This window comes from Clupea harengus, chromosome 26 (assembly GCF_900700415.2).
Source record: "Clupea harengus chromosome 26, Ch_v2.0.2, whole genome shotgun sequence".
Classification (NCBI taxonomy): Eukaryota; Metazoa; Chordata; class Actinopteri; order Clupeiformes; family Clupeidae; genus Clupea; species Clupea harengus.
The window spans coordinates 11842161-11910832 of NC_045177.1; the positions used below are offsets into that span (position 1 = coordinate 11842161).

Genomic DNA, 68672 nt, shown 5'->3' on the forward strand with positions numbered 1-68672 from the left:
GAGTAACGAGAACTACCTGGATGTAACTGCACATCTAATCACTAACGTGCATGAAAATAGAAGAGCGCCACTTTGCAGAGGCATTTGTAGAATAGTTCCAAACTGTTGCAAGCAATTGGGCAATTGAAGACAAAATGACCACTAGGGCCTTTAGAGGCATTAGATTGTGTCATGGTGTGGTTAATGGTTGTTTGACAAAAAAGAGAAACATTTTCAACCATCCTATAAAAACAATGGCTAAGAAGCCCACATAATTTCTGTTTGATTTAAAAAGAAAAGAAAAATGTTTTATTTAACCATACAATGGCTTAGAAGCCCGAATTCTGTTTAGGATGAAGATTATATTATTGTTCCATATGGAATAGCAAAGATGACTGCTAAAGAACTGCTGAGATGCAGCACCATTGTTTTTTTTATGAATAAAAAAAGAAAAAATGTTAAATGTATAAATCTTTTTGTTCTCACAAAAATATACCGACAAAATTAGTAATATGTGATTAATCATGAATAATCCACAGAAACCTGTGATTAATTTGATTACAATTTGTAATCATTTCACAGCCCTAGTAAAGACATAAACAAGTCATGCTCGATGTATGGCTGCAGCCCTTGTTCGTCTCTGGGAGCAGCCCAATTAGATCACCGCCCAGGACCTGCCAGGACCCTGATCGGGTGTAGGGTGTAGGGTGTATGTCCTTTTTTAATGACAGACTATGATCATTTTGCACTACTTTCTGTGTAGATCCCCAGTGGCTGCACTGTCATGGCACTCAAACAGTACCCAGTACCCTGTCCCTCTCTTCAGGGCTAAGTACCACCAGACGTCTCCTACCTAGACTATCATAATGTCACCTTCCTAAAATAATTAATTCATGACGTGCGGCAACGCACGTTTCCAATCTCATCGTTAAGTTTGCTAATGACACAACCATTGTGGGCCTCTTCACTGAGAGTGACGAGTAAGCCTACAGAAGGGAGGTTGATACCCTGACAACATGGTGTCAGAATAATAACCTCACTCTTAACATCAGCAAGACTAAGGAGATGATTGTGGACTTTAGGAGGCGGCAGGAGGTGGAGCATGTACCCCTACACATCAAGTGGAAAAGTTCAGCTGCTTCAGGTTCCTGGGGGTGAATATCAGCAATGATCTCACCTGGTCTGACCATTTTTTCTGCCATGTTCCTGATTGTTTCCCCTCCCCTATTACCACCTCTAAGGAGACAATTTTATTGTTCTTGCACTATATAAATTAATTGAATTGTAGTCCGTGGTTTAACAGCCTTGGTCAGTGAAGGAATCATTCATATGACGAAGAGGTTAAAATGATGATGCTTTTATGTGCATATATCAATATCACAAGTCAATATCAAGCCAATATCAATATCAAATCTAACCTCTCGAAAAAAACTGTAACCCTATCGAAAAAGGACATAGTAGTGCACATGACCACGTAACATGCTTCTTGTGTATTATTATTCCTCATAGTCATAATAATAAAATTAGCAGATTTTGTTCCATTTTTTCTCAATGATGGTCAAATATTAAAAATGCACTATTTCGATAATTTAGATTTATTTTCAGTATTTCCAAGTGAATGAAAAACAGTGAGCGTCTAGCAGCGATTATCATAGACATGCATGTATTAATATACAGTATCCATGGCGATTATAGCTTACTATCGAGATTCTAAGTAACATGGAGACAAACTTTTTCTGCTACTTCACGTAGACCATAAACCTCTGAATATAAAAAGGACTCAGTGAAATCGGGTGAGAAATGTAAACGCTATAGTGCTTTTTATTCAGAAAAACACACAGCTCATCCTCCTCCTTGTTACAGTCCTTCATCTGTCCAAAATGGCGACGACGCTTGCATGTCAATGGGGCGTCTGTCTATGGTGGTTACGGAAACATTTATAGTGAGATTGACAGGTCAACAACCAATCATGCAGCTAACATAGCTGGCCCATACATAGACATATATATATATATATATATATATGTCTATGGGCCCATACACCTCGCAAATCCCCTCAGACGTATTCTTCAGTTACAATAACGAGGTTTACAGTGTGCAGTGTCTACTTCTCGGTAAGTTAAAAAAAAAAATCTAAGCAGAAAAAGGTCCAACAAACCACTGATGACGTCACCCCAAAGTGAATAGTGATATTAAACATACTTCGTGAAGTCTAACGATGTAAAATAAACGTGTTATGATTGCATTTTTAATGAGAAATCAATGTTAAATTGTAAGAATATAACAGAAAAACTGTATTTCAGGAAGCAGAACACAAGTTATTACAAACATTTTGGTACAATGGAAGTGAATGGGAGATACAAAAAATCCAATATGGCGGAATATGGCGGAGACAGACGTTGACTCACGGTGTATTATGGGCGTGGTTAATAATGCCATACCAAAATTTCACTTGATTTAGTAAGTATTGTTACGAATTTGTATCTTCAAGATTTTCGTATACATATGTAGGACGGCCGATTGAGACCAGGCTGCATGAGGAGATGATTTAGGCAAAAAAGTCATTTTCGTCAAGAAATAACTTAGGCAATTATTTTAGGAAGGTGACGATAAAAAACGTACCGGGAAATGAAATCGGTCATATTTTATGGGATAGCCGGATTGGATGGGAATACCAGGAGCTTAGTTTTTGAAAGTTTGATCTGATATTGTCGATCCCTCATCCAAACTGAAATATCACTGAGACATGCAGAAATACAAGCTGAAATTATGGAATCATCTAGGCGGAAGGACAAGTACAGTTGGGTATCATCCACATGACAGTGATAGGAGAACCCAAGAGAATGGATGAGAGATAGTAGATAGAAATTAGAGGGGTCCAAGTACTGATTCCTGAGGTAAACCAGTGGAGAGGTGATGAGATTTCAAATCTTTCAAACACTCAATGAACGTCCATTGAGGTACGATTCAAACCAACTGTGTGCTTTCCCTGAAATTCCCAGTTCGGACAGCGTAGAGAGGAGGATATCGTGGTTCACTGTATTAATGACTGGTGACAAGGATAATAAAATGAGAACTGATGACTGAGCAGAGGCTTTTGCTACTCTCTGTATCTAGATCCTTGCCAGCCCTATGAGTAGGAGGACCGTGAACACACTTGAGATTGACAAACTGACAAGTTGTCCTGATGGACAATAAATGTATGGGTTATTATGATGACATAATATTCAAACGAATCCTAGCTGTGAGCAGGCAGCAGCTGTGTGAATCTCTAGACATTAGTGACTGGAAAGCCAGGTGTCACCTCCTCTACCAGTTAAACGAGAGTAATGGCTTTATCCATGTGTCACCTCTTCTACCAGTTAAACGAGAGTAATGGCCTTATCCAGGTGTCACCTCCTCTACCAGTTAAACGAGAGTAATGGCCTTATCCATGTGTCACCTCCTCTACCAGTTAAACGAGAGTAATGGCCTTATCCATGTGTCACCTCCTCTACCAGTTAAACGAGAGTAATGGCCTTATCCATGTGTCACCTCCTCTACCAGTTAAACGAGAGTAATGGCTTTATCCATGTGTCACCTCTTCTACCAGTTAAACGAGAGTAATGGCCTTATCCATGTGTCACCTCCTCTACCAGTTAAACGAGAGTAATGGCCTTATCCATGTGTCACCTCCTCTACCAGTTAAACGAGAGTAATGGCCTTATCCATGTGTCACCTCCTCTACCAGTTAAACGAGAGTAATGGCTTTATCCATGTGTCACCTCCTCTACCAGTTAAACGAGAGTAATGGCCTTATCCATGTGTCACCTCCTCTACCAGTTAAACGAGAGTAATGGCTTTATCCATGTGTCACCTCCTCTACCAGTTAAACGAGAGTATTGGCTTTATCCATGTGTCACCTCCTCTACCAGTTAAACGAGAGGTATGGCCTTATCCATGTGTCACCTCCTCTACCAGTTAAACGAGAGTAATGGCCTTATCCATGTGTCACCTCCTCTACCAGTTAAACGAGAGTAATGGCCTTATCCAGGTGTCACCTCCTCTACCAGTTAAACAAGAGTAATGGCCTTATCCATGTGTCACCTCCTCTACCAGTTAAACGAGAGGTATGGCCTTATCCATGTGTCACCTCCTCTACCAGTTAAACGAGAGTAATGGCCTTATCCATGTGTCACCTCCTCTACCAGTTAAACGAGAGGTATGGCCTTATCCATGTGTCACCTCCTCTACCAGTTAAACGAGAGGTATGGCCTTATCCATGTGTCACCTCCTCTACCAGTTAAACGAGAGGTATGGCCTTATCCATGTGTCAGTAAGAGCAAGTAACTGAAGGGATAACTGTGAGACCAAAGCAGGACTTACTCACTGAGTCATAATTTAGTGTGAAAGTGTGAAAAGGCCTTAGAATTATCATTACCTTTGATTCATAAGTATAAATGATTCTTATATACAGTATATAAACCAAAAGAAACTAATATTTTAAAATCTCAGGTTTGTGTTTGTTTGCATTTTGTGTTCATTTGTGTTTATTTGCTTTTTTTTTGTCTGTGCAGTGACGGTGTTGTTACAGCCAAATTTGTCTGATGTCCCTGGTCAGACACAGTGTCCTCACTGTCAGCAACATGTTACGACTGCAACCAGACACACAAACGGCCTTCTGACCTGGCTCCTCTGTGGCGGCCTCTTCCTGTTCCTGTAAGTGGCCCATTTGGGCTTGTGAAAATCTGTTTGAAAAATGAAATTGCTTTTTGACTGTTTTGCTATATATGTTACCTATATGTTATAATTAGTGCTGTCAAACGATTAAAATATTTAATCGCGATTAATCACATTTTTGTCATAGTTAACTCAAAATTAATCGCGATTAATCGCAAATTTGTATCTATTCTAAATGTCCCTTCGTTTATTTATTTTTTCCATCATTTTATTTTTATTTGAATGCCCTTATCAACATGGAAAAGTGGATTGGCTTGCTTTAAGCAAATGTTTTATTTTATTGAAACCCAACATTGTCAAACAGGGCGGTACAAAATAAAATTATAAAGTGCACATTTCAGGTAAACAAGGACTCAGCCTATAGTGCAGTTAAACCATGGCTTAATATTTTCTCTTTTTCAAGTTTGCTGGGAACATAGCAGTCAGGCCTCTTATTTCAGAAACAATGAACCATAACAGTTAGGTTACCAATAAAAGGTAAGCCTACTACTTCTTTGATTTCAGCCAGCTGCCTGTTGACATTTTCAGACAACAGTGAAGCTCGCTTCTTTTGCACAACACAACTTTTAAAAGTAAACTTTCAATTCAGAAGCTTTTTATCATCCATTTCGCCGTATCGCGCTCACCATTCACTCAAACCGTAACGTTACCTACTACACAGTTTGCGAGGCCAAAAAGAACGTTAATCTAAAAAAAAAAAAAAAAAAAAAAAAAAAAAAAATTATAAAAAAAGAAGTCGCGTTAATCTCGCGATAAAAAAATGTACGGCGTTAAAATGGGTTAGTTAATAACGCGTTAAACTGACAGCACTAGTTATAATGGCTTCTTTTGTTTGTCTAATACGTTTTGTGATGCCGTTTAATTTGTTTAAATCAAAGACTAAGCATGAGCATCAATAGTTAAACTCGCAATGTTAAAGAAATCTAGAAAATACATTCCTGGATCTGGCCTGTGATGCTGATCTGCTCCAAAATGTAATGGGTTCTTCCTGGGCGCATACTCTACCCTTCCACCAAGGTTGCTGGCTGCTGGCTTGCTGGACACTTCCAACACCGAGCCACCGGCAAAGAGAGCAAGAGTGGTCGGAAGCAATATCATCAAAAATGAAGGGGACATGAGAAACGTTTTCCACGGATGCACATTTAATGGAGGTATCCAAATATCCAACATAAACAAACGTTAACAACAGCCTAATGTTAGTATCCCAAGTCACTCGTAACTTTAGTTAATTAAGTTTAAACAGCATAGGCTATTTAGGTTACGTTTATTAACCCGGTTAATGAGCAATGTGAATGAATGAGATGGTGCCAGATCTAGCAAGGAGACCTGGGATGTTTTCAGACGACGCACAAATTAATGTCGATCTCCTAGCTAATCATCCATAAACTTTTGGTGCTAAACAACGTGATGTTCACAATGCTGTAGAACACTAATCTATTGCTGTCTGTATATTCTACATGCAAATACTTTCATTATTCATTTTTGCCACTTTATTTCCACTTGTATTTCCGCATGTATTTCTATCATAATAATGTTGCTATAGCAGTATCAGGAAACACCTGGTGGTTGTGCTGTTTACTTGTTTCATGTTGTTTTTCTGCAGTGTAATGACTTATGACTCTTTTCCCGACAATGTGTACACTACATATTTAAGTAATAAGGAATATATTTTATTATATATATATATTTTATTTTGAAACAATCCATCAACCCTCCCCTATAGACTCTACTTTGACACTAACTATGCTAGTTGATTGTATTTTCATATTAATGTGTATCTCTAAAAAATGCATCCAAAAAGACTTTTGAATTATTAAAAAAATATATATATTAAATCTTTACCCTACTGAATGTATTTTTATCCCACACCTAAAACTACCAGCATCAGAGATGTGTGTAGAGTGTGATGACATGTGTGTTTGGATATGAGATGGCATGTGTGTTTGGATATGAGATGGCATGTGTGTTTGGATATGATGGCATGTGTGTTTGAATATGTGATGGCATGTGTGTTTGAATATGTGATGGCATGTGTGTTTGAATATGTGATGGCGTGTGTGTTTGGATATGAGATGGCATGTGTGTAGAGTGTGATGGCGTGTGTGTTTGGATATGAGATGGCATGTGTGTTTGGATATGAGATGGCATGTGTGTTTGGATATGAGATGGCATGTGTGTAGAGTGTGATGGCGTGTGTGTTTGGATATGAGATGGCATGTCTGTTTGGATATGAGATGGCATGTGTGTTTGGATATGAGTGTATGAAGGATTGCAGAGGCAAGACATCAGTCTACCCACCTACATCCCACTTGAAACACATTTAATTACAGATAAAAAGTGAATCCGTTCCCTCAGGAAGCCACACATATCCCCCAGAACTGGTTGTGGTTCGGGCCACTATAACCCAGTCTTAGCTTGCCCATCACTGGATTAACAACTATGTCAAACGAGAAAAAAACACTGAAAAAAAATTGTATTGGGGTAGTGGTAGGTGTATCTGAGTATGGAGTATGTCCTCTAAGATATTTCATCTACAAGCCTTAATGTCTGCAAGCAATAGTGAAGTGTGATCTTTGATGAGACTAGAGGGCAACTGGTCTGGTTAGGTATGGTATACCCATGTGACATAGACAGATCTTATGTGAGGCCCCTAACCACAGTAGAAAAACATCTTTAAACATCTTGTACTGTGTACAGCTGAAAATGTCATGTTCAAAATAATTTGAAGTCTTGACTGTGCCTTGTGTAGTAATGGAGTGTAGTGAAGTCTTGACTGTGCCTTGATGCAGTGTAATGAAGTCTTGACTGTGCCTTGTGTATGTAGCGCCCCCTAGGCCTATTTCCTGACACTAAAGGACGTTTCATGGGTTCCTAAACTAATCCCAGTAAAGTATATAATACATATGATTCTTGCTGACCTTCTGTTTAAATGTCTATTGGTGATTTTACATGTGCTACAAATAAACTATTAACTTAACTATTATTTAAATGAAATACCCTTTTAACCCTACACGCTATTACCCAATAATGGCTTAACACTAAGAAAATACTCAGAACTCAGGTTGTTCAATTATCAATAAAAAATATAATTTACTGATTTGAATAAGAAAATAAATATTAAAAACATCACTGTAATACATTCTTAATGAAAAACAAAATAGGATACACAATGTATGAATAGCTTTTGAATTAAATGAAATTACAACAAACCTCAAGTTTGAATAAACCTTCAAATATACATAAATCAAACAAGAGCAGTTACCTATAATATGTCCCTAACAGACATCCATATTATAGTAGCTCGTAGGCTACCTAAACTAACATTCAGCTAACATACACAATACACGACACATAGCATTAGCACAAAACACATGCGTGGGCCCACACACACACACACACACACTCTCACCAGTGAATCACCCACCCCAGTTCTAGCCGGCAAATTAGCTAGTAGGCTACCTAGCAGCTAACCGTTGCAGTACTGGAGCGTTGCTTGTGTTCGGTGTGGCCAAAAACAAACAGACCCCTTCACTCCTTTTTGGAGCAAGAAAATAATACATTATTACTTTATGATTATTTCTTAGTTCTAATGGGTTATTATAACTTAACTAAATCTAAAGTTTCTTAGCACTAATATGCTTTTTAGCACTGCGCTACATGTAGTAATGCAGTTTAATTAACGTAATGACATTTGCATTTGTCATTTGAAAGTCAATTTGGCACTTGTGAAAGGTCACGCTATCTCAAAAGAGCAGATTGTCTGATTAGCATGTGATACCTCGATACCTCACACATAGTCTCTAGACCATCGCCACGCTTCCATTCCTATCACCCAGCACATTGCACCATTTCAGTAACACCATTATTGCAGACACAGCAGGTGCAGTAATTCATAAATAAATAAACAAAAATATGAATGCATGTACATGTACTTGGGTGTGTATACCTCTCCACCAAAACAAAAAAATAATAATATTTGTTTGTGTTATGAACTATTCCTATATCTATATACACAAGGTAACTCAGTGTGTTCTAGGTACTCAAGCCATTAATAATCTTAGATAAGAGATAGTAATGGAGATTTCTCCATTTCCCCTGACCGACTCTGATGCTGTTGATAGTGACAGCGATTACATTGTCTTTCCCGAACGGCGGTTGGGCAAAGGTCTGTTGGACACTGCGGTGCTTTCGCTCGTTTATTTCTGAATGACACACAACATTTGAAATACGAGTACATCACAGCAACATCAAACAGTGCACACATAATCTAAATAATAATGCACAATAACAATGCACATATAACCTACACATTTTAGTTTTGGAGCAACATACCTGAATGAAAGGCAAACGCAAAAATCGTCGATGCACGCAGGATCTGCACAGGTAAAATAAAATAATATAAAATATCTTTCAATACGGCAGCACTGTAAGCTAACTAGCGGAACGTGGGGAATGGAATGTTTATGTAGAATGTGTGCATAGAACGAATACGCTAATTAGCGTTCCAAAACAGATAAGAACATTTACAATCTTCCTGCTGGTACATTAGGCTACACATCAACACTCTATATAAATATATTCATAATGAAAGTTAAAATGATCTGGACTTTAAAAAGGTGTCAAACTAAACAATACATTTGATGCATGAAAAGTTCCTAGCAAACTTTACAGCTAATCAGTGTGTCTATATAGAACCTTGTGGTCAGGTGAAAAATATAAATAAACTTTCTGCCCATTGATAAGACCGTACCAAAACCATCACAATACATACTAAAATACAAAGTACATGTAAAACGTCGAAGTTTTCAAAATACATTACATTTCTAATGTGAAAGTTTATGAATTGTGAGGGGCATTTTGCACATTAAACCTACCTGTAGACACGCATACCGCTTGTCTGGGTATAGCAACACTACATGAACACAACCTGCAGACCTGCAGTACCCCACATCTCCAAAGGTGGCTCTGAAACACCAACACTGACTAAACCTGCTCAATTATGGCAGAACTCATATTGCTGTTTTCAACATTTTCACCTCCGTTATAAAGCAATATTCGCTTAATATTAGACTCTGTTCTTCCCACTGTGGGATGCTGCAGCATGGCTTCCACCTGCAGAAACCCTCTGCTTCCAGCTGTCCATGTGTGTGTGTGTGTGTGTGTGTGTGTGTGTGTGTGTGTGTGTGTGTGTGTGCGTGCGTGCGTGCGTGTGTGTGTGCGTGCGTGTGTGTGTGTGTGTGTGTCTGTGTGTGTGTGTGATGTGTGTGTGTCTGTGATGTGTGTGTGTGTGTGTGTGTCTCTGTGTGTGTGTGTGTGTGTGTGTGTCTGTGTGTGTGTGTGTGTGTGTGTGTGTGTGTGTGTGTGTGTGTGTGTGTGTGTGTGTGTGCGCGCGCGCGTGCACGTGTGTGTGTGTGTGTGTGTGTGTGTGTGTGTGTGTGTGTGTGTGTGTGTGTGTGTGTGTGTGTGTGTGTGTGTGTGTAGGATGCTGCAGCAGTACTTCCACCTGATCCACTTGCAGAAACCCTCTGCTTCAGCTGTCCATTCCCACCACACTGTCATGCACCGTTTCTACTCTGCTTATGATACATCTTCCATACATATTGTGAGCCAGCCTATTTACCCATAATATAAATTAAATGACATCGTTTTCTGCTTCATAGCTTATCCTTATAATTGAAACCTTATGAGCACACTAAGCTACTCTACAACCAATACTTTGAATGCTGTCCGTTATCCGCTGTCTTCTTGTATGTATCATTAAATTACATTTTATTTATACAAATTCATACACATATCAGGATAAGCTAACTAGCATACACGTGGCAAATGTACACTACATACACGATACATGCAAACATAAGGTGCTATATATTTACATTTAGTCATTTAGCAGACGCTTTTATCCAAAGCGACTTACATATGTATACACATTTCACATTTACACTGATGGCACACTGCACATCAGGAGCAATTGGGCGTTCAGTGCCTTGCTCAAGGACACTTCGACAGGGAATCGAACTAGCAACCTTCTGATTACTAAACGACTTCTCTACCACTGTACCACTGCCGCCCCCATATATATGATACATACACAATGAATAATGGATAAGATGGGGATAGAGCATTGGCATGCCAATGTAACCGGTGTAACTTCTGCGTTGTGTTTTTGTATTTGTGACTCGTGGACAACAGTTGCTGAGATGGATGTTTATTTCTGTGAAAGCACACCAACAGACAAACAGTTTGGTGAGCTCCCCGTACACTAGCTCCACTGTCAATGCTCATTCCGAGCATATACCAAGTATTGAGAGTATTGTAGAACAGCTTTGTAGGTATACAGTGTGCTGGGAAGGTTACTATTACAAGGGTAAGTAGAGCAATGAAATAGAAAACTGTCGATTGTGGCAAATATTTACATTATGGGTAAATAGCTAGCACAGAGTATGTAGGTGTATTGTGAACAGAGCATAATTAATGCATGACAGTGGGGTGGGGAGGGGTAAGGGTAGACAGAGGGTTACTGCTAGTAGATCAGGTGGAGAGACTACAGCAGCATCCCACAGTGGAGACAGTCTAGACTAGGAGGGTGTGTGTGTGTGTGTGTGTGTGTGTGTGTGTGTGTGTGTGTGTGTGTGTGTGTGTGTGTGTGTGTGTGTGTGTGTGTGTGTGTGTGTGTGTGTGTATATCAGGTGGAGAGACTACAGCAGCATCCCACAGTGGAGACAGTCTAGACTAGGAGGGGAAGGCAGAGACAAGGTGTGGGCAGAACTCTGCTGCCTAATATGCGTATATGTACTTAATGGTTATGGGGATGACAATGTTTTCACAGCCACCTGCATTTGAGGGCAAAGTTCACGTTAAATGAGAGAGTACATTTGGTTAGTAAACATCAGTTTGATAACAGATAATTAGATACATTTAGGTAAACAATTAACAGCAGGTAATATGACCACTTTATCAGTATTAATGCCTGAGCGTAATATGATATAGAACGAGACAAAGAGGGAGGGGGAGAGGCTTCTCAGCATGGTGTATGGGAATTTAGTTTATATTTAGTTTGAGTTATATTTATTTATGTCTAGTTTGAGTTGTATTTATTTATGTTTAGTTTGAGTTATATTTATTTATGTCTAGTTTGAGTTATATTTATTTATGTCTAGTTTGAGTTATATTTATTTATGTTTAGTTTGAGTTATATTTATTTATGTCTAGTTTGAGTTATATTTATTTATGTCTAGTTTGAGTTATATTTATTTATGTTTAGTTAGCGTTATATTTAATTATGTTTAGTTTGAGTTATATTTATTTATATTTAGTTAGAGTTATATTTATTTATGTTTAGTTTGAGTTGTATTTATTTATGTTTAGTTAGAGTTAGTTATATTTAATTATGTTTAGTTTGAGTTATATTTATTTATGGTCGGCTGATATGGTGCATGACAATGTCAGCTATACATGAATAGCAAGGGTGGCAGGATACAGCAACAGTGCTCAACAGGCTGGCTGCTGTCCCCTGGATTGGTAAAGGCCCTCCTACACAGTACAACATGCGCTGTCTGTAGCCCACTGCTGCTAAACACAACAACATGGCTGACAAGAAGTAGGAAGTACGTTGCGACAGGTGCTGGATTTTGATCCATTATTCATGACTCTAGGATGCACAAAAGAGGAATGTTTTAAGTCTAGATTTAAAGATGGAGAGGGAGTCTGCTTCTCAGATGGAGGCAGGAAGATTATTCCACAGGAGGGGGGCTCCATAGCAGAAGACTACTGCTTCCTATTCTGCTTTTTGATATTCTTGGAATTACAGAGAGACCTGCACTCTGGGAACAGAGTTGTCTTGGTGGGCAATAGGGGACAATTAATTCCCTGAGGTAATTAGGAGCTAAGCCGTTAGAGCTTTGCATGCTAGAAGGAGCCAATGCACAGTGGCTAGTACAGGTGATATATGTCCATGTTTCTTACTTTGAATAAGTGCGCAAGCAGCTGTGTTCTGTATAAGTTTGAGGCTCTTTATTTATTTGTTGCTACATCGGGACAGAAGAACATTAGCAGTAGTCGCAATGTAATAAAAGCGGCAAGCTTCCATCTTAGATAGTTGTACAATTTCATCAGGTTTCATGCATAGGTAAAGTTGGGTGTCATCAGCATAGCAGTGGAAGTTAATGCCATGCTAACTTATAACAGCACCTAATGGAAGCATGTACAAAGAGAAGAGCTGGGGTCCAAGCACTGAGCCTTGGCGAAATCCAGAACTTACTCTGGTGTGATTGGATGGCTCATTGTGGACAGGAACACATTATTGCCAACGTTGCCTTTGTGCTTGCACTATAGGGTTCAGGCTCTGGGTTCTGTGAAGTGCTTTGAGACCATTTCAATTGTCATTGGTTCTATATAAATACAATATTTGAATATATATATATATTCAATTTGAATTCAGCTGAATACAACTTGCACTATTTTGTGAAAACTACCTAACCCCCTTTTTCTGGCTGTTATATGTTCACATCAGACACATCAACAACAAACAAGGCTGACTGCAGTCAGTTTTTTATTGCACGCACAACTCACAGCAACACACACGTGTTATATATATATATATATGGAGGCGACCAGGACACACTACACACACACACACGCACACGCAGGCCTGAGGTCGCCGTGAATTTTTGCTCTGCCTTTAACCCATCCCGGATCGTCCCTCCTCCAGGATCCTCCAGGAGCAGTGGGCAGCTTCTCAGCGCCCGGGGACCAAGTGAACCGTCCGTCTCGGTCAGGGACGGACAGGATTGTTCTGACATCATCCCAGTGCAAAACCTGCAAATAATGTCACCTCTTGAAGTTGAGCATATATAGAACGCACCTAGGGTCTACAGCGATTTGAAGTGTGGAATATTGAAGTAGTTCGACTTTAATTTGGGAAGTAACTGTTAAAGGCATACATCCTTGTCTTTTGACCAGACCTTGCAGATAAAAGTCTTATTTTATCTATCTATCTATCTATCTATCTATCTATCTATCTATCTATCTTTCTACTACTACTATATGCATGCAAGAGTAAATAGAGGTCTTACCAGCTATCAAATTGGGCTGCTCTGGTGCACTTGGCTCACTGTAAGGCTGAAGGGTAGAATCTGTCTTCTAAGTGATCAATGCCTAATTGCTCTTGAAATGCAGACCAAGCACTCACAAATTTCTCTGATGTCTTCGATTCGTTTTGGCCAGGTCTGCCTGGGGTGTGCTGGCTGGCTCTGTTGCTGAGGAGAGCAGGCTTGCTGGTACTTTTCCCTCCCCTGCCTAAGATCAACCTGTTCCTGTTCCAGGTCCTGAATTTTGATGAGACCCACCTCTGATGCTGTCAGCACAAAAGACAATTATTTTATTTGGTTAATCTCATTCATTCTGTATCATTTTATTTTGTTAATCTCATTCATTTTGTGTTATTTTATTTTGTTAATCTCATTCATTTTGCATTCTCAAATGAAATTAGAAGTCTCCAATCTCTCTCTCGCTCGCTCGCTCACTCACACATACACTCTGTCCATTCGTCAACGTCTTAAATCTAATTTCTGTCCTAATATCCCTCGGTTGGCAGCCTTGGTGAATTATGCATGGCCTTGATGAATTCGTCTGTCACTGTGTGCAGTAAGGCAGAGAAAAGGCAAACGGAAAGGCGCGGCTGGACAGAGAGAGGCCCAATAGAAAGTGTAATGACATAGAGATGGATGGAAGCAGTGATACATCAGAGATTTAAAGAGGAGTTTAGATAGATAGAAAGCCTTGAAGGTGTAAACACATGAACCCTCACAGCGGCTGTCCGTCACGACCACCCCACCAAGGTTGGGCATGACAGCCTGCCATATGTGCTTTGGAGATCAAATACTAACAATTATATCCACGCAATAGAGCCTATAGATTTTGAACATGTGACCACAGGTCTGGTTGCAGAAGCACGACAGAAAGCTTTTAGAACCTTGAAAGCTTGGCGAATTTCATATGATGAAGCATGCCTGATCAGTCATGACTCATATGTGTGCCTCAGGAGCTGACGGCTGAGAAACTGATATTATGATTGGTTCTGAATGAGAAATGGCGTAGATAGATCACATGAATCTTAGAGGATCCTCCTCACCAGAGCCTCCTATACTTTACACTGCCTAAGGTAATATCGCCCAAAAATTGTGTTTCTCACCAGTCAGCAACATTTTTGTTCAGTATGGAAATGATGTTGGTGTTTGTACTGTACCTTAAAAATAGACAAACAGAAATGTGTCAGTATTAACACAGCTGATGTTTTGACCTGTAGGGTGACATGTGGATATTTTGTTTAAATCCACACGTAACTAGATGTGTTCTTAGCCCTTTACTCTCTTGTCCACTGACCACTGCCAGCAGATCTCTACATCTTATACGTAGAAATACTGTGATATCAATAGTGTATGATCTTCAATTCAACATGTAGCCATTCATTCTTTACTCCTATTGCTAAATCAGCAGCCCTAACTTTGAAGCTATATTAACTTTGCTATATTCTGTAAATAATGGAGATGAGAGGGATCACCACAGCATGGAATGTAAAGATTGTCAGTACTGAATGTAAAGATTGTCAGCACTGAATGTAAAGATTGTCAGTACTGACTGTAAAGATTGTCAGAACTGAATGTAAAGATTGTCAGCACTGAATGTAAAGATTGTCAGTAATGAATCTAAAGATTGTCAGTACTGACTGTAAAGATTGTCAGTACTGACTGTAAAGATTGTCAGCACTGAATGTAAAGATTGTCAGTACTGAATCTAAAGATTGTCAGTACTGACTGTAAAGATTGTCAGTACTGACTGTAAAGATTGTCAGCACTGAATGTAAAGATTGTCAGTACTGAATCTAAAGATTGTCAGTACTGACTGTAAAGATTGTCAGTACTGACTGTAAAGATTGTCAGTACTGAATATAAAGATTGTCAGCACTGAATGAGGGTCAGCTGGAGTCTAGAGCGTGAAGAGTGAATAAGGCATACCAGCTGACATTTGCTCACAAATGTCTGACCCCTGATCATAAATATTTGATCGGGCATTTTGAAATATTAATCTAATTGGTGATCTCACTGTCTGCAGGACACACAGGCCGGTATACATTTTCTCTCTCTCTCTTTCTCTCTCTCTGTCTGTCTCTCTCTTTCTCTCCCTCCACTATACACTCGCTCGTTCTGAAGCACGCACGTGCACATCATCAGTTTCCCATCTTTGCCCTCAGTGCTCATCCCAGCTGTGGCCTTTAATTGAATGACGATGAGAAGCGCTAGGTGTGAAGGAGAGGAAAGGGAAGGACATGTCTAGACGTTTCTTCCTCTGCCACAGACTCTCACTGGCAACAGCACTCCCTAATGCACACACTCTACCGGCACAAACACACACTAGTAATCACAAAAACACTGGTAATCACAAACACACACTGGTAATCACAACACACACTGGTAATCACAACACACACTAGTAATCACAACACACACTACCGGCACAAACACACACGTGTAATCACAACACACACTAGTAATCACAAACACACACTAGTAATCACAAACACACTAGTAATCACAACACACAACTGGTGCAGAAAACAATAGATGAGTATGTCATGATCTGCGCCGTAACATGTTGACTATATTTGTTTGTGTGTGTGTGTGTTTGGTGGGAGGTGGGGGGGGGGGGGGGGGGGGGGGGGGATGGCAATAACTAGGGGGAGTTCAGCGGGTTCAAAATATATTTGTCTGAACACTCTCAGTGGGAAATGAACAAGGTGACAATAGTGTACGTGGGCATACACACACACACACACACACACACACACAGTGACTTTGTCCTCTCCCTCCTTGATGGTTGCCCTCCCTTTTTCATTTTCCTGCAGCCCCCCTCCCCTCAGGACCCCCTCCATCTCTTCATTCCCCACCCCCTATCCTCCTCCTCCCTCCCTCATTTTCATTCCTCCTCTCTCTTTCTCTCTCTCTCTCTCAGTTTTCCTCACCTCTGCTGCGAGCTGGCTGCTTCACCTCTTTCTCTCCCCTGCTGTCACTTCTCTCTGTCTGTCAGTGTTATTCTCTCCGTCTCTCTTGATCTCTTTTTCTCTCTTCGCTCTCGCTGAGCGTCTCCTGAGCCATCTGTATCTCTGTATCTGTAACTTATGTCTCTCTCCTTGACTTTCACACTCCTTCAGTTCCTGCAGCATCCTCATCCTTACCTGATGCAGTGAAGAGCAGGATCAGGGCAGAGCAGAGAGAGAGAGAGAGAGAGAGAGAGAGAGAGAGAGAGAGAGAGGAACAACAACAAGCTCGTCCCATGGAGCCCAGTCACATCTTCATGGCTCTGTCTCCCAACCAGAGTGTGGCGGACGGAGGGGGAGACTGGAGCGGGGCACCCCAGGCGTGCCCCCTCAGACCACTGCCCGTCATCTACTACAGCACCCTGCTCTGCCTCGGATTGCCAGGTACAAATCTCCATTTTTTGAATGTGAGTGTGTGTGTGTGTTTATGTGTTTGTGTGTGTGTGTGTGTGTGTGTTGTTTGTGTTTGTGTGTGTGTGTGTGGTGTGTGTGTGTGTTGTGTGTGTGTGTGTGTGTGTGTGTGTGTGTGTGTGTGTGTGTGTGTGTGTGTGTGAGAGAGAGAGAGAGAATGTATTGATGTATGTGCATTGAGAGTATGTATGTATAGTATGAATTGTAACGGTATGTATGTTTGTATACTATGAATTGTACACGTTATACAGTAATTCTTACAATAACAAGTTGTTAAGTTGCCACCATTACTGTGGATGCCGATTTGTGTGGTGTGAAGTGGCACTGTCTGAATGCCATGTGTCTAACATCAGGTAGTCAATGTGACGAGCGGGAGTAGTGGAGCATGTGTAAGTGTGTGTGTGCGTGCGCGTGTGTGTGTGTGTGTGTGTGTGTGTAAGTGTGTAAGTGTGTGTGTGCATGCTTCACCCTGCTGACTGACTGAAAGACTGATGGATTATTAATGGTGATCTCTTAGCCGAGATATGTCACTGTCTGTCTTACTGACACACATTCTCCGGGATGAACTTCCTCTCTCTCTCCTCTCTCTCCTCTCTCTCTCTCTCTCTCTCTCTCCTCTCTCCCTCCTCTCTCTCTCACCCTCTCTCTCACTCTCACTCTCACGAGATGTCTCTCTAAGAATTCCACTCTCCTTCACTCTCTCTGCCTCACCTCTAAGCCACTAACGTGGATGTTGCATGTCATAGTGAACAATCAGTGCTTTTCGACCCCAGCATCATTTTAAAGGATGGGGCTAAGCACATCCTTTGATGGGGGATGTGCTGTGAGTGTTTGTGTGGGTGTGGGTCATTATGTGTGTGTCCAAGTGTGAACATGATGAAAAATGAACATGAATGAAAAATATATAGAAATATCATGAGAGTGTGTTGTCACACATAGCTGTGATTTGATTGAAGCCACATTCTATGGGTGCTGTGTAGACCATCACAGCTGTAATGTTATTCATGATAACCTTGATGTTTTCATGCTGTTGATGTGATTAATATTACATATTAATGTTTAATTATTTCATATGGTTCCACCACAAGTGCAGTGAAGCAACAAAATAACAATGTCTACGTAGAAAAGATACATGTAACAAGGTACAGTAATGTTGGAGAATTATGCAGATTCACTTGGTTAAATCAACAACAACAATAATAACTTGAGTCTTTTGTCTTTTTGGGGTACTTTCAGCTGTTCTTTGTTTTGGTGAAGAGGATTTACATGGTTCACAGTATTTTCATGATATTGATTATATGTTGACCAAATGTTTTAACTTTAACTTGTCCTTTTTGTCCCCAGCTAATCTCCTGACCGTTCTGGTCCTGTCCCAGCTGATGTCGCGCCGTCAGAAGTCCTCCTACATCTACCTCCTGGCCCTGGCCGCAGCCGACATCCTGGTCCTCCTGGTGGTGTTTGTAGACTTCCTGCTGGAGGACTTCCTGCTGAGGGCCCCCTTGCCGGACGTGCTGCGGGACGTCGTGCAGGTGCTCGAGTTCTGGGCGCTCCACACCTCCGTGTGGGTGGCTGTGCCGCTCACAGTGGACCGCTACGTCGCCGTGTGCCACCCTCTACGGTACCCGTCGATCTCGTATCCGGCGCGAACGCGCAGAGTCATCGCCGCCGTTTATGTGGGCTGCCTGCTCACTGCCACCCCCTACCTGTGGTGGCCAGACCTGTGGAAGGGCCTGTCTGCGGTGGGGAGGGACCGGGGGCCCTCGGGGGACAGAAACACGAGCGAGGCCGTGCCGGATGTGACCCAGACCCACAGAACCGTGGGCCAGCACGCGCTCGTGTGGACCCACTGCCTGACGGTCTACGCCGCTCCGTGCTCCGTGTTCTTCGCTCTGAACACCGCCATCGTGAGGCGCCTGCGCAGCCGCATGCACAGTCACAGCCACGGCCACCTGCGCCTGAGGGGCCTGGCCACCGGCCGCACCACCGCCATCCTGCTGGCCGTCACCTCCATGTTCGCCATCCTGTGGGCCCCGCGCACCGCCCTCCTGCTGTACCGCCTGTACGTCCCCCAGCAGGAGGACCCCCACTCCGCCCAGCTCCTGCACCTGCTGGCGGACGTGGCTAACATGCTAGCGCTGCTCAACACGGGCGTCAACTTCTTCTTGTACTGCTTCATCAGCAAACGTTTCCGAGCGGTGGCCGCCAGCGCTCTGAGGGCCCTCCCCCGGTGCCGGCCGCCTCCGCCGCCCTTCTACGCCGGTCACGCCATCTCGGCCTCCAGCAGCCCCTGGATCTCCCCGGCCAACTCACAGCGCGTCAGGATGTTTGTCTACCAGTACGACAAACACGGCCGACCGGTGTGCATCTCCTCTTGAGTCAATCTGTAGGATCAATCATTGGAAACGGGTCTAAGCTCTATCACTTGGAATGTAGAGGTGTAGAGAGCTAATCTATTAGCATAGCTTCCAAGAAATAACCACTGATATGTTTTAATATTGATATCGATGTAGCAATAAGGACAATAACTTTTTCAATACCCTTCCCGCATGAAGTATAGCTGAAAGCGGTGATTATGAATATAGTAAAGCTACAGCTTCATCACTTCAAACTGCTAAATGCCCCGGTGACTGCTTGGTCTTAGTAGGAGGTTCCCTCTGAAGTGGAAGACCACAGTGGTGTTCAGACTGCAGGGCTTTCATGTGTTGACTCACCTTGACCTCATGCTACTGGAAGTTAAACATGCTCTCTCATGTAGGTGTCACAGATGCACGGGTGACCTTTAAGCTGGTCAGAGAGGCTTTCGTCCTCTGTGAAGTACAAATGTAGTGAACTTACCTCCGAGAGATCAACTGGGCCTTCAACCCTCTGGCGCCCAATGGGGCAAAAAAATAAATCGATTGGCTTCAAAAGACAGCCATCCAATGGCAAAACGGGGTATGAAGGTCACAGAATGTCATTATGTGTCACCAACAATCCTCTTTTCACCTTTAAGTACAGATATCCTCCTCCTTTTTTCTCTTAAGAGCATGCTGAGTCACAGGAGCCTATCAGATTGTCACTTGCCCCAGCCCTATGAAAAGCGGTCCTCTAAGCACTCTCACCATGGCAACAAAAGAGATAACCTCAGGTCTCAAGCTGGGAGTTGTCCCTGTGAATATAAAGAGGTTCAGAGGTCAGAGCTAAGTAGGACATGCTAATATATTGAAGAAGAAAGGGAGAGGCCTTGAAAACAGAGGATGAGATAATTTACTTGAGGCTTTAAAGCGAAATATTACTTAAGGACCTATTGGTGCCAGTATTTATTTGTTTGTTTGTTTGTACATCTAACTAGCTATCTTTTTATTTATTGGCTGTTGTGTATTTATTCATTTGTGTGTAGTTTGCGATTGTCATAGCAAAGCTAATTATGTGGATTTCTGAAAGTGTTGTAATGTAAACAGCAGTGCAGTTTGTCATGTTAAGTGAGGACATGTCTCTGCAGTACGTAGGGCTATTGTAAGAGCATACCTAGAATGTAGGCTTCCACGTCAGCTGTTAAATATGAATTGGCTCATTTGATTGACGTTTGTTTTAGGTGGCAAAGCAGACCCAGATTAATTTTCGTTGTTTATTGCTATTTTTTTTAATCTGGTATTTTCACGGTTACTTGTGTTTAGATGTGTATTGACTCAAGTCTTGCAGTGTCTCCATGTCTGTAACAAGAAGAAGGATATAAGAATAACGGTCAAAATTAAATACAGAAAAGGTCTCTTACAAATGAAACATGAACTAGCGCTGATTTTAAGTGAATCTATTTGGTGTTTACAACCTACAACATCAAATGAATTCTGATGACAATTCTGATGACATTGCACAAGTTCCGCCCACACCACCATCCAGCCTAATCACCCGGGCTGCTTCAACTTTACTATCTGCACCACAGGAAATACCACAGGGGTTTTCAATGCCTTACTGTTTCCTTTCATTACTGTGAAAAACCAATTAGTCTCATAACCTATGGGGTTTGGCAATGATGGCAATGGCAAAGATGTGGCATAGTGTCAAAGCTACATAGCGTGCTTCAGTAAAATGTATTTGGTAGAAAACAGTGGGGGGTTTATTCAGATTAAAGACTATATTGGTGTTACCGATTTTTGTGTGTGGTATTAGGAGCCTGGTCTATATTCCTTTGAGAATTATTTTCATACAATGGTACACACATGTGATTTTGGTACAGGATTGTTTTGATGTCACAATAAAAAGAACAACAAAAAAAAACATCTTTGTTACACCTTGCATTATTCATGAATCCATTATAAAATAGTTTTGTAGTTAACAAAGCTTCTTAGAACAGTCTTCTTAGATTTTAGCAAAAATGAATCTCAGCTCTTCCCTTTTTAAACCACTAGGTGGAGCTTGGTGTGTAAATTATAAACCAGCTTAAGTATTTTTTTACTGTAAACCTGCACCATATCATAATTGTATATACATGGGCAGTGTAAATGATTCACAGAAAAAAGAAAGACACAACTTAACAAGTTTTTGAAATGCTAAAGAAGATGAATAGAGAGTGTCTGCACTTTACATGTGATGATGCAGTTGGCTGTGTCTTTCTCCAAATCAGTATCAGTATTTATTCCGACACTGCATTACAGCCACCCTCCAGTTGAACCCAAGGGTCTCCTCCATAAAGGGCCTTAGTGAGTTAATTGGATTGATGTGGATTGATCCTCGACTTATATCTGTCACTTTGGTTTCTCCCTGGTGCCTGGTAAGAGCAACAAGTGCTCTAATCAACTTCAGATCTGTTCAGCACTCCCAGAGAAGCTAAGAAGAACTCACACTCCCAACACAGAGAGTACTAGGGCTTGGTCACTCTTACTGTCAGGCTGTGATTTATTTGTGATATTGCAAATTCAAATCTTTAACTTAAACTTAACCTTAACTTAATTGTTCTTAGTTACCAACAGAATTTGTCACCATACATTTCCTTTGTATCTGAAGGATTCCTCAGGTTATTCGATTCAATTTAATTATCCAAACAGTCACGTCTTAATCGTCAGGTCGCTATAACTGCCAGGTAAGGTTAGTTCTTCTGGGCCTCCCTGGAGTCCCCTTGAGGAGGGAAGGACAGTTGAGACGGGGATTATGTGCTCTAGTACTTAACCTCAAAGTATAATCACTGAAGCGAAACTCAGCACTTCCTTGGTCTCTCCTACCTCTCTCTCTCCTTTCTACACTCCTTCTTTCTATTTTGTGACTTTCTATCTCTGTCTTTTTAGGTGTTTCTATATTTGTCTCTACGTTCTCACTGTCATGGCTTGCTTGTATGATAGAGTTCTTAATGCCTATCTGTCTTGTGCTTAGTCTACTGCATTGATTTAGATTAATCTGTATTCATTTGTGAGCAAAGACATTTTGATTCATACATTTTACACTTTAACACTAAGTCCAGTGTTAAAACTACTATTCAGTTGCTCTAATTAACTTAGTAATTTGACAATACTTACTTATAAAATGTACTTTCAATTCCAGCTTTGGCACTTTCTGATATGAACCTGCTACTAGGTTCGCCAAACCAGTACAACCTAATCTGATTATTAACCAACATAGGATTAGTCAGGGGAATCCAGTCATGATCCACTAAAAAACTGATCTAAAGCCTGCCTGACACTTAATACAACTAGCAAAGTTGAAAGGCAGAGAACGCTGTCTGCAAAAAGACCATCTCTGTGATGTGGACTGTGTATGCCTTCTATGTGCGCACACTGATCCATCGCTGCTATACTGTATACCAAAAACAAAAACACGCACAAGGTGGCTTAACTCCTCCTTAAAGTTGGAAGCATATGTGAGTCACGGCTTTCAGCTGTGACATAACATCTTGAAACATGTCTCACGTTGAATTACACCTGCAAGCATCACTGTATATTCTGTCTGCAGGAGGAGGACAAATATATAGTCAGATGGAATGGTGGGCTAAATAAAGAAGGTTCCCGAGGTCATATGGAGTTCAATGGTATGATGACCTCTCTTCCTGCTGCGAGTTCCTTTTCATTTACCCCTGCAGCCTCTGATCTCGAACCCTTACATTAACGTTGTAGTGAACTACTTGCTGCAAAGTGTGATTCATATAATGTATTATCAAAGCGCTTTCTCAATAAAGAGCGCTATCGCGTCTTTTTTATTGAGTGCCATCGCCTTCTTACACTGATTTCTGCAATCACGTCTGCAGCTTCTCTTGACGCTCTCAAGACGCACAATGAGGTAGGCTACTATCTCTTTGGCAGACGATGTGTGAGAGAGAGGGCGTGAGTGGGGGGAAGGGGGGCAGAACACTTACAGCAAGCTCTCAAAGCTGCGCCCAGTGGGATGGATTGAAACGGTCATCTTTACTGCAAGGAAATGTTATGGATTAGCCCATTCATTTTTTATTGAAAATCTTCGCAGCGGATGAGTTCTCGAAATAAGTTTTCCACCAAAGAAGGGTGAGAGGGAGAACGGCGAAAGACTATACTGGATACACTTGCAAAAATCGCTCCACAGGAATCGGTCTGTGCCTTCAGCCCACGATAGTAGGCTATATCCGAGATGAGACATCCGTTTGTGAATAAATAACTCCGTGAGAAAAAAAATACTGTAAAGCCACTGCCCATTTGCGACACCAGCATAAGGTAAGTAGGCTAACAAAATCGGTATCAAAGAGTTTGGGATCTTATTTATCACTGAGGTATAGGATAGCAGAAGGGCGCTTTTTTGTGTGGTGATGGGATTACTAAAAAAAGATCTCTTAGTTGAAATGTCTTTGGTGGGATATCATCAGTCATTTGTTATAGCTGAATAATGGCCCATCCAAACCCTTACTGTTCGCATATAATTGGTTATCTTTCATTCCGCTGTCCTATCAGTCACAGAGGTCACTACTTTAACTTCCCCCTCTGGATTCTTCGTACACACTTCTGTTTACTCTACGTGTGTGTTGTTGCAATATAATACAAAACAAAAAAACCTAATTTGCAGAAAATGTCCAAGGAGGAATTAAGAGGGAAGAGAAAAGCAAATGAACAATGTCAATATGTGTGGCTACAGACGTATTGTTTTCTCAGTTCATAAGAGAAATAGAGAGAGTAATGAAGAGGAAATATGATAGATTAAACATGCTAAACCACTCTGGTTTGACAGGCATTCTTTTAATATGCATTCTGCATTGTGTGTCCTTGTGCACTTGTGTGTTTTGATGTGTGGTATAGGTGTTGTTCTGCTATTCAGCGATAGCATCTTATGTAAACCCCATCCAGGCCTGCCCACGCTGTGCTGCTGGTTTCCATGGTAACTGTTCAGGGCTGGCACAGGCTTGAGGTGGCACATTGTGAGAGACTAAACAAAGGCATGACATCATTAAGTTGCTGAACCAAAGTCAACTGTCACAGACAAATGAATGATGCTCCATGATGTCAGTCCAGTCGTTGTGTAGTAATCAGTACTGATGTTTGCTCTGTCTCAGACAGATGAATGATGCTCCATGGTGTCTATCCAGACAATGTGTAGTTATCAGTACTGATGTTTGCTCTGTCTGCCTCTCCCCCATCTCTTTCCCCTCCAGCCATGGCTCTCAGTCCAGCCATCCTATTCCTCTTGTCCCTAATCAGCTGTGGGTCGACCGAATCCGACCCACTGCCTCCACTGGGCTGTGGTTCCTCCGTGGACGCCCCGTATCAGGTGCTGTGTGACCTGGAGTCTGTGTGGGGGGTGGTCCTGGAGGCCGTGGCGGTTGGCGGTGCGGTGACAGCCCTGGTGCTGGCCCTGGTGCTGGTGAGCCGGCTGCGGTACGTGTACGAGCCCGAGCGCCGCTGCGGGGTGGGCGCCCTCCTCCTGCTGCTGGGGGGGACGGTGGGGCTCTTTGGCCTCTCTTTTGCCTTCCTGGTGGGCCGCGGGGAGGGTCTGTGCGTGGTGCGGAGGGGCCTCTGGGGGCCGCTCTTCGCCCTCTGCTTCTCCTGCCTGCTGGTCCAGGCGCTGAGGCTCAGGAGGCTGGCGGCAGGGAAGCGCAGCCCCTCAGGGGGGTCGCTGGCCGGTCTGGCCGTGGGGCTGAGTCTGGTGCAGGGCGTGATCGCGGGCGAGTGGCTGCTGCTGACGGTGGTGCGCGAGGGTCACGCCGCCTGCGACTACCTGCCCCTGGACTTCACGCTGGCCTGCAGCTATGCGCTGGGACTGCTGCTGATGGCTACCGGGATGTCTCTGGGCGTGGTGCTGTGTGGAGGGGGCCGGTCCGAGACGCAACGGCGCAGGTGGAGATGTAACGGCGTCTGGCTGTTCCTGTCCTGCCTGGCCTCGCTCATCCTCTGGGCGGCCTGGCTGGGCTTCTATCTCTACAACGACCTGGTGGCCGAATCGGCGCTGCACGACGGGCGACCGGACTGGGATGAGCCCGCGCTGGCCGTCGCCTTAGTGACGGAAGGGTGGGCCCTGCTGCTGTTCCACGCCATCCCCGAGGCTCACCTGTGTCTGCGGCAGGAGGCTCAGTTCAGCATGGCGGCGCCGGACTTCTACGACCCCCCCAATCAGTCATCCTCTCAGCTCCAGGACCAAGGCTTTGAGGAGGATGAACGAGCCCAGGCACAAAGATCTGCATTTGCAGACAACCAGGCCTTCACCATAGAGGAACACAGTGCAGGTATCTGTGGGTTTATCCTTCATTCATTCATCCTTGTGTAATCAACACATTTAAATAATTTCAAATGTGTGTGTTCCCAGCTCTTAGATCTGGTGCGTACCATAATGGCCTGGCAGGATCTCGGCAGGGCCTGCCGTTCCGCAGTCACGTGTACCAGCCCACGGAAATGGCTTTGCTGATGAACAGCGGAACAGTAAGGCCTGCACACGTCTGCACTTGCATCCACTCTCTGTCTGACACAACCACACACACACACACGTACTCACCGCAACATGCCCACAGACAGAGACACAAAAGCACACGCATCCACTCTGTCTGACACGACCACACACACACACACACACACACACACACACACACACACACACACACACACACACACACACACACACACACACACACACACACGTACTCACTGCAACATGCCCACAGACAGAGACACAAAAGCACACGCATCCACTCTGTCTGACACAACCACACACACACACGTACTCACCGCAACATGCCCACAGACAGAGACACAAAAGCACACGCATCCACTCTGTCTGACACGACCACACACACACACACACACACACACACACACACACACACACACACACACACACACACACACACACACACACACACACACACACACACACCACACACACACGTACTCACCGCAACATGCCCACAGACAGAGACACAAAAGTATATTTCAGGAGTTAGGATGTTTACTACATAAATATACCTTTAATGGTCCTTTTATATTATGTCACATGCGTGTCACATTCCATTGACCATATGAGACAGGCCACGACGTGTGAGATAAAGTCGTTGTGTGAGATAAAGTCGCTGTGCGAGATAAAGTCGTTCTAATCCTCACCTAGTAATCCCTCTCTCCTCTTGTCTCCATGCGCTGTGACAGATCCCAACCGCTCCTCCAAACTTCACAGGCAGGCAGCTATGGTGAGAGTGGAAGAACTGGTTGGAGTGAAAAAAGCCAGACACTCAGGATACTACTTTTCAGAAGGACAATCATTTTCAAAGGGACATTTCAATATTGTTACTTCAGTGATGTAATGAATGGCTTTCTCTTTTTTATGGGAGATTTTTTGTCATGTGTATTTGAATCTTGAAATATTGCCCTCAGCGGCTACCTTTTTTCTGCAACAGCAATTCCACATTCCTTACAATTTTACATAGATGTTGCGTAGAAGTGTTGTTTTTTTAACGCTTTGTGATTTGAAGGTATTGCACAGATTTGAAAACTTTCCTATGAGGGATGTTGTGAATTGCACTTTATGATGAAACTGAACAATCCCCATGTCAACTCACACTGAATGTATATAATGTTTATTACTGAATGTATTTCTGCAACAGAACATAATGAATATATGAAATAATATATCGACATCAGGTGCATGATTTGTTCCATCAGTTTTGAATTCGGGTAAGTTCTCTTACCATAGTAGTCTACCAACACTGTATAATGTCAGCAGAACCTAGGTTATATTAATTTGTTGGAGTCTAAAACGGAGGGTTTCTGTTAATGGTGCAAGTGCAAGAGTATTAGTTGACTACTTGGGCCTGTGCCCTGAGCCCCAGCACAAAGGCTACATACATACACAATGAACAGCTTGAAGTAAATAAACTTGAAATAAATTATGCTATATTAAACACTGTTGAAAGCCTATTATGTTCTGATAATAGACCAGGACATGGTCTGAAATGTAAGCCATATCAGCACAGATTTAAACTACAAGTGTACAGGGTCATGTGCATACCTGAGCCTTTCCCTCAGAAATCAAATCAAAGAACTCAACCAAAAGTCAAAGCCTCTCCCCAAGCAAGACCACGCTCAACCTCTAACACCAGCATCCACACATATACTACCACTGTATTTATTTTCTCTTTTATATATGCTGCTACAGTGAACCTCCTACAGAGAAAAACGTTTTTGATTAGATAATTGGGAGACTTAATATGTAATTGAGGCTGTGAACATAGGCATTGCCGCTGTTTTCCCCCACAGTTAAACAGCAAAGAAGCCAGTTAATTTGTAGTGGAGTTGTAGGAGGGTTTTAAATGGGTGGGCAGTGGATTTGCTCTGCGTCACAATCAATGGCTTGATTACCAGTGCCGACGGGTCTGGTAAGTCCCTGACAGAGGCGCTCTGGTCTCGGGTCCTTCACGAAGAGCGTCATCTGTCGTCAAGGAATATAGCACATTTCATTTCCGGGTTACAGAGTCGTTCACGTGTGTGGTACTGCAAGAAGTGTTTCACGCGTGGTAACGAGGTTAGCTGATAATGTTGTTTCTTACCAATCCATTTGAAGTATAAAACAAACCTGACAGTTCATAGCATAACAAGTATTTTAATAAGAGTCGTCAGTGGTTAATAATAATATTTCCGTCACGTCATCCTAGTCACTGGGATCTCTAAAGAATTAAGGTAAGTAGCTTGTTCATGTGGGTAAAGTTTTGTAACGGCTGTTGTTTATGCACATGATGTAAATAGCTTTGGACATTAAATAGTAGTTTATCACCATCAAAGTATGATTCGGTGCATTTATTATTTGCAAATGCATTACTGAAGTTAAGTCTAGGTCCGTCAATAGTGTCTCTGGTTAAAATCCTCGGTTGGAGCTAGTTACTGCAGTCCATTAGTTCCCTGAAGTCCCCCTTCAGGTTAATGAAATCGCTTCCCTCTCCCCTTTATGTTCCATGTGCTGGGGTTGTTATGGCGCTTATGTCTGATGTGCTGATTTTATGGTGTTTATGACTTAAAAGTGTTGTATCAGTAATCTTGTGTATTGTGTTTTGTTGTGATGTTACAGATGACAAAATCTAAGACTGCAGTCAAAGTCAAAAAACACAAGGACAAGGAAAAGGAAAAGGAGCGTAGCCTTGAAGACGTGGCCACGGATGAGGTCACGAATAAGGAAGGGGGGCCCATTGTCACTAAAAGAAAGAAAAAGAAAAAAGAAGAAAGTGAGCAAAGTCATATAGTTGAAGGCGAGGCAGTGAAGAAAAAGAAAAAAAAATTGGAAAAGAAAGTGGACATAAACTCTGAAGATGATGTACCTCGAGGCCATGAAGGTGGAACACCAAAGAAGAAGAAGAAGAAGAAAAAAAGAAAAGCTGATGAGAATAACGGTGACAACAGAGAGAATGGAGCTGAGGACACTGATGAACAGAACGCAGACGTTGAGGGAGGCGTCAGTGTTGAGAGAGAGGCCAAGAAGAGGAAGAGGAAGGGTGCTGCTAATTCTGAAGAGACATGTATGGAATTAGAAGACTCCACTCAAGAGAAAAAAGAAAAGAAGAAGAAGAAGAAAAAGAATAGCTTAGAGAAAGATGTAACAAGTAACATAAAACAAACAGAACACAAAAAAGGGAAAAAGAAAACGACAGACTGCAGTTATTTGAAGGATACGGCAAACACTGACACAGGATCCGACCTAGAAATATTAGAAGAGAAAACGTGGACGGCAAGACAAAAAAGGGCAAAAAGAAAACCGATATTTCGGTAAATACTGAAACGCACGAGCTGAAGAACAACCACGCGCATGGGGAAGAGAAAAAAAAGAAAAAAGAAAAAGGGAGTCCGTGAAGAGGAACATGCCCAAGCACTTCTCGTTAAGGAGCAGGAGGAAGGAGAAGCCAGTGAAACCGCTGCTGTAAATGGGAAGAAAAGAAAGAAGAGCAAAAAGGATTTAGCTGAGACGAGTATAGTAGAGACACCAACGCCGAAGAGAAAGAAACTATCTGAAGAGAGCACTCCAGCTTCGGCAGTCAAGAAGAGAAAGCAAACTACCTGAAGGGAGCGCTCCAGCTAAAGAAATCAAGAAGGAAAAGGATATCGGGGCAGAGCCTGCCATGGAGGTGAGTCTGACCTCGTAGGTTTCTGACCGTGGCACATATTTAGACAACAGGAGTGTCTCCGTGTAAGGTCATCTCCATGGTATTATTCAGTTACACAACTCATAATGGACATAGAAACGACAGGAATGGTGACGTCACTGATGTAGGATGATGCTGAACACTGATCAGGAATGGTGACGTCACTGATGTAAGATGATGCTGAACACTGATCAGGAGGTTCATAGCCGTGGTGCTGACCACTTTGTGGTCCGGTTTTGAGTGATTTTAGAATGTATTATTAGGTGACTGGAGACCTACAGATACCCTTTGTTTATTAGCAAACTGGGACATAAAATGGCATACTCATTTAAGCACTGGGAGAACATTTACTGGGATTAATCTATAAATGTATTTTGTAATTTTCTCTGTGTTTACAGGTGACCGAAGTGGTCTTTTTGTCAGAGAGGCCTGGTAACAAGGATGAAATTTTGATTGACCAGGTAGGAGACAATCTTGTTAGCCATTTGTGTATCCATTCTGACTTGTAACACTCAGTGTGCTATTATATGTTGAAAGTTCATTATATAGCTGTACAATTGGTCTGCATCTTTATTCATTTCTCTTAACATCGCATGAATGGATGAAACCACCCCAAACCAATGTAGGATAGAAACATAGACAAAGTATTCTATGTAGGATGTACCTTTATCCCATTGTCAACAGTTCATAGTATGACGGTGTAACTTGTTTGTATAATATCTTAGGAACGAAGATTGGCCCTTCAAAGAGACATTGACAAGGAATCACAGCCAAAACCGGTCAGTCCTTCAGTTAACCGCAACCATTTGTATCTGATTTTCATTCACTGTTTAATTCAATGTTACTGATCGTTCTCACTTTTCCCTTTTGCTAGGCTTTGGGGCAGTGGGGCACCGCCCAGTTTGACAGTTCCGACCAACAGCAGAAATTCTTGCGGCTGATGGGTGGCTTCAAGAAAGGCAATCAGCCAGGCACATCAAGTGTTGGGGCGCGACCAAACATGGCACTCGGGAAAGAGGGGCAACAGAGCTTGCAGCAAAAACTCCTGGGACAATTTGAGTCTGCGCAAAATCGTAGAAAAGACTTTACAAACAAAGGGGCAGGACTTGGGTTCAGCGCACCAAGCAATAACAAGTTCTCTATTGATGTAAATGCCAGCCGCTCAATGAAGTTTGACGACTGACCATTCACATCCATTCAGTTGCATGGGACTAACGTTTAACACTGGGATGAACAGGCCTGATGTTTGCCTGGCTGATGAAAAACAGGTCATCTCTCTTGAAGAGTAGGTATTTGTATTGCTTTTCAACAAGTAACGCCTTCCTGTTGGCCCAGTTCAGAAGGCCTTTACAAGCATCTCAGGAATCATCTTCACCTAAATTAGCCTGCTTTTCATAGCCCTGCTACATTAAATGCACATTCCTGTTTGTGCAGTGGCAATATTGTCTGTGATGTTTATGTTAATTCTGTAATTTTCTGTGATGGATCATTAGACTACAGTTCTATAAAATCAGTCAAATAACTAAGTTGAGAGGTTTACATGTTTCGCACAGCATTTCATTTAGTTTTTTTTCTATATACCATTACATCATCCAGGGGAATAGACTCAACTTGGCTTTGTTGGGACATCCATCCATTTATTTGTTACCAAAGAGCACATGACCTCTTAGGAAATACATAGAAAAGAGAAGCTCTGAAATAGTAAGAACAAGAAGAGGAAAAAGAAAGAAATGATAGAAAGAAATGTTCCCAATCTCTAGATCACGCTCAAGGCTTAAACAAGAAAACTTTGCCGCCATGTTGACCTTTCACTTGAAAAAGTCCTTTTCCTTTTACTTCAAAATCCTGTTCTGGTTGCTGGTTCTGCCTTGGAAGTCTTCATGGTCTGTTTCATCATAGCAAAAGAACATTGTAGTCGTTTAGTTTCAAACGAGATCTGATGCACGGAACCCTTTGGACATGGGCCTCATGGTGTGCACGGTTGTGTTTACGAGGGAAGCTGTGTGTTCCTGGCGAGCTGCAGGGCGTGCGGGCGCTGTTCACGCCTGGAGGTACTCGGGCTGCACCCGCGCCACCTTGCGGAACTCCTTTGCGTGGGTGCGGGGACACTGCATCTCACACCAGCTGACGGGCACCATCTGAGCACCTGAGGAGAGGAGATCAGAGCACGGATGTGAGAGGAAGCTTTGCCTTGAGAAAAGAATTCATTTTTCACTGGCCATAGACTAGCAGGATAGTACTTTTACACGTGTAGCTGCACACTAAAGCAATGGAAGCATGTTATAGTTGATTTTATTTTCAAGCATGTGGATTATAGACTAATGTAAATCCAGTTCACGTGCTTGTCAAAATACGTGTCCATACACATTACCCAATGCTGCAGGCTCTAGTCATTTCTGTGTCACACATACAGTGTTTTAAAGTTGTTGATAAGGCCTTTAAAAGTAGCTCAACTCGTTATGACATAATTTGGCAGTGTGTTCTCACCTGCTTCACTGTGGGCCACCACAACACCAAGCTCATTTTCTGCCGTCGTCAAGAGATAATTGGACTGCACATCACCGAGGGAGATCTAATGCTACAGTCAAGGTTAAGAGCTGCAGCGAGATATGAGAATAGTATAATGGAGCAATGAATGTAATGTAAACCGCCCTAGTCCTCACAGCTCGGAGATCCTACTAAAACAGAGAAAAGCAGCACACACATTGACGTTATGCTGCAATAGAGCAACTTGTTTGAAGGATACCACTTTAGCAAGGACGATGTCACCAGGTCGGAAGGATTTGTAGGTTTCAACCTGAAGCAGAATGAACTTGTTATTAAAAAAGGATTGGCATATATAATGCATTAGACCAAATATGCCAGTATATATATATATATATCTCAAATGGAATGTATGTAGACATGCTTGCCTTGTCTTTTTCTGTTGCTCTTACATCTTCTTTCCTTAAAAAAAGAAAGAAAAAAAAATGCCCAAGTTACTGCATGAGGCGATAAAGCATAACAACAGAGCAGTGATTTGATGCATTTTGAGAGGCAAAACCAAAAGCCAACAATGCCTTTTACCACATTTGCAAAAGCATTATATAAATATACACAGATAAAAACATATAAGAGAATCAAATCTGCTAGCCCTCATTACTAGCCCTCAATACATGTTCAAGTTACCTTATGGTTCCCCTGAACCGGTCCTTTAGTGGTGTGGAGCCAACATAGAGGATGTGAACCTTGGCAAACCTGGGGTTGATACTCGTCACCTATACAGAAAGCAGGAACGTCTTTAAAATAAACGATCTCCAAGTTTCTCCTTCTAGTCTGATAATATAGCTTTTGCAATCCAGTTTAGCCTGAATTGACCAAAATTACTGTATTCACAGCATAATGTGTCTTGAAAACAAGAGTAAAATAACACGTACAAACTCATTCCTGTATTCTTACCTTGCAGGTTACTATAGCACCAACGTCAGGTAATAACTGCGTCTCCGTCTCCTTTACAACCGACATGACGGGTAGCTGAAAAGGGCAATTACTCTTTTCAGTATCAACACTGACATACCATGCAGGTCAAACTCGTGCTACGACCTGAAAACAATGCAATCTTACTACTTTTCAAAGTATGCGAATGAAAAACTAAATCCCTAACCTTTTCACTAATCCCTGCTTGCGCAATATTTTACACTTTCATTTAAGTAGTTCACACACCCACCTCCTCCCCTTCGTTTTTTCTCAGCACGTAGCCCGCAAGAGAGGCGAAGATATAACCATGTCGTAGGTACGTGCCCGTACCGGGTATGCAATCTTCAGTACTGCACAGCCTTTCACCTGAAATATTAAATGATGTATTTTGATCAGAACAGCAGGATCCACAGCACGCCAGGCAGCAAAATAAAGACTGCACTCTGCTTTAAGTTTACGAAAAGTAGCCAGGTACATAGCATACAACTACATGTTCACCTTGATTCAATTGATCCACTATGCACCACTGTGTTAAATTACTACGAATTCGCTGCTTTCTCTGTTTACTGCAAAAATCGCCTGGAGTCTTTAGCCAAGCGATTTGCCAAGGTGAATCAAAGCGTTCATGAAGGAATGTTTGGAACTACTTTGTTCACGCCCCAAGCGGTGGGCAGGACCCAACAAACTAGTTGGTTTGATACAAAGTTGAAAATGAGGAAAACACTATTTTCCCCAAATCTCCTATTAAATCATATAATAACATCAAACAGAGAACACTCGAGACGCACGTAACTAAAACCTGTCAAATTTGTATCGTCATCATTGCCTACTCCATATTTTAAGAACGTGTGCTGCTACTGAAGCATGCTCAATTCACGTTCTGATACAAGGCAAAACCGTATGCGCTGGAGAGCATTCAACAACACTCAAAACTTGCCAGACACAAGTTAAAGCTATCGCCGAGACATATTTGCATCAACTTCCTCAAAAGAACAGAAATTAATTCACGTTTGATTATTTTCAGCACACCTACCTGGAACACACAGCTTCATCGGCGACATGTTTTCAAGCAGAGACAAGTCACAGCCAATTGGATGAAAACAGAGGCCCGAGGTTTTTTGTAATTGGTCAGTCGATATGTGACGTTTCAGTAGTCCCTACCCGCCATCTTTGTTGAGGCAAACTGTCAATTTGCATACATCAGCACAAGAGTATACATATTTAGTACGTTCAGTTATAAAAAAATATATATTAAGAATATATTTTGCCATTAATACCTATATGATACATCGAAAACATGCTTCAAAAAAACACATTAGCAGAGGAGTAAACATTTACTGAAATATTGTAGATAATCAGTTAAATGGAAGTACATACACAACTTTTAAGACAAAATAAGAATTGCAATATTCAAGTTTTTACTCATTTAAAATTGTACAGCATTTTGTCTTCTCATTAATGACAAACATCATGACACAAATCATAGTAACAGAATGGTATGCAGCATATTCTGGAATAAGATGACATTATATACTATAATATGAATCTAGTTTTCTAGAATAATATGCAAGAGCTTACAAGAATATTCAACGCAGAGCTTTTATTTCAGGACCCTTTAAATTCAGTCAGTCACATGAATACTTGGGATTGTATATGAAAGCAATATGCTTAAGGAGAGGCCTGTATTATAGAATGAACAATCGTCAAAACATCAGTGCAAAAACCTCTAACATATAGATTTTTGGGAAGCATCATATCTATTTTAACAGCATTTTATCCTCCCTGATAGAGTATTACGTTGACTATGGTTATTGTCACATAGAGATTGCAATGATACTGTTTCACATATTTGGGGTATCTCTATTTCATTTTATTTCTTTACTTTACAAACTTTTATAGCTTTGGAACACATGGCAATTTGTAGCTATAAGCTTTTCTGGCTATAGGTTTACAATTTATTATTTGAAATACCCACAAAATAATTGCATGCACCTCTTATCTAATATGTATAGCTTCAGTGGTGAATGAAGTGACAGTGAAATACAGGTTATGTGAGTTGGGAGGTGAATTAGCAGTGTACAGACTATTTTGGGATAATCTTGCATGAATAATTCAAGAGAGAATGTTGTTTCACCTTCACACTCCTAACATTATGCTACCCTCCATCTTGTTTTCTCTCCTCTATTTCTTGGCCTTGCCCTGCGCTGCCACAGCCTCCATGGCTTTGCGCACCGTCTCCTCATCCCCCAGGAACTGCATGGGTTTCACAGGCTTCAGGTTCTTGTCCAGTTCATACAGAATGGGGATACCCGTGGGCAAATTCAACTCCATAATTGCTTCATCAGACATACCTATGAAAAGACAGAGTATAGAAGTAAATTCACATATTTTAAACAACACATACAGATTTTAAAAAGTGTGATAAATCTTTTAGGAATTGTGTTAGTCTGATGTTGAAAAAAGAAATGTTGAATGTTCAGTCACCCAATTGTATTCGTCCTGAGTGAGAAAACCTAACTGTCGGTGTAATTCTACATGACAGCTTCACCAGCAGTGTAGCGGTCCAGGATTCTTACCCTCCAGGTGCTTGACGATGCCCCTCAGACTGTTGCCATGGGCAGCAATCAGAACCCTTTTGCCCTCTTTGATCTGTGGGACAATTTCTTCATTCCAGAATGGCAGTGCCCGTGCAATTGTGTCCTTCAGGCTCTCACAGGAAGGTAGTTGGTCCTCTGTTAGGTCGGCATAACGACGGTCCTGCAAGAACAGTGTTTACAGCTGTTATCACACAAAGTGTGTTTAAAGGCAAGTTAAGGGAATTTTAAACACAAAGTGTGTTTTAAGGCAAGTTAAGGCAATTTTTAAACACAAAGTGTGTTTTAACACATTTTGTAACTTTAGGGTCCCTAATTTTATTGATGGGCATCTGGTTACGAGCAAAGCAATGAGCAAAGTCCACCGCACATGAACTAATTGAGCTCATTTAGTACCATGAGAAAGATCCTAGGTGCAAATATGGGTGGGTCAGCGCAATGCTCCCACACGCCACACAACAGCTACAGTTCATGTGTAGCAGACTTTGCTCGTTGCCCGTCAAAGAAATCTGGACCTTAGGTCCCCAGGCTTGTAATAAACCAGTACATATGGGGTCATTTTAGCAGTAGGCCTATGTAAAGCTAAAGGAATGCCGTCTGTTATGTGGTTCACCTTGCTGATGTTAGTGTAGAAGTCATGATCCTCTTCCATCGAGGGTGGCGGGATGTCAAATGAACGTCTCCAGATCTTCACCTGGGCCTCACCGTGCATAGCAGCTGTTTCAGCTTTGTTTAACCCAGTAAGACCACCATAGTGCCGTTCGTTCAGACGCCAGGTCCGGTGCACTGGTAGCCACATCTGGTCAATCTGTTCCAGAACTAACCACAGGGTTCTGATTGCTCGCTTGAGAACTGAAGTGTAGCATACGTCAAATTCATAGCCGGCGTCTATAGACACAGAGGATAAAAGAAATGTCACGGGTTACAGATTGTGTGTGTAGCCATTACAAGTGCAGAACTGGGACACTGTGCCCTCCTGCTGAGAATGACAGACTAAGAGCGTGTCACTGGTCAGTATGAATGCTATAGACAGGCCTGCTCTTGCCAAAAAAAAACAAATCTAACGCAGTCATCCCTGAACATCACCTTTCTGATCATGATGCAACAATTACATTTAAAATGGCAATTCTTTCCAATGTAATCGTTAGACCGTTTCATTAAATAGGCCTATGCCTACCGCAGTTACAGCTACCGGTTTGCCTCTTGCGTAACTAGATTCTCATCAAGACGGTGTGCCTAATCCAAAGCCATGGAATAGATCATGGGTGCAGTTGTTCGAGAGCATCACCTTGCAAGGCGACACCACCTCTCTTGGCCTCCTGGACTCCCGTGTCACTTAAGTCGGCATCGAACCAGCCGCAGAAGCGGTTTTCCTGATTCCAGCAGCTCTCACCATGACGAATCAACACCAGTTTGTAAGCGGCCATCCTTATAGGTTGTCTTGCTTCGCAATATTTCCGGAAACTGAAGGATACAACGTTCCTTTTTAAGTGTGCCGAAAATATGCGCAACGACCCCGTGCGAAACAGCCTTAACACGCTCGGATCAAGGTACAGGATGCTGACAGGGATATATTTGGTTTCGACAGAGATGTCCGAAGGCACAGTCTCAAACGGTCACGTTCCGAATGTCCTGGTTCTGTCGCGAGAAGACGTTTCCTGCCTAAGTAAACCAATCAGGTACAGTAGCAGCCAACGTGTATTTCCGCACGTCACAAACGATGCCCATATGACCTTCGGTGACAAGGATTATCATCTAATGGCATTTTATTTAAAAAAAAATATATATATTATTGTTCTGATTTTATACCCTTTTCACATGGCAGTTAAGAAAACATATGTTGACCATAAATTCTCTTTCCATCCTTTATTTTGTGTCCACACTCAGGAACCTATTTAAAACTAACAAATGTTCAAAAGACTTTAGAAGTTGTTTAATCAAGTAATTTATTTCAGGTGCTGTAGGTGCTTTCATGAGGCTTGAAGAGCAGTCTTTGACGTTGCCTAGCGGTTCTCCTCTTCTGTCTGAATCCTTTCAGTTGCTCCCTGAAGTCAAGATGGCGCATTGGTACGTACCCCCTGGGCTCACACAGGTCCTGTTGAATACAAAATAACTAGTCACTCTGCGGCCGCTGCTCATGATCAAACAGCCTGTTTGGGACATAAATAGCAGGAAATGACAGTGAGAACGGATGAAAGACAAAATAAGGACATGAAGTGCTGTCTGCGTTGTGTGGTTATTCATCACGACATACCGGAAAGCACAAGAAGAAGTGTTTGTAGCCCCCGTGTAAGAGATACACCTCAGGGTGGTAGAGATGGGGATATACACCTGAATGGAGGTTCCGGTCCAGTCTTCTCAAGTATTTGCATCTAAGGCAGAAGATAAACACTATGACCATTCATAGCCATGTTTTATAATGTATAACACATAGATTTGAAAGCTATACAGACACTGCAACAGAATGCATTTGTATGCGTGTAGGCATGCATATGCGATAATGTGATGATGATGATAATGAAGATGATGCTCTCACAGTCGTGGTCCTCTTTCTGAAGACAATTCACAGTGAAATATCAGAAGCTTTCTTGGTGATTGGCTCTGCCGCGGTGGTATAGGTACTGGCAGTGTCTTTGGAGAGCTGGAGCTCGGCTCCTCACCGCTGGACGACACACACGGCACACCAAAGACAGAGCCCACGTGTGGGGACATGGACTCGGGCTCTGCTGAGGGGGAGAGGGGACGGAGGGCCAGACCGTGATGAAAAGCCTTTTGGACCTGAGCTTCTGTGTGGAGGTTCACCGCACCCTGCCAAACAGTGACGATAAAGATTTGTTAAGATTCATGAAAAAATATATCAGCCTGTAGTGTTGTACTATTTGGAGTGACTACAGTTGAAATTCAAAATGTTTTGGGTATGGATCCCAGTTTGGCAATATTTAAAGCTGGTCACATTCAGCAGATCCTTTTAAGACAAACTTGTATACTATACAATTTATCTGTAATAGTATTACTGAACAGCATACAAATGGTAGCTCCTACTTGTCAAAAGGTTGAATGACTTCACAAACTATGTCTACCTGCCCCCTCGTGTATTTCAGACATGCTACAGTACATTTGTACCTTAATGTGACCTCCAAGATATTCATAAGGGTAGCGGCAATCAATGACGAGGAAATCCTCCACTGTTGACTTAAACTCTCCATTCAACAACGAAGACACCTAGTGGACAGAAAGACTTGTGAAAAACTCTTTCACAGATGAGATGGGTGCAGAAATAAACACTGTATTGAAGCACTGCATTTTGCAAGTTATAAGTATAATCCTCCCTTTTTATTTTAATCAACAACTTCAGACATTTCTGTTGTGTCTGTCAAAAGGAATGATCAAGATGTTCTGAACATTTTTGAGTGAATCCTTCTTTAATTTCTCAACTGAGTTGATAAGCTGCACTTATACCATATAGTCTTTTAATGCTGTGAAGATACTGTAAGTACCATTTCATCTTAAATATTCCAAAGGAGGATCACAAAAAGCTTCTTGCTAATGTCCTGATACAGAGCAAACACAAATGAAGGTAGACATTTAAGCATGACTGTGCTGCTCACCAAAACACTAGATTGCAAACTCTGAAAATGGCAGGCAATTTACACTGTATATCAGATCATTCATACTGTATTGGCTGACACACAATAAAGATCTTGATCCACTTGTTTGATGGGAAGAACGTGCATCTGAGAAAAAAAAAATACAGATCTTATTGCTTCATGTGTAGAGACTGCATCAGCATTTTAACTGAATCATTGTCAGGACATCGTTTTGATCACATTTCTTGAATTCTGATGAACTACTCTGATGAATTAATCCCATTTTAAATATTCAATACATCGTTTTGATCACATTTCTTGAATTCTGATGAACTACTCTGATGAATTAATCCCATTTTAAATATTCAATACATTGCATTTCAGATTGATAAAAAGGAAATATTTATGTCTTTAAGATAAGATGAAGACCATTTGGGAAACCTCCTGACCCACCTTGCTGAAGTCTCCTATGAGGTGGTTTTCTGCCCATGGTTCTAGAATCTGAGTCTGGTTTGGATGGTGTCTGGACCTGAGTCTGCTCAGGGAGAGAAAAGCCTGCAGGGTTCAAATGAGCAGGTCATTAAGGACTGTTACCGCAAACCTGTCAGAGAAAACCAAGCCACTCGGTTCATAACGAGTACCTTTAACATCAGTTAATCAATCTCACCATGTCATCCTCTGTCTCCATCGTCTCTTCATTCTCTTGGGAGAGTGTGACCTCTGCTGGTGAGGTATTGCACTGTTCCTTGGCCAAAGAGACCCCTCGATTCACTGGGTTTGGAAAACGGGAGGACAGCTTCACGCGCACACACTTCTATTTGTACAAAGAGACGAATTAACTAGTTATGAAAAGGCATTTGAAATAAGTCATCCATCCAAAATGTATGCATTTCATTATGAGATGAATTTAAAGGGCCTGAGTCTAACCGCGACCCAGTCTTAGGACACAATTTAAGACACTGATTGTCAACGAGTATTCAGTCGGGTTGTTTAATTTAGGGTTTCAATCGAAGTCTGAATGATCTACTTAAGCACGAAAATATTGCTTACCAGTTTTGGAGCCGAGTATCCAGGTGACAACCTACCAGAGAGACAGAAATATAAACTCAAAGATTGTGGTAATGCTGTTGGAACATCCTGTAGTTATCATTGCATGTATATAGTCCATGTTCTTACCTCTCTCTGCTCGCTGCATGTTTGATGGAATTCCTCACTGAAAATAAAAAAAGGCTTTTAAAAACTATACAATATTTTGGAAAGCTGCTATGTCTGAGAATCAAAAGGGCACAAAGTTACTAAAAAATATCAATCATTATATGTCCATGACAGGGATAGCTCAGTGTGGGTTCTTCAATGACTGCTCAATTCCACATGAAGATTCTCAAACACAGTGACAGTCAAAGGCAACGCACAGGAATACAGTGCAACGTTGTCCTTTTGTCATTTTGTCAAGTTAATAATTTTAAGTCTCATTATCATTATTTTTGCCAAAAAATACATCTGGGATGGAAAGAGCTGAAATTGTATTTGATCTTTTTCAAAGGATCAGAATAGTTCTGTCAAACCTTTGCTGAACCTGTTTTTAAATGCACTTCTGTCATGTTTTGAGCCGAGTGCTTAATATAGCAGAGATGCGGTTAAATCCTTCGACGTGCCCAAACCTGTTGGCGTCTCCAACTGAGGCGGTCTTTTGTGTGTGCGCTGTGCTCCCGGGGGGGAATGTGACTCTGGCGTCGGCTTGAGATATCTCCATGGAGTATTCCTGGGAATGAAACAGATGACAGGATGTTTGTTAGGCTTCATTAGGGCTAGTTACTTCCTTCATAGACTATATCAAAGTCCTATGCTGTCTCTGGATATGTATCTTGGGTGCACGGTCTAACACAAAGTAGCCTCGTTAAAATCAACAATTATGACATAGGCCTACTTTGACAGATTAAATTATATAATTATATAATACATAGGCTATATCACCAATGAATGACCTTGTTGCGGTAAAAGCTATGAGAAGCATATTTTCCTCTTCCGTTAACATTGACTCTGATTAAATAATGATGACTGGATTGGCATGAGATGAACGTACAGTGCAAATGTGCGGTCCAAATATACAGAGGGCATGCAGGCTAAATAGAAGATCAAAGAACAAGTACAACAGCCAGAATGCCATTGACGAGACACCAGCCACTTTTCAAGGTATAGTTGACACTGGTGCCACGGTCTGGTACATTGTCAATGCTGACTCCACCTGGTTCAACCCGGTGGCTCTTGTGATCATACTACCTTGTTCTGAAATGCAGAATAGGTCCACAACCTCGTCATTGTCTCCAAGACTAATGGTGACATCAGAATCTGATTAGACCCCAAGTACTTGATTGGGATCATCCACTACACAGCCTCCTGGGAAGATGCTCAACACAGCTTTTGAAACGGGCAGTAGGCTATACTTCTCAACACTAGATGCTAAGAGTATAGGATACTGGACGAAGACATTGAGCAAAAAGAAGCCAGCTTCTCACAGCATTCAACACTCCATTCAAGAAGTACTGTTGGGTCAGGCTACCATTTGGGCTCTCCATATCGTCAGAGATACTAATGGATGGAGCCTTGGCTGACAGATCATGTCCATGGACGGAGGAATGACATGCCATTCACCTCCTACAGACGGTGACAGCGGATACAGCAGGCATCAAATTCTATCCTGACAAGTGCCGCATAAAAAACCCAAAAGATTGAGGCCGTGTCGTCTCGTCTCAAGATGCGGGAGTGGGACCATGTCCAAAACAAGGGAAAGCAGTGCAAAAATGGCAGCTGCCAACCAACAAACAGGAACTGCAACATTTCCAGGCCAACAGACCCTACCATTCCTGACTTTGAGTAAACATTGCACAAGTTTTGAAGATCAGGCTGACACTTTTGGAGTTACTCCAGGAAGAAACCAAGTCTGATCCTGCACAACTATCACAACTCCGTGACCTCATCATGGGTGGATAGCCAGACAGCCTCCGGCGTATACGGATGTTTTCGTGACGAGCTAGCAATCATGGATGGACTCGTCATGTACTTGACGCTGCGGTCGCCATGCGGACAACAGTTCCCCTCTTTTTTATTTCAGAATCTTGTTCTGCCTCTTCTAATAAGGAGATTTGACCTCTATATTGATGGGGTACATTTGTTTGTTGTCGTAGCCTGACAACTTTTACAGTATCAGTTGAGGATCAGCATCACTTGTCATCAGTGCAAATGATGGACAACGTAGGTTATTGAAATCGCCGAAACAAGGATATTCTCTGAAGGGTCAAAAGTAAGGGATAATGTATAGTCCGTAGTAGCTCGGAAAATAAACAGGTCTGGTTTCGTCCTGAAGGGATTTATTTTCTGATAGGCCTACTGACCGACGAAATATTATACGAATACTTGCCAAAACGATCATAGACATTCCGCCAAAATACCTATTTTTAATGATTTTGTTGCCGTTTCGTGACGTCCGCTCAGAGAAAAACTTTCTTCACGCAAACAGAACTTTAAAGTGTCAGGTGTTGAGTAGAAACCTATCACTTGCTGACTTCAAATTATACTGAATTCTCATTACGTTAAGTGAGCGGACTACTTGCAGAATGATATGAAATGCGTACTCAGACACGGTTGAAGTGCATCTAAACTAGCGAAATGCTAACTGACAGAGCAACAAAACATTTAAATCCAGAAATATAATATCAAAAATAATATCAAAATAAGATGCCATGCCATCAGAGTACGATTTTGAAGGCGTGCGTCCGCGAAGATTACAAACTAAACTCACGTTTCCTGGCAGTGAAGACTGTAGAACAGGAGAGTCAGATCAGAAACAGGTGAAGAGCATCCTGCAGGTGACAGGCTCTGCGGGGACATTTCACCATTCCAAACGTTTTTATGCAGAGGGGTGTCCATCAATGTTCCTCAAACGCTGGAGATGTTGAACTGAAAATGAATTTATTAGAGTACCTTTTCAGCAGCCAAATATCTGCCTTTCCGAAGTTGACTTCAGCACAATGGAACCAGCCCTGTGTTCACCTCAATGGGCTAGTGAAAATCCCCTTCGTGTGAGGATACTTTCTACTCTCCCAGTGGTAACCATACAACTGTTGCTACAACAAACACGTGCAGCCACAACCTCCTCCCATTCCCCAGGGGCTCGGTCGACCCGCCTCTAGGACAACTCTTGCCGCGCTGTCACTATGGGTCTTTCACACCTGAATACACCACATTTACAATGTGGACACTGGAGACCCAAAAATAACAACAGGTGTAAATGTAATCTGGTTAAAATCATCTGGTAGGCGCTAGAGAACACTGTACACCAAAACCACCAGACACAGGAACAGTTTCGTCCCCCATGCCTTCACACTAATGAAGAGTTAATTACAAATTATTACAGTGCATGAAATGCCCTGTATTGTCTTATTCTCCTTATTCTTTTTACCTTTTTCTGCGCTAAATTCAGCTCGAACCACTTAACGTAGAAACTTCGTTCTTGTAAAGGACACTTCAGCTATGTATTTTTTTCATTTTTCTATACTTTATACTTTTTAAGACTAATACAAATGTTCCCCTTGACTTACATTGGACCATTATGACATCATGACTGGCTTGCACTTGTGCTTCACTGACACCTGCGCCAAGGTTTCAAGGCTCCTCTTCTCTCTGTCCCTCTCCATTCAACTGTATAACTAGGAATATTAAGAGACACCATCCATACTCTACTTTTTTTTCTCTCCATCTTTCCATCTTTCTCTTTATCTCTCTCAGTCTACTTTCTCTCACACTCCATCTCTCTACTTCACTCCATTTATCTCTCCTTCTTTCAATATTTTCCCTCTTCACTCTCTATCTCTTTATCCATAGCAACTCGTGTTCACTCTTCTTTCCTTTCTTCTTTCCTTCTTTCACTCTTCTTTCCTTTCTTCTTTCTTTCTTTCACTCTTCTTTCTTTTCTTCTTTCCTTCTTCCACTCTTCTTTCCTTTCTTCACTCTTCTTTCTTTTCTTCTTTCCTTCTTCCACTCTTCTTTCCTTCTTCCACTCTTTTGTCCTTCTTTCACTCTTCTTTCCTTCTTCCACTCTTCTTTCCTTTCTTCACTCTTCTTTCCTTTCTTCTTTCCTTCTTCCACTCTTCTTTCCTTCTTCCACTCTTCTTTCCTTCTTTTACTCTTCTTTCTTTTCTTCCTTTCTTAACTTTTGCATTTCATGCACTGGTATTTCCTTCAGGAAATGCATTTTCTAGTTTAATTATATTCATTTATTTTATTCTAAACTGCTGTGTTATACTGTGTATTTCTGTGTACGTACATTGAGAGCCACTAAACCCGGAGTCAAATTCCTTGTATATGTAAACTTACTTGGCCAATAAACACGATTCTGATTCTGATTCTGATTAAAGCAACACTATGCAACAATTTATCCCTTTTAGAGGAATGGTTTTATAGGCAACTAGTTTTGGTACCATTCTCAAACTCATTTTGATAGCATATGGTCATGTGAAGGACAAATAAACACATGTGTCTTTGCCACTAACCATCCGGGATATGCCTTATGTAGTTCTGTGTTCCGGGCTGGAACACCCTGCAAAATGGAAGAGAAGCTTTCACAGCATGATATTGTCAACTATACTGCCAAAAGACACCAGCTGTTGGTGAGCTTTTATCAGTGTCAACTGGGCTGTTGGTGGTGTTTGCATGCCTTTTAGGTAGTTAGCTTGCTAGTTTTGAAACAGAAGTCCTTATTGCTGCTTTAAAATGACAAGAATAAACTGTTTATTGAAATGTGATTTAACAAAAACAAACTCTGTATGGAATGGGCCTACATAAAATACCGGTATAAAATAAAGTAGACTATTCTTCATTGACAAAAGTAGCACAATTTTCTGTAATTTTACCAAAAAATACTTTTAAAATGCGTTGCATTGTCAAATGGTCCTGGGGTGATAACTGGACCTTTGTTAGCTTTTAAATGTAGCTTACAAAATCACACATTTATTTGTAACTAATTTTACCATGCTAATCATGGTAGGCTACAGGCAAATGATGCAGCAAATCAGAGGTGTGAATATGCCCAGATCATGGGTCACCAACATCAAGCTATACATCACGAATGTATGACAGTGCAGTGGGGTGTTAAGTCAAAGACCAGAAGATTGAGAGAGGTAAAACACTAATTGTGTCATTTCCTACAGTTTATTTACTGTTAGTGGCAATCAGACACAGGTGTATCTCTGTTGGGATACTTTCAATGTTGTCATACCCTTATAATAACACTTACGAGTCATTGGCTTGGCTTAGTTTGGTTGTTTGTCTGTCTGTTTGTTTGTTTGTTCATCAGCAGGATTACGCAGGGCAGTGATATAGTGTTTGTCAGTTTTCTTTTTTCTTCCGTTTTTTGTTTGCTTGTTCTGTTGTTTATGTGGTTGACAACCACTACCACAGGTTTTGGATGCACACCAAATCTTGTGAATTTCGTCCAAATTTCTTAAGGATAGCTTAAAATAACGTTTTTAACTTTGGTATGCTTATACTTGGCAACATTCTTGAATGGGCCTCTCTCTCTCTCTCTCTCTCTCCCTCTTTCACATGAACATCCCATTCATATATCAGGTAAAAACATCTTTGGAAGGAAAACACATTTTTATTCACACTCTTCCATAATGATAAAGTAACGGGTGTCGTGTATAGAGTGTGGGAGTGACCGTGGTCATTTTGTATGAGCATTTTTCATGATTAGTTCAAGTTTTAAAAAGAAAATCCCTATGAGAGCATGCATGGGGTTTTGGAAAATCGACAAGATAACACCCATGGCAGTAAAGCAGCTTGAGAGACCCCGCCTTCGCACACCGATTAGAGGAAACGTGCCATTCAACCCAAAAACCGTGGCAAAACGGTGCACACCGTTTTCAGATTGAACGTGCCCCCGGTGCCTCTGGCCATGGGATCTGTTGATGTACACAACAGTGTTGTGGTGTATCACGTGTACGAAGTGGGCGTTACGACAACAGCCAATCCAAACATGTACATTGGGAATATATTCAGTAAACAATGCTGATTGGTCTAACCAGTAGGCAATCATTGAAGTTTCCGGAAACTGACTATCATGTGACTTGTTTGGTTAAGATTTGCTCTTGCACATAAAGCAGCATCATTGTGGGGTTAAAGAAATACCTGCTCTGTTAGCGTTCCCCTCTAGCCTTTTCTGTCGATACCTTTCCGTATATCTTCCCTACTCTGTAATGGACGAGACTAGCCCACTGGTGTCCCCTTTACGGGACTCAACTGATTTTAGCTACTGTCCCACCGAGCCTACGAGTCCCCGGGGCGGATTTGGAGGAACACCAGGCTCAGTCGTGCGCATTCCGGCTGGGAGTCCTGGAAGGAGCCGTGAACGGCAACCACTTTTGGATAGAGACCGAGGAGGTCCTCCACGCGATCCGCATAGAAATGATTTCCCCGAAGATCCAGAATTCAGGGAGATAATTCGGAAAGCAGAGCGTGCTATTGAGGAGGGAATCTACCCGGAGAGGATCTACCAAGGATCCAGTGGCAGTTACTTCGTAAAAGATTCGCATGGGGTAAGTCATTTCAGCAAAAAGAACACTCCCATTATTTATTATATACCCCAATGTTTCGTTTGGGTGAATATTTCAGTTAATTTCCATGGCGCAACATTGCACTTTTGTTGCAACTAACGTCCAGCTGTTTGCCAACATTCACCTTAGCTAACTTGGCTAAGCTAACGTTTGTTCGCCAGGGAAGTTTGACGTTACTGTTAAGTCACATGATGTCGGCCTTTCAACTAGTATCACCTGCACTCTTCAACACAATTGACGTAATACTTTATCAAACATTCACTTTAACGTAAGATTTTTTTTATTTTGCAGAACAATTGCATTACTCTTCCAGCTTCAAACGCAGCAAGCTAACTTAGCTCGTCAAGCTGTGTCATCGCAGAACATATTTGGTCTAGCATTTTAGATATCCATTCTTCAAATTGTATTTGTTCATGCAACTGACAAGTCAAATGTTTTAATTAGGGGTGAGTAAACCAACTTTTCACCGGCGTGTGTGAACTGTTAACGTTACTTACTGCTCTTTCCTTCTTTTAATATTTTTGTCAAGCATCAACATCAAACAAACATATCAAACATTGAAATATGATTGATCAATTGATGATTGATGAGTCTGATAGATTCAAGGTGAAAAAGTGAAGCAAACTATTAGGCTATATCAGAAACCTTGGCTGACATCTTCGTGACTGAAATCCACGCAAATAAAGCTTCCCTCCACCCAAAAAGGAAAATTGCAAAATGTACACTGCTGTTACTCATGTAGCCTGACTTACTTCCCTGTCAAAAAAATCAACAAAGGAGGCAGCATATCGTCTGTGAGAGATAGATCTTAACCATTGACGAAATCAACCCACAGGCCCCATTTGTTCTCCTCTCCAATGCATCTTTCTTTTTTCTTTTTCTTTTTTTATACCGATAATGCCATTTCATCCCGACCTCTGCCCTATGTGTTGCGGGTTGACTCTGTTTGTCCATGATTTACTGAAACTAAAGTATGTATATTGACCAATGCAGACATTTCAGTATGTTTTCTCTCTTTCTTTCTACTGGTATTGTTTGCTGAAATGAGTAGGCCAAAAAGAAAATATTTTCTCAATAACATTAAGAATGGGGTTGGTTGAAAAGAGTGTTTTCAGAAGCCAGTTACTAGTACATCCTACACCCTGTGCGTGCTTGATGTCTTCATTATCTGCCCTTGTATTTCTATTTCTTCATTTGACTCTTTTATCCAGATCGACATACAATTGTGGAACAACAATCAAGCTGTTTTGATGCAAAAATATGTGTGGATTGGATAGTGAAATGACTAATTTGTATTAAATCATTACGTTTTAAAAGCTATGCCATGGTAAAGTAAGTTTGAGTAGCTCAACATGAGTGTGTGAGGATGAATTAAGCAACAGCACACTCATTCTTGAAGGAATAGGAATAGTCCCTCACACAATAACGGAGTGGTCATGTGCCAGCCCTCTCTGTGTTGTAATGGCACTTTAAGAAGTAGTTCAGCTGAGGAAGTAGGCCAAAGCCACTTGGGCAAATAGAAACTGTACTGCAGCAAGTGGCTGTGAATACTTCATGTACTGTCCCTTTTACACCTATTTGTGAAGGTAAATTGGTCGGGATGTTGTATTCTGTTTTAGCGCCTAGAATTGCGTAGCCTATAGGATAGCTCAGCTGTAAACTGCTCTCTTCTTTCCCATATGTGTTACTAGTTTGCATCCAGGAATCAAATATATTCTTTGGCATCCTTATCTGTCATGTAGCTACATAAAGTAAAATTGATGCCTGTGTCAATGTGGCTGTTCATTGTCTCCTTGTTTTCATATAAGATTGCTTTGCAAGCCAATGTTTTAATCATGGTCGGATGCAAAGTTTTCTGAGCTTTGACCCTGTCTGAAAACCTAGCTGACAGTTTGCATAGGCAAATTTCTGAAGGTTGTTATCTTCAAAGACTCATCTTTTATATCTGCCTCTTTCCCACCTTTTTGTAGAAGATCATTGGAGTGTTCAAACCTAAGAATGAGGAGCCGTATGGCCAGCTCAATCCCAAATGGACCAAGTGGCTGCAGAAGCTGTGCTGTCCCTGCTGCTTTGGCCGAGACTGTCTGGTGCTCAACCAGGGCTACCTCTCAGAGGCGGGAGCCAGTCTGATGGACCAGAAACTGGAGCTTAACATCGTACCCCGCACCAAAGTATGTGGAGCCAGGGATGTGGGAGGGTAGAATGAGCAAGGCAGCTGGATCTTGAAGGTTTATATGGTATATGCAGCTCCCTCAAAGGTAGCTATTTGTGGAAAGTAAGATGGGGGGCTTTGATGGAATTGAATTTGTTTTGACAGATAAAGATTAAATAGATGTGCAGGGCAGCGGGTTCTGCCCAAAAAAAGCTTCCAGCTAAAATTGAATTATGAAGCTGGCAGGCAAGCTTGTTTGTCAGAGCAGTATGCTGCTTATGATTCGATAAACCTGTCCCGTGTGTGCTTTTATGGTTAAAAAGGTTTGGAGTATTGGTTGTATGCTATTAATGGGAGCTGCGTAAGTGGGCAGCTTTTGCTTTGGTAACCTCTTCACTTACTGATGTGTCTAGCATCCCCTGGGGCCCAAATGATGCACTTAAATACAAACGCAGTTTAGCACATCAGAGCAAAAATACACTCAAGACACAGTGCACGCTTTAAGATCTAGGTGATCAAGTTGCATTCACTAGCAGACATGGCTGATTAGACTCTCTGGCCCATAGTGTGTAGTGTCAATTTGAAAAGATGCTTTAACCACATGACTTGATTTAACATGCTTAACATCAGTTCAAGAGTTTCAGACTGTAGGGGTTGCTAACTCTTAAGTTCCATTACATTAAGAATGTCACTCTGGGAATGTGTATCATGTGTGGGAAATGTAGAATCATTGCATGTGAGACTGCATTGCCCCATCTTCAGTCAGAGAAATCTGAATTGTTCAGTATCATTTTGTTTCCCGCCCCCTAGGTTGTCTACTTGTCTAGTGAAACGTTCAACTACAATGCCATAGACCGAGTGAAGTCACGAGGTAAACGCCTGGCCCTGGAGAAGGTCCCTAAAGTAGGCCAGCGATTCCACCGGATTGGCTTGCCTCCAAAGGTAGGCCCCGTTTCATTGAGATTGACCACATTTGGTGTTGCCTTCAATTGTGTGCTAATGTTTGAATGTCTGTAAACTACCTTAATGGTACCCATATCTTTATGTTGAATAATAAGGTTATGAGTTCTAACCTCCTGCAAGACAAAAGTACAACACAGAACGAAAATAGGAATGGTACTGATAAAATGTAGTGTACAATGCTCACCATACCGTAGGAATGTGGTTTTGGAAGTGAAACCATGAATCTACCTGTAGAGAAAGCTGATCTGTTCCTCCTTCCAGCACCTGGGGACCAATTACACAGGGAAATGTGATGGTCAGATTGGGTTTCACTTGGGTTTCACTGTTTCATTTTTTGTTTCTATAAAATGTGAAGACAGTATTGGAATGTGCATGCAATTCTGCATGGAACTTTATATTCGGTGACAAAGCATTGGAGAATTGATTTGAGTAAGAGTCACATGGTGTATGATGACTTGAGACTTCCTTTGAGTTCTTCTGAGCTCATCTTTTAACTAGTGTACGCTCTAACAATGACAACTCTTTCATAGCCAGCAGTGTGTAGACTTCTGGTCAGTTGAGAAGAATGTGTGTCAGCATTGTTTCTCTGGTGCAGGTTGGCTCTTTCCAGCTCTTTGTGGACGGGTACAAAGATGCCGATTTCTGGTTGCGGCGCTTTGAGGCGGACCCTTTGCCAGAGAACACCAACCGCCAGCTGCAGCTTCAGTTTGAGAGGCTGGTGGTCCTCGATTACATCATCAGGAACACTGGTAATCACGGCAACATGATCAACATTCCAAGCTTTGAGAAGGAGTATTTGCTTTCTTCACTTAACTGTTGTGGTTCTCAACAGATAGAGGAAATGACAATTGGCTGATCAAATATGATTGCCCCATGGACACCTCAGGCAACAGGGTAAGGACTGACACACGTGCTGTTTGTTTGTCTCTGATTTGATTTGTGGTGACTGTGCCAGTTCCCCTTTTCTGTAGAGGTTCTCCTAATCTTTTAATCTCTTATATTGTTACAGGACACTGATTGGGTTTTAGTTAAGGATCCTATTATTAAGTTGGCAGCCATAGATAATGGCCTTGCTTTCCCTTTGAAACACCCAGACTCCTGGAGAGCCTGTAAGTCAAACACTCTGTCTATTTATTTATTCAATAGTGTACAATGTCAACATCGCTTTTCTCCATGCAAGTAATTCAAGCACACTGGGACTTACACTGGTGTGAAATTACTTCCTTTTTTTTTTTTTTTTTTTTAAATAATCACAGATCCATTTTACTGGGCATGGTTGGCTCAGGCTAAAGTGCCCTTCTCTCAAGAAATTAGAGACCTGGTTCTGCCTAAACTGGCTGACCCAAACTTCATCAAGGACCTGGAAGAGGATCTATACGAGCTATTTAAGGTAAGTTGAAATATCAAACCAACATTACGGCATGTTTTCAAAGATGTAATGTGTTTTCATTTAACAATATTTTTGTTTGGCTTCTTTAGAAAGACCCAGGTTTTGACCGAGGACAGTTCCATAAGCAAATATCTGTGATGAGAGGGCAGGTGAGTCCCGGAAGAAGAACCAGCTCTTCACATGGACATCAGCATTTGCTTTTGAGTTCACATGGAGTACCCTAACCACTCTGTTCCTCTCTGATTTTGCTCAGATTCTGAACCTGAGCCAGGCTCTGAAGGATGCCAAGACGCCGCTGCAGCTGGTTCAGATGCCGCCGGTGATCGTGGAGACGGCCCGCGCCCCCCAGCGTGCCAACAGCGAGTCCTACACACAGAGCTTCCAGAGCAGACGGCCCTTTTTCACTTGGTGGTGATCTCTGTATGGCGTGTACAGGGCACAGAAGCGAGGCAACACAGTATACCTCTGCGATCATCTTCTCTTCCCTCGAGCGAGGGGAGAGGGGAGAGACTGAACAGCGTAGAGATGGAGCAGGAGGGGGTGATGAGGAGAAGGAAGAGAGAGAAAGTGAGAGAAAGGTGGCCTGTTTCAGTCTCACTTTTGTTCCGTTTCTTCCTTTTTTTTTTTGTTGTCTGTTCATCCTGCTGTACGAAAGTTTGCCTTGGGGAAAAAAAAATAATGTAACCGTCAGTCGTCCTTGGACTAATCCACACTAAACCTCTAGCGACTGGCACCTGGCACAACTTAACCATGGGAGAAGTTCATTCCCGTTGTTATTCAGACAAGGTGAAATGGACCCGCATGATTGATTACCTGTGACTCGTTAGTGCTTTATTGATCACTGTATGTGTGCGGGGGTGGAACTGCTGCGTTTACTTTTTGCACCAGCTGTCTGAATAGATGCATGCTCATCACGCTGGGTCTCCATACTGACCCTGGGCCTGTTTGTCAAAAGGAAAACAGGCTTCTAGGGACACTGCTGATGTGCACACACACTCTGTTTTCATGTTTTTTTTTTCTTCTTTTTTCTACTCACATAACACATTTGATCATATGCTAAAGACTGCCTACTGCAGGAGGAAGTACAGACTGGCCCCTGACATTCCAAGTGGTTGTCTTCTGTCTGGTACTGGTCTATTGAGATAACATGCTGTCATGGAGATAACGTGCCGTCATGGAAGCTTTTATTACTGTCACCTGAAACTGACCCACATGTATTGTGACAAACATACTGTATCATTTGTATGTAGTGTATTTAATGTAAGATTATATGACCTATAACAAACAATACTTGATGACTGGCTTGGTTTTTGTTTTCAAGTTAGTGTTTTAATGGACCTTTGAGATGCATTCAGTACCTAATCATATAATCATGTATTCTTGCATGCAGTACATATTGCTTAGTGTAAGGGGTTAAACAGACCCAGTCATGTGAGCCGTGTGGTTCTCTGAACATAGCACCTTCACATAGCAGCTCCTCACCCAACACTCAGCAGCAGGAACCCTCCACTGACACACCAGTAGGGGTTTCACAAAGCTTATACGAGCCGTTTGTGTTTGTGTGTGTGTGTGTGTGTGTGTGTGTGTGTGTTTCAAGTTTAACTGATCAATTGTAGTATAATGTATGCAAGTGTAAGTTCTGTGGTGAGGAATGAGGCTAAGTAGTGTGTCTCGGTGTAAGTAAACAGAAAACTCCGTTCCACTCCTCCAAAGTCTTCAATGTCAGCATTCCTCTCAGAGTCTCACTGGATACTGATTGGCTCGTGTCTCAAAAGATAAAGGATAAATAGTGTGGTCCAGGCTGATGGAGATCATTTGATGGAGATGGGCTTCGATCCCATTTTCCAAACTTCTCGTGTAATCCCATCAGTGTCGGATCCTGTGAAGGTGGCGCTCTGGATCCTTCTCTCTGGCACCACTCCTATTGGAGGTCATGTCTACCATCTCCTTGTCACTCAGTGCGATGGCCGGCCCCTCAGTGGTGGTCGCCTGCTCCAGTTCTCCAGTGAGTCCCTCCTCCTCCTCCTCCTCCTCTGAGTTCACATCTGGAACGGCCACAGGCTGCCCTGATGATGCAGCACCGCTCCTGAAATGAAATCATTGAATGAACATGAACATGTGGCCTATTTCATAAAGCACTGAGAGCAGTGTTTCATCGATAAAGGAAAGATGACAATTGCAGTTATTGCAAAGCTAATTATAAAAATCAAAACCATGCTACGAACGGTAGAATAACTCACCGGTGTTGTGTTGAGGGACGAACCCTTCTGTCTCCGTCCCGGTGTCTGTCTGCTCTCATTCCGCTTCTGGTGCGCGAACGGACCCGGAGCCCCACCAGTGCCTGTGCTAACCCAATTTCCACCTCCGCGCGCACTTCCTCCTCCTCCTCCTCCTCCTTATCCCCCTGGGCTGTTTTGCGGCCTCCTCTCCACACCATCCTGGCTCGTTGCTCGGCATCCTGGTCTCCTGCAACCTGAAACAGGCGCCGCAGCTGCCTCAGGTTCACTCCCTGGAAGATATCGTGTGTCCCTGTTTTCCGGGTCTTGCGCTCCGTGGGATTCCAGCATGGAACATGAGAGGGTCCTGGTAGGACAGAGGGAGAAGCCAGGTCCTCCATGATGCCCAGATGTCACGGGGTCAAAGGCTACTGTGATGGTATAACCAATGCCAGTTGTTCAATGCCAGAAAGGCTTCACTATAGGGAAGAAAAATAAGATGGAAGACAGGCCATTAATCTACCATATGGTTCACACATTTCTTGTGAATGTTTGTTTTAAAGACATTTCTCCTGATAGATAAAACTCACAAGGATATTTTTCAGGAAATAAATTATAATGCGTTACGGAACCTTGGCTAAGTTGAACATCTAAGTTCTTCTCTTCAATTGCTAAGACATTGGCTCATAACTATATGTAAATTCATTTTGTAATTGCTCAAACTGTAATTTCCGTTAAATTATTTTACACTGCCTAATGGCTCTACATTGGCAAACCACATAGAAAAAGTGACTAGTTGTCGGTTATGAAGGAAAACGAATGTTACGCGAGCCGCAGGCTAAATATTGTGTAATTAAACAGTCTGCAGTTTGCACAGAAAGCTCTCCTTAGAATGACATGATATCTCGTAAATCAAGAAAGTTCTTCGTAGATTGACAATGACACACACTGAAACATCTTCGAATAGATTAGGTTTAATCTACTTGGGCTTTACCTAATACACAGATGTTAAACAGGCCTACGTCTCGTGCCCAGGCGGGCTTCTCTCTTTCAGTGCGCATACAATGACGCACGCAAGCTACGTCATTGTTTTTTTCTACCCCTTTCCCTGCTGTGAAAAACAAACAAACGTTGTTTGAGTTTTCCAGTTTAACTCTTGAACACAGTGGCATATATCCTATTGTACTTAACAGTGTAGCGTAGCATAGACCAAATAGACTCGCTTACAATCGTTTTTCGGGAACGTAGCCCATTGCATGAACAGCCCGACTAGAACTATGATGGTTTTAGGGAAAACAATGTACCAGGCTACTCACATATTGACATTCCATGAATCTAGCTTCCAGTTTGGATGAATACGTCGGTGACAAGTTTGATCTAACCTTGCAATTTAGCATGCTATGGATTAGACCGGCTGCAACACTTCCTGTTCAGCATATTTGTGTAGCATTGTCTGAACTATGAGTCTGAACGGGTTTGGGTTTGTAGCACCAGAAGAGCTCCGCCCACGAAACTGTGTGAACAGCTTTTGACCAATTGCAATCTGCTAAAGGGAACGACCTTGCGACTCAGTACACGAGGTTTGTTTAGAAGTCCCAGGCTTAATCTTGAATTGACGTCATGACTGGGTCACTGTTCATTCATCCAGCAGAAGTGTGTCCAATAGCCTAGTTCCTGCAGAATTATAGTTATAGTAGTTAAAGTAACACTATGCAGCAATTTGACACTTTTTGAGGTATGGTTTTATAGGCAACTAGTTTTGGTACCATCCTCAAATTAATTTTGGTCATGGTCATGTGAAGGACAGATAAACACATGTGTCTTCCCCACTAGCCATCCAGGATATGCCCTATGTAGTTCTGTGTACCGGGCTGGAACACCCTGCAAAATGGGCAGAAAAGCTTTCACAGCATGACATTACCAGCTATACTGCCAAAAGACACCAGTTAGTGTGTTGGCAAGCTTCTATCAGTGTCAGCTGGGCTGTTGGTGGTGTTTGCCAGGTTTTTGCATGCCTTTTATGTAGTTAGCTTGCTAGTTTTGGAACAGAGCTCCTAATTGCTGCTTTAAGGGATTTAGAAGACGCCTTTGTCCAAAGCATTTGGATAACCCCTAGTGTAATGCTCACGAAGGTAGCTTTGTTGTTGTTGTTGTTGTATCCTGAAGCTCAGGTTCTATGGTTGGGCAGTCATGTTGTGTCATCTTGTAGGCTTACAGAGAGCACATGTTGCAGCTGTCACCAATCAGTTTTGCGTTGTTGTATCCTGCTGTGCAGGATCTATAGTTGGGCAGTTGTGTTATTGGTTAGGTTAGATTGCTGGGTATTAGCAAGCTACTTGCATGTGACAGTGAGAGGATTGGTCGCTGTGGGAAGTCCTCTAATAATAGCACAAGGAATTTAACATTGTTTCCTGTATATAGCTTTAAAAAAAAAAATACCCATAGCCTATTCTTTTCAAACAGGAAAATGCTGTAGGTTTTATATTTGTAGGCAATAGCATTTCAATAAGAATTGACCATAGGCCCAGATGAAGCCACTAAATGCAATAATAGGCCTCCATTACTTTGGTATATTTTTGTCAAGTGTCCAATCCATATTACAAATACCAGTTTTTTAAAGTGCTGTACTGAAGCACCCTCAGACATTAGTTATCTATCTATACAACTCATCCTCTCTTCGACCTTTTCATTAAGAAGCATCTAAATTTTTTCCATGTCTCCCCCTCACCTTGTTTCTTACTCCCACCTTCCCTCTCTTCTCTCCATGTTTCACCGCTCATCTGCTATTCCACACAGGCCACCGAGGAACATGATTAGAGGAACATGATTAGGCTTAAACTTGATGTGGTCCCAGCGGGATCCTTTAATTAGGATATGAAAACTCCTCCATCGCCGTTCCCTCAGGGCGCATTCAGCCGAGTGCCAGGACAGCACAGTAGGGTTTCAACAGACAGCACAGTTTCAACAGACAGCACAGTTTAAACAGACAGCACAGTTTAAACAGACAGCACAGTAGGGTTTCAACAGACAGCACAGTTTAAACAGCACAGTTTAAACAGACAGCACAGTAGGGTTTTGTGTTTTGGGGAGCTGCTGAGAAGAGTGTTTTCTTTATTAGGATATCAATTCCCAGGTGTGTTTAGGCTAAGACCGATTGATTGAGTGACAAAAGGCAATTTAAGATAGGGCTCTGAACCTAATGATTGACATCTGCTTTGAAACGTGGGATACGGCATACTTAATGAAAGTTTCCTCTTCATTACAGTTTTTCTCAATTGCTAACACAAATTTTTCGAAAGCATACCTCATTTTCTCAAAACTCTAAACACAAATCCCAAAATCTCACACACAAAATGCAAAACCCTACATATCTCCTGCAAAATGCTACTTTGCCTTCAAAACAATTAGATTAGATTCAACTGTATTGTCATTGCACAGAGTACAAGTACTGAGGCAACGAAATGCAGTTAGCATCTAACCAGAAGTGCAAAGCAGACGAGGGCAGATTATGTGCATAATGGTAATATAAATATAGATAAATAGGATATATACAGTATGACATAAGATATAAGTGGTATGAACAGTAAGAACATGAGCAGCAATAATGGTGATTAGTGCAGATGTGATATAGATATATGTAAAGTGCAGGTGAAGTACAGGTGAAGGTGGCAGTAGAAGTTATAAAGTTATAAATGAGGTAGGAGCCATGATAAGATATAAATACGATGAATATGGATATGGACAACAATTTTAAATAAATAGAAATAGACAAATGAACAATTTAGTGCAAATGTTCAGTGGCTGGAGGGAGGTGTGTGGCAGTCAGGCCAGGGTAGAGGGGGGAATACAGTCACTGTAGGAAGGAGTGTGAGGGGGTAGCCAGGGGGGGCTATCCATAGACATATATACCTATGGGGTAATATAATATATGTCTATGGGGCTATTACCGTGGTGTAGAGTTCAGCAGGGTGACAGCCGCAGGGAAGAAGTTGTTCCTGAGCCTGCTGGTCCGGGAACGGAGGGCCCTGTAGCGCCTCCCTGAGGGGAGGAGGGCAAAGAGTCTGTGGTTGGGATGTTATGTCTCCTCAAAATGGTATTTTGTGTTCAAATGACACACACAGACCATCATATGAGTAGACATGTCTAAGCAATCATTGAACACTGATGTGCTTAATGGAAAACACTACTATGAATGGGAAAACACCAGTATGAAGGCCTTATCAGGAGCATTATGTCTTTTCATGTTCAGTGTTACTGTTTGCTTACTCCTGTTGTAAAATATAACTGTACAATGTTTTTACTCAAATATAAAACGACACACAAATATATAGTGACAACAAAAATATTTCTTTATTTTTTTTCTAAAAGTGCTGTAGCCTATACATCACAGCAAACACAACTGGATGTGTAAATTATTTGCAAAGAACAAACAATAGAAAATAGGCCAGTACAGTCAACAACACTTTGTATTTGTTTGATTGTTATAGCATTATTTTCCAGAACCATATTGACTATTGCAGTCTCCTGTTCAGCCGTCAAGACACGCTCCCTCCCACCACACCAGGGTAATCTTTCAGTTCTGCAAAATATACAAATACAGTACAATGTAAAATACTCTAAATACAAAAATACTATGCTCTTGATAAGGCATTTGTTGCACACTTGAAGAAAGTAAAACTCTCAACAGTGTGCTGGGAAAGGTTGTCTTCATTTATTCACACTTTGCAAATATTACAGCTCACTTCACAAGCAACGACTGCTTCCTTTCGCTCTCTCTCTCTCGACAACTCCGTCTAGGTTAGCTTTTTCTCTTCCTAACCGTCATGAAAACTGAATTATCCCTGGTATTACATCGCCATCTATAGGCCAAAACATGCAACAGCATCGTAACTTAAGAAAATAAAAGGCCACAAAATCATGAAACGGAACCAAAGAAAAGACAAAATTGGGGCTTTGCCACACATTCAAACTAGTGTTTTCCTGTCATAGTAGTGTTTCTTACCTATTCTCTCTTCTGAATGTCCGGAGAATGGCCAGCCTCCTGCATGGTCAACCACAGTGGCCCAAATCTCATCAGAGATAATGGCTCTCCTTCTTGCTCCTCCTCTTCCTCCTCCTCCTCCTCTTACTCTCACCCATCTACCTCTCTGATCACCTCTGACTTCAATGTTGCCATCTATTGTTCTCCAAAACAGGAGCTCACCTGTGGCCCTTATATTGCTAAAGCTTTAATTCCAAATTGCACAACAGCCTTGGAAATGGAAGTTTTGCCATTTGAATGACAGTGTGTTCTGTCTGAACACAAGGGGAGTTGGCATTGATGAAGTGTGCAAAATAGATGAGGATTGTGTGTAGTGTTTTGAAGAAAGTGTGGTTACAAATCTAAAGCTGATAATTGTGTTTATAGTTCAGTTTTTAATGGTTTAGAGAGTTGGCACATGAGTTACAGGTTGTGGTCATTGTGTCATAAGTTCCAGTTTTTGTGTGTAAACAATTGAGAAAAACTATAACAGAAACAGCTAATATACACCAGGGTCATATTAGCCTGTACCTCTACAAGCATTTTAAGAATTCCTAGTCAACACACGTAGGCCGGGAAGTAGCAACTCATATAGTAGTTACTCCCTACAGTTCAAATACACTAAATTCAAATGTGCCCAAATGAAAAAGGGAGATAGTTGGTCATATAGTTGTTCTTTCTAACCCTATAAGCTCAATTATATTTTGCAGAACCCTTCTAACTGGCCATGTCTGAGAATGATTGCTTATGAAGAAGACTGAGGTCAGCAAAGAATAATCTGCTTTCAAGGAAGGTATAGTTGAATGTTTCTTAGATGTTATCTTTATTAATGCAGATTCTACAGAGTGATATAGGATGACAAACAAGCATTACATACCACAGTACAGATGCCCTCTGACAGGAGTTACAATGAGCCACACCTTCAGTATAATAGAGATGCATCATGAATGTATCATACAGTATTTCTCTCCTGGGGAATGTGTGAAATGAAGAAAGTTTCTTTGTTTTTGATGCAGCAATCTTTATTCCAGGAAAGTGCAGTAATGAAGCACGTGGAACATACTCCGGATTCAGCGGTGTAGGTCTCAACCACAGCATCTCCAATTCTAGCCATCTGTACTGTTTAAGACTGTTCTGTTTAAGAAGTCTTCTAATGTAAATCAGCTAGGCTTCAAATGCAAATAGGTCTGGCAACCTTTTGTTCTTCTGTATGATAATCAAGTTTCTCTGACTGAGATGGTTCTCAATGGCCTCCCCCATTCCCATACTATGATTAATTGCGGTCACTCACACCTCAGATTGCTTCCTGACCCCAGGTGTCTGAGCAAATCCAGTGTGGGGACCATTTTGGAAAGCAGCTGCTGATAATGAATCTCATGTTCACTCACAGGATATACTGTAATTTCTTACAGGTAGAATAGGATGCTTTGTGTTGTGCAATCTCGGCTATCAAATTGCATATTTATCATTTTAGTTTTTTAGACTACTGTGATCACAGTGGTAGGTGTTAGTGTGTGGTGTATGGCAGGGACATGCGGTCAGGAGAAGTAATTAAGTCATGACAAGTAAAAAAACAAATAATTATGAAATAAAATAAATATTAAGATTTCTCTACTGATAAATGTATGTATGATTTCTGTATGACTTCAGTCATTTCAAGCATTTTTATAATAAAAATCCCAGGGGCCCATGAGTTCAGGGGGGCCCTAAGCCAGAGCCTCTGTGTGAAGTCGCTGTTATTAACTTTGCATTTCTTGTCGCGTAGTCAAATGATATGACTCGCCGCGCTGTGGCGGAGCCGGTGTATATTAGGCTTAAGTCATTCATGTCAATGACAGAGCCCCAAAAGTCCTACTGAAAAACTGAAGGAATAGCCTAAACATTCACTTTGAAGATGTCACAAGAAAGAAACCATCATGATACCTTTTTTAAGTGAGTGTTTATCCCCTTCAACTCTGTAGGGAGAAATCCAAAAAAGCAAGTGCAAAACAATAGCATTAGAAGCGCTGTCTAAGTGCCCCCCGCCCCCCCTCCCCCAACACACACACACCCAAATGCGCTGTTTATGGGGCAATTCTGTAAAGCTTCAGGAAAACCCCATTATGTTGTTATCCACCCCTGATCTGTCTGTATGGAACCCCTCAATCATATAACACTTCACTGTATGCTCCTTTAAATATGTTTTACTGGTAGGCCTTAACTGGTGAGATTCCTTGCATGAACATAAAAAACAATTTTTAACAGTTTATAGAGGCCCACCTCGTGCAAAGGCGATGCCTTATTTATTGAAGATATAATATTGTTAAGTCTATGATCCGTATTTTTTTAAGAAAGAGAGAGAGTTGTGTTGGACCTGGAATAAAAACCTGTATTTGTCAGGAATAACAGCCAATTGCTTGGTCATTGCTTGGTCATTGCTTGGTCCTGTTATGTTGCGTAACACACTATTGTACACGTCCAGGCCCAGGGGCCCGTGGTTTCATATTCCGTCCATGGTAGAACTTATTGCTGAGCTTACATAAAACCAGTTTTGAAAAAGCAAAGGGGAGGCAAACAGTACCTCTGCCTCGAGAAGGGGGCGTGCCAGAGCCCACAGGTCGGGTTTATGCTTGTTCTGCTGTTGCTCTTCTTCTACACTTCTCTTCTTCTCCTTCCTATGTGTTACTTTGACCGCGAAAATGGAAGATTCTATGTCTAAGCTTACACATTTCTCAAAACTGGACTCTAAATCGAAACGTGAAGTGATACATAATGGGAGACCAATGCCGGAGCTAAAAGGTTTGTTTCAAACGATGGGACAGAAGATAACGCGCTCTTTTCAAACAGAGTGGTACACCCGAAAAGACTGGCTGTGTGGCTGTGCTACAACAAACCGCCTTTACTGCTTTCCCTGTCTTTTGTTCTCGACGTGTGGCAATGTCTGGACTAAATCAGGATTTTGTGACTTGAAAAATCTACCAAGAAGCCTCAGCAGCCATGAAAGATCAGCTATTCACATTCAAAGCCAAATTGCTTTGAAAACTTTTGCAACCTCAAGAATAGATTTGGCTTTGGACGAACAGCGAAGACTAAATGTTAGCATCCACAATGCTAAGGTAAAGGAAAACCGAGAGATTTTAAAAGACCTCATTGATGTAACCTGCTTCCTAGCCAAACAGGAACTGGCATTTCGTGGTAACGATGAGAGTTCAAGCGCTTCTAATCGTGGCAACTATGTAGAACTATTACATGCTTTTGCTGAGAAAGATGAAAGACTAGCTAGACATTTGGAGAACACCACTGTGTTTTCTGGCTTGTCGAACAGAATACAGAACGATTTAATTGAAGCAGTCGGCGAGGTGATTAGAAATGATATCAAAAAGGAGATTAACGGAGCCTCATTTGTTGCTGTAGAAGTAGACGAGACAACGGATGTCTCAAACAAAGCCCAGAACTCTGTCATTTTGCGCTATGTGGCTAAAAGTGAGATGTCCTGTGAAGTGAGGGAGGCGTTTTTGGGATTTGATGATGTGAGTGTTGACAGACGAGCCCCTGCTATAGCCGAATATGTCTTGGGAGTGTTGGAGAAGTACAAGTGTGTTGAGAAGCTGGTAGCGCACACTTATGACGGAGCAGCTGTGATGTCATCAGAGCTTGATGGGGTGCAGGCCAGTATTAAAGAAAAGGTGCCTGAGGCCATGTTCACTCACTGTTACGCACACAATTTGAACCTGGTGCTCTCGCATTCAGCAAAATGCATGCCTGAGTGTAGAACTTTTTTTAAAACGGTTGAGGGACTAGCGACATTTTTCAGTAAGTCGACGAAGCGCACCAACTTATTGGATGATGTTGTGAAGCGACGTTTACCAAGAGCAGAACCCACGAGATGGAGCTCAAGTTCAAGAATGTTGCAGACAATAAGCATGTACCTATCTGATCTGCTCGCTGTATTCCGTATTATGAGCAAAAATCCAGATAGTTGGGATAATGACACCCTAATGATGGCCGCTGGATATGAGCGGTGGCTGTCAAAAGCATCAACATGCTTCTTCATTATGGCACACGAGGAGATTTTCAGTGAAACCGATGCACTCTTTCGAATGCTGCAAGACAAAGTAATGGACGTTGGATTTTGTTGTGCACAAATCCGCGACACAATTGGATTTGTAGAACGCCAGAGACATGAGTTTAACAGTTTCTACGAGCGATTTGAGCAGAAATGCGCCACGGTCGGAACGACAGATAGTGTCCAAAGTCAAAAGTCAGTCAGAGATGAGAGAAAACGAATTTTTTACAACATTCTCGACAATATCATTGTTCAACTGAAAGCTAGATTTGATCATTTTGGTGAGCTAGCTTTCCTTGGTTTGGTCGATTGTACAAAATTTGATGAAATGTCACAACATTTTGATGACGCCAAACTGCAGAGCCTGTCAAACTACGCCAGGTTCTTTGACTTTGATAGACTAAAGGCTGATCTCATCGGACTGTATAGCTCACAAACAGTGAGGGATGAATGTAAATCCCCTGGACAGCTTCTCAGCTTTTTGGCCCAGAATGATCTGATGCAGACTGTTCCTGAGGCGACAAAGTTACTCCAGCTGGTGCTCACTATACCGGCTACAGCAGTGTCCGGGGAAAGGTCATTCTCTGCTTTGAAAAGACTCAAAACATACAGTCGGAATCGGACTGACCAAGAACAGCTTTCATCCCTGGCATTAATCTCCATTGAGATGGAGAGACTTTTAAGACTAAAAGAAGATAAGGAGGACTTTTACAAGAAAGTCACAGAGATTTTTGTGCAGAATGATATACGAATGGACTTCACTTACGAAGGATATGTAATATATAATATATAATAGACTTCATCCCGGCGGGGCAGGTCACGCGACGGACTATCTTACCTTTTTAGGTAAAACATGTTGCACTCTTGAATTACTGATTAATTCTGTTCTGTTCTTCAATGACACTTGCGTATCACCAGCCGTGTATCACACACACACTCACCTTTCACAGAGTGTCCGTGACAGACAGGGGAAGTGCTTCCCTGGGAGGGAGGGGTGATTAGATTTCAAAATTAATTGAAAATTGTGACTGTGTGCTTCTTTGCCTCTTGTGGAAGCTGTCAGAAATGAATCAACACCCAAATCTTACCTGCCTGTCATCTGTTGTTGAACTCAGGAACTTCATTTTGTTTTGTCACAGAGGGAAAGGGGAGTGTCATCTCTCATCACCCTTCATCTGCATTCGTCCCCTGCTATTTCTAACTTCTGTTATAGCTTCACTCTCTGTCCAATACCACATATGAAAAAAGTCTGTCAAATTCATATGATTTTTATCAGTGAATTTCTATAGTTTAAATATATGTTACACAAATGTGCACTGTTATATGACATACGATAACTGCATGTTAAGATGTGATATTGGCCCCTTTCATAAACAGTAACATAGAACAAATGAATGTAGAATGTCTTTATCCTGTGCCTTAGATATTTTATTTTTACATATTTATTATATTTTACACAATTATCATGCCATTCATGAATGCTAACTATATGTAATTAAATCTGACTTTTTGTCATGATCAGTTCCATTTATTCATATAGTAGATGTTCCTACTGAGAGCGGAGGAGTGGCTGCCTTACGGGGAGTTACAGTTACAGACACACATGTTTCATCATAGGTGTGCCTCCTGGGACACTTTGAACCTTTGTGTTGTGAGCACCCTGCTCTACCAGTCGATCCACACAGACATGAGAGACAGATGAGCCAGAGGAACTCCATGACATCACTGTGAAAATGTCTGAGCATATTAGGAAGCTGTATGATCATTACTCAATATGTTTATTAAATTAATAAAAATATATTTTGTTTAAAAATGTAGTTTTTGTCCTTAAATAAGACTGACTATATAATAACGAAGGTCTCTTTATAAAGTATAAACAATTTTTTCTCTCTTTGATATGTGTTTGATATATGACCTACCATGCATGTTGAAGGGAATTATACCTTTTTAGAAATGAAATGGGCAAGCTTTTTACCACAGATTTATCAGGCAAGTATTGCATGACAAGTGTGATTCTTTCATATGGCTGTACTGGAACTACAACTATAAATCAAGACAAATTTGAGTTGTAAAGTTATAAATATATGCAAGTGTAAGTCACTGAATCACCCAATACGTATACCTTGAAGCTGGCAAGCGATTACATGACGTGTGATTCCTACATGTTTTTACAGACCTTTGGCATATCAGCTCTTAGTGTCTGCAGATAAGGTGGACAGAAGACTGACACAGCGTCAGGCAATCCAGGTTCTGTGTGGACGGGCTTAGGGCTGGGGAGTTGTCACTGTGTCCTTAATCAGCTCTGTAAACATAGTCAACATGTGATTTCAACTGTGATGATCAAATGGGAATGTTGACCTATTTTTTTCCCTAAAAAGACTTTTAGGGAAAAAAACTATTATACCCCCTAAACATAAACACAGTATTCTCTCTGTGGACTAAACGAAACCCAAAAACATTCATTTATACACCTCCTTTCAAAAAATACCTTGCACATGATATAATGAACATACTCTTTATACATGTAATGCACATCTAGATTGATTGTTACATACATAGATGAGTTTTTCTAACATTAACATTTGTTACACCAAAAAAGTAAGAAGTTATTTGATCCCCCTCTTGTCTGAAGCCTTCCCTGCAGACACACAACCCCTGGGGGCGAGAGACTTTAAGATGTTCTTGTCCAAAGGGGAGAATTCCCCAAAGTCTTTTAAGCAGTGATATATTTCTTGATTGGTGAAAAATTGAGTTCCAGAAGGAGTTTTGGCAGATTTCTGGTTGATTCAGTGCACACCATTTCAAAACTCAGTCCCAGCTCTTAAATTCAGTACTGTATATCATTATTCAGCACTGAAAGTAGAAGAGGAGTCATAACATGTTTAGGTATATGTACTTCATGTATGTCCTGCCCTTTACAAAACGAACCAAAGAGACATCAGATAAACATTTGTAACAGACTGTCCAAACTGGTATGGCTGTTTCTAAGACATCATTGCTATAGTAACCCTCCACTCTCCCTAGACTTCTAGCTCTGCATTTCACCCTGTATCAGAGCTCTTAAATTAGAGCATAGCTGCTGGCTAATATGGTCCACACACTAAGTCTGCATGCAGTTGACCACACACAGATTTAATCAAATGTACTGTATGTGCTTCTTTCATTTTCAACGATTAGCGTTTATACCTGTAGTGGATACAGTATCTGATAGCCATGGCATGGAACACTGTGACGGAAAATGGTAATGCAATGATCAAAATTCAGCAGAGCACCAACAACAATGGCGATCAGGTGATCTGTATCTGCAGCAGGACAGCAACACGAATGATGTGAACACCGACTGAAGTTCATTTGAGATGTATGACTTGTAGGTCTGCTTGTTTCAAACAGTGCCAGCACACAGTGCCAGCAGAGGGTCCTCCGCCCAGATGGAAGCCCGACGGCTAGTCCTGCTGGTGTTGCCGCAAGCTGTAGGAAGGAAGGAGGTGTTTTAGCGTACTGGTCCAGAAATAAGTGAAGTGTTTGGAATAAACTAGAGGAGGCTGTGAGTTCAGAGTTATTCTCATCCTGGGTGAATAATGTAGCTCATTAATGGTATTTTGGGAGAAACTGAAAACAACATGATTAAATATATCCTTAGCATTGTCTTGTCGTGTTGCATGGTGTGCAGAGCATTGTTATTGCTCTTCAGCAGTCTCTGAAATTATAACTGATTTCTTCCCTTCACTTCAGGTGAAGACATTTTTGTTGTTGTTGCAATATAACACTTCCAGGCCAGTTTTATTAAGGCTAATTCCATTAGGTTGCCAGTATTGAAGATCAAGCAGGTTTGAAGGGATGAGGTTATGCTGATGCTGGACCAAGTAAAGCTCTACTGATATTTTTAATGCATTAATTCATTGCATAATGGCTGCATCTGTCAGGGACATCAATAAGTCAACAAAATGTGCTGATATGAAACTCACAACATAAGGACATGAACCAATGCAATGGTCTTCTAAGAGAGCACACTGTATTCTAGTTCAGGAATAGATGAGTTGCACTTCTATGGTGCTTTTATCACTCAAATACCTCTAGGGTACCTCGGGGGTGGAATCATAGACATATATATATGTATATATGTCTATGGGTGGAATGACCTATCTAATGCTGTCCGTTCCAGCGACAGCCTTGGTACACATTAAAGTGGTACAGTCTAAAACCTAACTTTTCAAAGTTCATTTCTTTCAGCAATACATTTTTATTATAATTGTTTTGTTACTACTGTTATTGTTATTATAATTATTGTTGTTGTTGGTTTAATATGATATGATATATGATCTTTTACATATGATATTTAATATTGTTATACAAATTTTGTTCATTGTCATAATCATTGTTGTTACTCTATTTTTTCAAATGTTTTGTTAGTGTAGATGCAAATGACCGCTGTGGATGAGGTGAGGTGAGTAAGCAAGGCTGAGGAGTCATCCATCTGAGTAAAGCACACACACACACACACACACACACACACACACACACACACACACACACACACACACTCAGATGAGCGCTGTGGATGAGGTGAGGTCAGTAAGCAAGGCTGAGGAGTCATCCATCTGAGTAAAGCAAGGGAGAGGGAGAGGGAGAGGGGATTCAAGGGTTAAATGAGTAGTCTGCTAATGGTGGTGTGTGTGGGGGGCATGTTTTGGTTCTCAATCCTGGATAGAGCTGACTTCTTTTCTACAGAACTAAAACTCTTTCACTCTCATAAATACACACACACACACACACACATTCACACACACACACACACACACACACACACACACACACACACACACACACACACACACACACACACACACACACACACACGCTCACACACCATTCGTAAAACTGGATATATTGTACTAAAATTACCATTAAATATGCAGCACAGTGAAAAAAAAGGACCTGGGGACACATGTTTGTTTTTAAGATACTTTGTGTATCTATAATAACTTTTGCAAAACACAAAATAAACTCTAAACTCACAAGAGAAAATATCAGATATTCTTGTTTAATAGTTTACGACTTGGCTTGATGCCAGGTGGACCTCATTAGGGTAATTGGCATAGTTGAAGTGAAAAGCAGAATTCTTTCTCCTGCCTTCAACTTGTGAAAACTGCAGCATTCTGGGACTGGAATATTGCTGTTGCCATGGTGCCTGTCTTAAGACAATTCATGTGATGTTAGACATCTCATAGCAAACAGAATATTAAGTTTGAAATACCAACACATGAAGGACGAACAAACATTATTGTTCTGATAAATGTACTGATCATTCTACTCCACTCTGGGTTCTTATCCAAAAGACTCTTTGAGCTCATCCACAGTCCTAGCTCTGTAAATGTAAAACACAGTGGCTCCGAATGAGGCACACACTGCTCCAGCCAATCAATACATTTCTCCAGGGGCATGAAAGGGAGGGGTGTAATTTGATTGGCTAGAAAGCTCACATATCAACAACCTTTTACCAGAATCCTAGACTGAACCTTTGAGTATTGGATTCGTGCTTGAAAGGTCTGCATTGTAGTTTGCCTGTAGGAACTGGTGCCTCATATTAGGAGTCCAACGATCCAGTTCCTTCTGCTTAATCACTTCCAGTTAGAAGAGATGTGTCTCTACCTACACCTAAGGGACAAGCGTGAGCTTCTCATGAAGACAGATCACGGCCAAGACCTGCTGACTGTTGGCTGACGTGGTTAAACACCAAAGTACAGAGGTTTATGCTTAAAAAGCCCATAATCATTTAATCATTTACACAATGACTACTGACTAACTGCTACTGACTAACTGCTACTGAATAATGACTACTTACTTGTTCTGGTGCTTCGACCCTTGCAGGTGGGCATAGTATTGCTCGATGGAATTCAG

The 68672-nt window shown here is 41.7% G+C and overlaps 10 protein-coding genes across 11 annotated transcripts in view; 5 read left to right on the forward strand and 5 right to left on the reverse strand.

Annotated features, from left to right (window-relative positions):
* The first annotated feature begins 17028 nt into the window (after positions 1-17028).
* Positions 17029-20042, forward strand: LOC105896287 (probable G-protein coupled receptor 139). The gene is made up of 2 exons (XM_012823031.2): positions 17029-17176; positions 18548-20042. The coding sequence occupies exons 1-2, from the start codon at positions 17029-17031 to the stop codon at positions 19576-19578; spliced, it is 1179 nt and encodes a 392-aa protein (XP_012678485.2). The 3' UTR covers positions 19579-20042.
* A 3430-nt stretch (positions 20043-23472) lies between these two features.
* On the forward strand, positions 23473-27515 carry gprc5bb (G protein-coupled receptor, class C, group 5, member Bb). Its single transcript, XM_012823032.2, has 4 exons — positions 23473-23856; positions 24786-25853; positions 25934-26046; positions 26764-27515. The coding sequence occupies exons 2-4, from the start codon at positions 24788-24790 to the stop codon at positions 26806-26808; spliced, it is 1224 nt and encodes a 407-aa protein (XP_012678486.2). The 5' UTR covers positions 23473-23856; positions 24786-24787; the 3' UTR covers positions 26809-27515.
* Positions 27516-27651: 136 nt separating this feature from the next.
* On the forward strand, positions 27652-31237 carry knop1 (lysine-rich nucleolar protein 1). The gene is made up of 5 exons (XM_031563563.2): positions 27652-28290; positions 28676-29723; positions 30140-30202; positions 30467-30520; positions 30616-31237. The coding sequence occupies exons 2-5, from the start codon at positions 29718-29720 to the stop codon at positions 30922-30924; spliced, it is 432 nt and encodes a 143-aa protein (XP_031419423.1). The 5' UTR covers positions 27652-28290; positions 28676-29717; the 3' UTR covers positions 30925-31237.
* On the forward strand, positions 28676-29659 carry LOC116219850 (uncharacterized protein DDB_G0283697-like). The gene is made up of 2 exons (XM_031563803.1): positions 28676-29197; positions 29483-29659. The coding sequence occupies exons 1-2, from the start codon at positions 28676-28678 to the stop codon at positions 29657-29659; spliced, it is 699 nt and encodes a 232-aa protein (XP_031419663.1).
* A 120-nt stretch (positions 31238-31357) lies between the features above and the next one.
* On the reverse strand, positions 31358-34330 carry exosc1 (exosome component 1). The gene is made up of 8 exons (XM_012823039.2): positions 34231-34330; positions 33448-33563; positions 33180-33254; positions 32910-32998; positions 32654-32687; positions 32488-32538; positions 32229-32313; positions 31358-31887 (listed from the first exon to the last, which is right to left on the reverse strand). Exons 1-8 carry the CDS (start codon positions 34256-34258, stop codon positions 31781-31783), a joined length of 585 nt encoding a protein of 194 aa, XP_012678493.1. The 5' UTR covers positions 34259-34330; the 3' UTR covers positions 31358-31780.
* A 452-nt stretch (positions 34331-34782) lies between these two features.
* On the reverse strand, positions 34783-37443 carry pgam1b (phosphoglycerate mutase 1b). The gene is made up of 4 exons (XM_012823038.3): positions 37080-37443; positions 36405-36679; positions 35774-35954; positions 34783-35548 (listed from the first exon to the last, which is right to left on the reverse strand). Exons 1-4 carry the CDS (start codon positions 37216-37218, stop codon positions 35379-35381), a joined length of 765 nt encoding a protein of 254 aa, XP_012678492.1. The 5' UTR covers positions 37219-37443; the 3' UTR covers positions 34783-35378.
* A 299-nt stretch (positions 37444-37742) lies between these two features.
* On the reverse strand, positions 37743-43882 carry cdc25d (cell division cycle 25 homolog d). Its single transcript, XM_042703929.1, has 11 exons — positions 43178-43882; positions 41040-41140; positions 40555-40591; positions 40429-40459; positions 40046-40192; positions 39832-39933; positions 39466-39525; positions 38915-39013; positions 38328-38599; positions 38046-38163; positions 37743-37886 (listed from the first exon to the last, which is right to left on the reverse strand). The coding sequence occupies exons 1-11, from the start codon at positions 43303-43305 to the stop codon at positions 37743-37745; spliced, it is 1239 nt and encodes a 412-aa protein (XP_042559863.1). The 5' UTR covers positions 43306-43882.
* A 2593-nt stretch (positions 43883-46475) lies between these two features.
* On the forward strand, positions 46476-52783 carry pi4k2a (phosphatidylinositol 4-kinase type 2 alpha). The gene is made up of 9 exons (XM_012823045.3): positions 46476-46970; positions 48959-49159; positions 49951-50082; positions 50699-50852; positions 50936-50997; positions 51113-51212; positions 51360-51493; positions 51583-51642; positions 51747-52783. Exons 1-9 carry the CDS (start codon positions 46632-46634, stop codon positions 51906-51908), a joined length of 1344 nt encoding a protein of 447 aa, XP_012678499.1. The 5' UTR covers positions 46476-46631; the 3' UTR covers positions 51909-52783.
* Positions 52784-52800: 17 nt separating this feature from the next.
* Positions 52801-55245, reverse strand: avpi1 (arginine vasopressin induced 1). 2 transcript variants are annotated; one of them, XM_042703932.1, is made up of 4 exons: positions 55026-55245; positions 54704-54820; positions 53734-54188; positions 52801-53579 (listed from the first exon to the last, which is right to left on the reverse strand). In XM_042703932.1, exons 3-4 carry the CDS (start codon positions 54108-54110, stop codon positions 53360-53362), a joined length of 597 nt encoding a protein of 198 aa, XP_042559866.1. In that variant the 5' UTR covers positions 54111-54188; positions 54704-54820; positions 55026-55245; the 3' UTR covers positions 52801-53359. The 2 variants fall into 2 exon arrangements, with proteins under 2 accessions (XP_042559866.1, XP_042559865.1); XM_042703931.1 differs by lacking the exon at positions 54704-54820 and having other exon boundaries at positions 55026-55244.
* Positions 55246-65945: 10700 nt separating this feature from the next.
* zgc:171482 (zinc finger protein) overlaps positions 65946-68672 on the reverse strand; it is a 10049-nt gene continuing 7322 nt past the window's right edge. The window contains exons 6-7 of the mRNA XM_031564025.1: positions 68617-68672; positions 65946-66242 (exon numbers count right to left, since the gene is read on the reverse strand). The exon at positions 68617-68672 is cut by the window's right edge and continues 41 nt beyond it. Coding sequence (XP_031419885.1) covers positions 66218-66242; positions 68617-68672 — 81 coding nt within the window. The 3' untranslated portion in view covers positions 65946-66217. The remainder of the gene's footprint in view (positions 66243-68616) is intronic.

Excerpts from the sequence above, each read along its gene's own strand:
- LOC105896287 (XM_012823031.2), top strand. The coding sequence starts at position 17,029 with ATGGAGCCCAGTCACATCTTCATGGCTCTGTCTCCCAACCAGAGTGTG. Across the intron at positions 17,177-18,547 it reads GCTCTGCCTCGGATTGCCAG|CTAATCTCCTGACCGTTCTG; the intron begins GTACAAATCTCC and ends TTTTGTCCCCAG.
- gprc5bb (XM_012823032.2), top strand. The coding sequence starts at position 24,788 with ATGGCTCTCAGTCCAGCCATCCTATTCCTCTTGTCCCTAATCAGCTGT. Across the intron at positions 25,854-25,933 it reads CATAGAGGAACACAGTGCAG|CTCTTAGATCTGGTGCGTAC; the intron begins GTATCTGTGGGT and ends GTGTGTTCCCAG. Across the intron at positions 26,047-26,763 it reads TGCTGATGAACAGCGGAACA|ATCCCAACCGCTCCTCCAAA; the intron begins GTAAGGCCTGCA and ends GCGCTGTGACAG.
- LOC116219850 (XM_031563803.1), top strand. The coding sequence starts at position 28,676 with ATGACAAAATCTAAGACTGCAGTCAAAGTCAAAAAACACAAGGACAAG. Across the intron at positions 29,198-29,482 it reads AGAATAGCTTAGAGAAAGAT|GAGCAGGAGGAAGGAGAAGC; the intron begins GTAACAAGTAAC and ends CTTCTCGTTAAG.
- knop1 (XM_031563563.2), top strand. Across the intron at positions 30,203-30,466 it reads ATGAAATTTTGATTGACCAG|GAACGAAGATTGGCCCTTCA; the intron begins GTAGGAGACAAT and ends ATAATATCTTAG. Across the intron at positions 30,521-30,615 it reads AGGAATCACAGCCAAAACCG|GCTTTGGGGCAGTGGGGCAC; the intron begins GTCAGTCCTTCA and ends CCCTTTTGCTAG.
- exosc1 (XM_012823039.2), bottom strand. The coding sequence starts at position 34,258 with ATGTCGCCGATGAAGCTGTGTGTTCCAG. Across the intron at positions 33,564-34,230 it reads GATGAAGCTGTGTGTTCCAG|GTGAAAGGCTGTGCAGTACT; the intron begins GTAGGTGTGCTG and ends TTAATATTTCAG. Across the intron at positions 33,255-33,447 it reads GAAAAAACGAAGGGGAGGAG|CTACCCGTCATGTCGGTTGT; the intron begins GTGGGTGTGTGA and ends TGCCCTTTTCAG.
- pgam1b (XM_012823038.3), bottom strand. The coding sequence starts at position 37,218 with ATGGCCGCTTACAAACTGGTGTTGATTCGTCATGGTGAGAGCTGCTGG. Across the intron at positions 36,680-37,079 it reads AGGTGGTGTCGCCTTGCAAG|ACGCCGGCTATGAATTTGAC; the intron begins GTGATGCTCTCG and ends CTGTGTCTATAG. Across the intron at positions 35,955-36,404 it reads TCTACACTAACATCAGCAAG|GACCGTCGTTATGCCGACCT; the intron begins GTGAACCACATA and ends CTGTTCTTGCAG.
- cdc25d (XM_042703929.1), bottom strand. The coding sequence starts at position 43,305 with ATGGACACCCCTCTGCATAAAAACGTTTGGAATGGTGAAATGTCCCCG. Across the intron at positions 40,592-41,039 it reads TCAGTTGGAGACGCCAACAG|TGAGGAATTCCATCAAACAT; the intron begins GTTTGGGCACGT and ends TTTTATTTTCAG. Across the intron at positions 37,887-38,045 it reads ACTTCTTCTTGTGCTTTCCG|GACCTGTGTGAGCCCAGGGG; the intron begins GTATGTCGTGAT and ends TGTATTCAACAG.
- pi4k2a (XM_012823045.3), top strand. The coding sequence starts at position 46,632 with ATGGACGAGACTAGCCCACTGGTGTCCCCTTTACGGGACTCAACTGAT. Across the intron at positions 50,853-50,935 it reads TTACATCATCAGGAACACTG|ATAGAGGAAATGACAATTGG; the intron begins GTAATCACGGCA and ends GGTTCTCAACAG. Across the intron at positions 50,998-51,112 it reads TGGACACCTCAGGCAACAGG|GACACTGATTGGGTTTTAGT; the intron begins GTAAGGACTGAC and ends ATATTGTTACAG.
- avpi1 (XM_042703932.1), bottom strand. The coding sequence starts at position 54,110 with ATGGAGGACCTGGCTTCTCCCTCTGTCCTACCAGGACCCTCTCATGTT. Across the intron at positions 53,580-53,733 it reads CGTCCCTCAACACAACACCG|GAGCGGTGCTGCATCATCAG; the intron begins GTGAGTTATTCT and ends ATTTCATTTCAG.